Source organism: Cheilinus undulatus, linkage group 10 (genome assembly GCF_018320785.1).
Source record: "Cheilinus undulatus linkage group 10, ASM1832078v1, whole genome shotgun sequence".
Lineage (NCBI taxonomy): Eukaryota > Metazoa > Chordata > Actinopteri > Labriformes > Labridae > Cheilinus > Cheilinus undulatus.
This window is the reverse complement of record NC_054874.1, coordinates 8,694,713-8,759,859: the sequence shown is the minus strand read 5'-3', so window position 1 is coordinate 8,759,859 and position 65,147 is coordinate 8,694,713. Positions and strand designations below refer to the sequence as shown.

The window sequence follows — 65,147 nt, the reverse complement described above, 5'->3', positions numbered from 1 at the left end:
CTGCTGAAGAGCACCCCCACAGCATGATGCTGCCACCACTGTGCTTCACTGTTGGGATGGTGCCGGGCAGGTAATGAGCGAAACCTGGTTTCTTTCAAACATAATGTTAAGAATTGAGGCCAAACAGTTCAGTCTGGGTTTCATCAGACCAGAGAATCTTGTTTCTCACAGTGTTAGAGTCTTTCAGGTGCTTTTGCACACTTCAAGTTGGCTTACATGTGTTTGCACTGAGGGGAGCCTTCCGTCTAGCTCTCTGCCATAAGCCTAGATTGGTGGAGGGCTGCAGTGATAGGTTTCTTTCTGGAACTTTGTCCCATCTCCACACAGGATCTCAAGAGTGGCCACTGGGTTCTTGGTCACCTCTCTTACTAAGGCCCTTGTCCCCTGATTGCTCAGTTTGACTTGGCGACCTGCTCTTGGAAGAGTCCTGATTGTGTCAGACTTCTTCAATTTGAGAACTATGGAGGCCACTGTGCTCTTGGGAACCTTCTGTGCAGAAGAACTATTTTGAAGCTTTTCCCAGATCTGTGCCTGTCAACAATCCTGTCTCTGAGCTCTGCAGTTCCTTTGACCTCATGGCTTGGTTTTTGCCCTAATGTACATTGTCAACTGTGAGGCCTAGAGAGTTGTGTGCCCTTCCAAATCATGTCCATTCAGTTTAATTTACCACAGGTGGACTCAAATCAAGGTGCAGAAACATCTCAGCAAAGATCAAGGGAAATGGGAGACAGCTGAGCTAAACTTCAAGTGTGATATTTCAGTTTTTTATTTTTAATACATATGCAAGAATTTCTCAGACTCTATTTTCACTTAGTCATGATGGGTACTGAGTGCAGATTAATGCAAGAAAAAATGAATTTAAATGACTAAAGCATCAGGCTTCAACAAAACAGAATTGCAAAAAGTGAAGGGGGTCTGAATACCTTCTAAATGCACTGTATTGCATTGGATATATTTCACATCTGTCTGGCAAACCTCCCATTCAAAGTACTTGGGAAGGGCAAGACTTTTCAAACAATGCTTGGAGTCACCTTTTATGTAAGAGGCCCAAGTCAAACTCATACTGATGTTGTGTCAGAGACATACAAAGTAAATCTGTCAGTCAGTGCAACTGTGTCCTTGATAGGAAAATAGAGGCTTAGCACAGACATTTCTCCCAACAGCAAAAGAAAAAAAATTGCCCTGTAGAAACAAAGTGAGCGCACAAAAAAGGCCCAAATTCCATTACCGATTTCTGTGCTTTCATTTGCAGTGCCAGGATATCAAAATGAAGCCTGACTGTTGATGAAAAGCATTAGATGCTCATCCCTAGCTAGCAGTAAATAGCTCAGCAGGCAGGCATGGTGGAGCTTGTTGGTGGATCAAACTCATTCAGAAGCTGGTCCGCAGAAGAGCTGAAACATCTTCTCTGCTGAGGAAAGGCTGTCAGTGCGGCTCATTGATACACTTTCAGTAAACTAGATCATAAACTAAACTTGTGAAACTCGATGATGATGTAAGACAAATGACATGACATGCTACTTGTCGACTGGTGGTTGTGGGGCATTTGGGATGCGTCGTTAATTTTGCCATAGGACAAGACTGTTTGTCGTTTCCGATGCTCAAAATCAAGGGTTTGATGATGAGCTCTGATGTTTCTGTCAGGCCAAACTCTGGCTGAATTTGTGTAGTTTGAGCTGGCCTTAATGCTGGAGAGTGGGAAGGGTCAGCTGCCTGATATGGTGTTTTATGAGCACCTACTCATGGGCCTGGAAGGATCCCCATCAGGAGTCCAGAGCAATAGAGGACCAAGGTTGATGTGCAAAGTGCCAAACTGGCATATGCAGTATGCCATACCTGACCTGTATCAGAACAGGAAGTAAAATCATCTTAGTTCAAGACAGTAGAAAAATCCAAACTGACACAATTTTTTTTTAAATGAAAATAGTGGCATTTTAAAAATGCATGAAAATCTGAGCTTATGCCACCCTGTGGGCTCAATACCCTCAGGGATAGTCATGAGGGTCGGGCGTGATGGAAACCGTGCAGCAGGCAAGGGCAGAGGCTCAGGAGTACTGCCCCCCTGCAGCACAGGCTGGTTCTGGGAACGTTGAACGTCACCTCTTTTGGCGGGGAAGGAGCCAGAGCTAGTGTGGGAAGTGGAGATTAATTGCAATTAACCATAATAATATTGGAGATTAATTTAAACATTTCTAAACATTTGACAGCCGTATTTTGCATTTATACTATTTATTCATATTGCATGTAGCATCTTAAGAAGAATAAATATGATTTCAAAGATTAAACAGGAAACTCTTAAAAGATGGTAAAATCAAAAACAATGCAGTTTAAGACGTGTATAAAACAATAACGGCTCTAAAACTTACAAAAGAAGATGAAACAGATGACATCACAGAACTTTGAACACTCAAATTTGACGAAGCCAACATCAGATGCACCACATAGTGACCAAACTTTAATAAGCACAAAGAAAATCAAATAAAAACACAAGAAACCAAAGGATCACTTCTAACACCTCCTCTGAGTAACTATTTAGATTTTGGAGGTGTGTTTTGAGGTTGACATAGAGATACTTTTTCCTGTTTGCTCTGTGAGTACAGTACAGATAAGTTTCTAAACGAGTGGAGGGATTAGTGCTGCATTGGGTGGGAAGGCTCTCAGGTACTGCAGCTGTTTCCTCCAGGGTGAATTAATCACCCCCACACCCTGTTTAGGAGACACAAGGATGCCCGAAACACAACACTGGGACCCGCCTGAGGGCTAGCACACACGGTCAGACACACATCCACTGCATTAGATGTTTTTGATAGCTTCTGAGGCACGAGCGGCCCTGTGATGCTCTGACATATGGAGGCTTAAAGGCTTCTTAAATGTCCATATCAATCTGCACGCTTGTCAGCTTGACAATGACGGAAACAGAACACCATTAGCAACACCGGGCAGCGTTAGCCTCATCGCTGCAACATTAGAGAAATAATTGGCTTTGGGTTAGAGATTCCTCTGGATGTTTGCCAAAGCAATGCATGGAGAGAGAATTAAAGTTTGGCATTTACATGATCGACTGTGATGATCTGAATGTTTTGTTTGGCTTATATGCTTTGCAACTCAACCGCAGCATTATGCAGGGTTGGAGCCAGAAATATAATATCCTGTTTAAACATGTATCTGAATGCATTGATTTCATTGTCCTGCACCTTCTTGGTAATGCTTATATGCTTGTGACCGTGTGAGGTGATTGTCCTCTTCCTGCTGCACACAAACCATTGTACTCTACTCTCCCGGGATGGGAGATGCTTTTTGTTTTTGGAGCTCTTTCACACGAGCGCTCCCTCTTTTTCTCTTTCCTTTTTTTAAAATTTAACACAATAGCTTCTCTCTCCTCTCACCCAGTGTGGCAACCCTTTCAAAACAGGGAAGCTCCAGGTCAGTTTCCCTTGCCAAGTTTTGCAGGCTGCCATGTTGTCTATTCTGCTCAGCTATTTAAAAAATGTTGAATATCAACAATGGCTTTCACTGGTGCATTGTCAACTTTTGTATGAAGCAATCTTGGCTGAATGAGATGGGTCCCAGAGCAGGGAGAGCTCAGCTGCAGTGTGCACCGCCACACCACTGACTGCCCGGCTCTTTTGGCTCTTTTATATTTCTCTGCAGCACTGGGAGCTGCTGCTTCTTCTCCCTCGTCTGAATGGCCATATACAGGCCCAGGCTCCGGGCTCGTAGATGTCGCTGCTATCTCCACCGGTGCACCGTGCTGCTCTTGGGCCTGCTGACAGCCAGCTGTTGAAGGTGTGTCTCACAGAGGGGGATCTGGAAGCAGCAGCAGGACCAGTCAGATGGTGAGTGTCCTCAATTTTGTGGCCAGAGTGGGAGGAGGTTAGAAGGAAAGAGAGGAGAGGAGAAGGAGAGGGAGGGGTGTTCAGGGAGATGCTGCAGGGAGCTTTGTGCCCTGTTGGTAGTGTTTACCATCCCTATCCATGCATATATGAACTATTCTATTGACTTTTTATACCATGGGGGAGTCATTTATCACAAATAAATATCATGTCACCTGTTGGCCATGAACTCACTCAGATCAGACTCAGAAAAGTGAGGAAAATGTGCAGTCAGACTCTATCCTGCAATACTAAATGTCTGATATGCACGCTGGACCCATGAATGACTTCATGCGCAGCTTTACGTGTTTACAAAAGCACCTACATCTATGTTTGTGCAAGCACAGAGAAAGATGAGAGTGTGCTTCCAGATAATAGTGGCTTAGAGTCTTTGTCCGGCTGTCAGCCAGGAAAGGAGCGAGGCTGGAAAATCGCTCCAATGCAGCGGCAACATCTTGTATGTTTCATTGACATATCAGTCTGAGGGGCAATGAGCCGTCACCTCTGTGCTCCTTTGGGGCATTTGTGTGTGTGTGGCGGGGTGTGTGTTGGGGGGTGAATGGGGGGGGGGGTTACAAATAGGTGGCACACTTTAGTATAGTTCCTTATTAGCTGTGTAAATGGAAAGCAAAAACTGATTTTAGTGCAGACGGAGAATTAAAGTCTTATGCGCTATGCTGCACTGTCATTATTTTTGTGCACCTTTAAAAATTAGTTTCATGATGAATTCTATACTTGTTATTTAAAAAACATTAAGATAATTATATTTTAATTTTAACAACCTTTGGTGCATGGTAGATTTTAGGGATGCACGATATTGCATTTTGGCTGATTTCAGATATGCCGTTATTTCCACACTTAATTAGCCAATACTGATATGTATACAACTTTTTTATGTTAAAAAACACCAAGTCTTTCCTGTAATAGAGCTGACTTATTAAGAAAGTATTTCTCCTTATTAAATAGCAGGTTTGCATAGTGATTACCCCAGACATTCCTGACAAAATGCCTTTAAATAACAATGAAACACATTCTTTGAACTGCAAGAAATCAAACAAACTATATCAGACCGGCAGTCCTTAGAGTATACTTTAACATCTAAGGAATGTGGATAAAAAGAAGCTAACTAAAGCTGAGATAGTGATATGAGTTTTGCTTTAAACTACACAAGCTTACCAGTAAAATCTGCCAAAATGTTGGCTGCTATTATGAGCAGTGATTTTCATATCTGCCGATACACAGGGTATCCGTGAGGTCTTTAAATGTATTAAAATTTGATAAATAGATTTAGAAAAAATGAAGGCTTTAAAAGGATCAAAAAGTCTTAAATGCAAGACTGTAAGATCTTAGCTGTTCATTCTTTAAGTTTTATTGCAGTGCAAAACTTGTAAAAAGGTACTTGTAGAATGTGATTTGACTACTTTTTGGCCACTGAAATAAAAAAATCAGATCTTCCTTTGCCTGCTGCTTTATGGTAACCAACCCACGTCTTCTCTTGCGTAATCTCATCTCAAAATGCTCCAATAAAGCTTAATTCTTCTAAATATTAACGTCATTTACTTTATATAGTGTATGTTGCTAAATTTGATCTTACAATCAGCACATAATCATATGTGAATGTCTTGCTGATGTTATGGGTGAGAAATAAAATGTGATAGGCAATAAAAAGGATGAAGAGGGTCATGAAAAGGTGTAGAAAGTATTAAATTTCCTGTCCAAATTTCTGTTTAGATCCTGATACTGATAACTGAGTTTTTGAGCCAATATCTGCCCATACTGATAATACTGTGCATTCCTAATACATTTTCTTGTAAATTTAATCAGAAACTCTTTAACATCTGAAATATTACTTTTTCATATTTCACAGCCAAAAGAGAACATGGTTTGTATTTCAGTTCTTTTTATTAGATTTTTTAAATTTGAACATTCTCTATTAAAACAATAAATCTACATTTAATTCCCCAGCCCTTTTGCTCTGAAGTGTTAAATATTTATTTACATCAAATCCTAGGGCTGGGCGATATGGTTTAAAATTTGAATCTCAGATTTTTTCACACAAAAGTCGGTTTACAATTTTAATGGATTATTTATTTCAAATGAAAGACAACTACTCAAGCAGGTTTACTTTCATTTAATCAGTAGTATAGAGGAAATCTCAACTGGATTTTACTCTACAGGTGAAAAAGTGTACACTGAAACTTATTTACATTGACACTCAGGCTCTGAAAGTTTTATCTGCTTAGAAACAGACTGAAAGTAACACTGATGTCTCTCCATGATCTATGCAAGTAAACAAGACCGTTAGAAGAAAATTAATTATTTTTTTATTGATTGCTTGTCATCTGTGCCACAGATTCGGTGTCAGATGAATATTTTGTTATGCGGACCTAAACTACATTTAATTTTAATATGTATAAAAAGGATTCAGAGTGACAGATATGATTGATTATCTTGAGTTTGACAACACTAACTCAGGGTGTCTGCAGGGTCTTAAAAAGTATTTAAAGTTGATGAACTGATTTAACCAAAACTAAGGTTTAAAAAAAGGTGCTAAAAAGTCTTAAATGAAAGACTGTAAGGTCTTAAATTTAGTTTAGTTTTTTTTTTTACTTTTAGCATAATCTAAAAAGCTTGCCGGCTTTAAAATGCTTTAAAATCAGAATTGACAAGTATTAAGTTTCCTGAAATGATCAATTATACCTTGCATTTTTTGTTTAGCTTTAACTGCTGTGCAAAACTCGTAAATTGGCACTTCTAGATTGTGGTACTGGTACTTTTAGGTGGTTTAGATAAAAAAAAATAAGACCTTCCATTGTCAACTACCTTATGTATCAGGGTTTTTTCCTCATTGTCTGGTCTAAAAAAAACTTAACTTGCATACTAAAATAAGAACTACTACCAGAACTCTCCTTTCTTTGCTAACACATTTTTGCCTATCAGCACAGAACATGAAGATAACTGTTGTTAATGTAATGGGTTAGGAATTAACGATGCAGCAGAGGTTTTAAACGTTTAAATTTATTGTCAGATTTTTTTGTATATACCCTGTAATTACACATATGCAGCATGTAAGTGAAACGTGTAACATTTTGTTGACTGGATTGCCAGAACTAACCTAAAGCTAAAGTTTCTGACTTTAGCTTTTACTTTTGGTATTATTGCAGCTAAGTTCCAAATCTTGATTTTCCAAAAACCTGATTTATTGATTAAATCGATTTATTGCCCAGCCCTATTGGATCCCCATTAGTCTCACTGCAGTAACAGCCATTCTTTCTGGGGTCTATACAAAGAAGTAAGACAATACATCCAAAATTCATAAAATACACAAGGAGCTCAGTCGATTTAAGATTATTCCCATGTGATTTTAGCAGAAGTAGAAAATGAGTCACATTTTCTTTTGCACTGTACCACATATCATGACGTGTCAAATCCCTGAAATTCTGCAGTCAGGGTTCTGCAATTCTAATTTTGTTCTAAAAGCCTGGAAAAAAGACAAGATGTTTTATTAAACTAATCGGTTAATCCTGGCTCGTTTAAATTTTTGGTGCCATGTAAGCCGATGTGTGCTGGGCATATGAAAATAATAAAATAAAAACTTAAAATCACACAAACGGTAGCGAGAAATAAAATAGAAATACTGTCACAACAAACCAAGAGCTAAAATTTTTCTTAGAGTCTGCAACATTTGTTTACATATTAAGTATCACATCTTGATTTTCTACCACAGTCTATTAAATATTGATCACATTCATAAAGATTTTTTTTCTGCAGTATCTTTTTGTAAGTTAACCTATGAGTAATCTGAACTGGATGCAGTCTCAGTTTATTCCAGATAAATCTTGCTGTGCACATCGCATTCCTCTTTAAAGCATTAGATTAAGGCAGGCGTAATGTGAAGGAAGGCTCATCTTGTCTCATAACTATGTCTGTTATCATTGTAAGTAAGCTGGGAGTAAAGGCATAAAGGAGATATTGACTTGTGCCATTTAAGTAAATAATCCTAGAGTTAAATGGTCTTGCCAAACCATTTGAAATCCCTACCTGCACGCTCTATATTCCAGTCCCTGTAAACATAGCGGAGACCCGTGCTGTCCTCTGCCTCACCTCTTCGTGTTTGAACCAGGGCAAGGTGACCAACTCATCTCGGAGCAGCTCATCCATTATCTTGTCAACACAGTCAGCTCCCCACCTTAGTTTGCTCTTCTCCCACAAGACTTCCTCTAATGAAAAACGCCACAATCACCACACTCATCTCGTCATGCACGAGGTAATTAATATATTTAGAGGGCGATGGCTAACTCTTAATTAAATTAGGCCCTTTTTTTTAATGAGACCTTGACTGGGACTGAATTTATGACCACTATCTGCTTTATCGAGAGCCCTGCACGCAACAAAGATTAGTCATTTTCTCTCAAATCACTGCCAGATTACACTGTATGACACTCATGATTTATATGTCAATTTATGCTTGTTTGTTTCTTTATTTAAAGCTTAATAAATTACCTCTTTTAATTACCTCACCTACTTTTGGGTTCCTAAAAGCCCCAATTAATGCTCAGTGCTGTATCACAGTTACATTTTCATTTTGGTGCAGAATACAGATAACAAACTTGGAAGCATTAATCACATTACAAAATTGGGTGTATTTAATTAATTAAAGTTACACTGCAAAATTAATTGTGCATCCTCACAATATTATCTTAAGCTAATGAAGGCTCCACAAAGAGGCTGTTTCATTTTTTTAAAGGCGGCTAGATTAGTGGGATCTCAATTATGGCTAAAACAAAAGAGGGCTTCTTGCTCGGGCACAGCGCAGAGCAAAAAGTGACCATTCAGCACTTTCCTGCAAACAAAAAGCGCAGAAAGTTTCCTTTGTTTTTGCAAAAACTGAACATGGCAATGATTCAAAAGATACATGGGAAATAATGAGGGCTGTAATTAGCCAGCCAGGCAATAACACTATTTAAAATGATCATCGTATAGAGGTGCTTGATAATGCCATTCACAGGCAGCAGTTCCTATCATAAGTTGATGCAAAAAGAGCATAAATGTGTTTTCTTTTGTTGCATGTGTACAGCATTTTTGTGCATAACAACCCTTTGAAACCAGCAAATGAGATGTAACATGATTTCTTCCAGGAGGAGTGGAGATTGCACGGATTAGAGGCTCAAGAGTGAGGAAGTTTAGGCTGCAGATTTTGTCCCTGCACAAGTGATCGTGCTGCTTTTTTAATCCAGCCTCAAATATGCAGCAGCTCAGAAGCAAAGCCATATTTATCGAAATTTTCTGCCTAATTTCAGCTGAATTGGAATTAGCTTTCCCTGCATAGCAGTTCATAAATCACCATAATTTAGCATTTTATTTTTCATTTAACGCGCCATAGACCAAATGTTTTAATATGAACGATTTTCCTAATCTGCTAAGTAAACGTAAAGAGTCTTTGTCTCAGAAATGACCTGAAGGAGCTAATAATCATTGTGTATTCACTCCATAAATGCTCCCAGCGATGTCCTCTCCTGTGATAGAATTTAATTTGCTTTTTGCTTCATTAGCCAATAAGCAGTAAAAAAAAGCTTGTGTCAATTACAGGAACTCCAAGGGTCAGTGAGTATATGATTCTTTAACTGCTCTCTGCAGCACGTGATTACAAAAAGAGGTTGTAACAGTGATTAACCCCGAGCATCTGAACAATTTAGCATGCACTTGTGTGTTGAGCATACTTAATGAAATGTTGCATCCCTAAATGATTAACAGCTCCATCCCAAAGAGACCTGATAGAGTGAGAAAGTGCTCCCCTGGCTGAGTGAGATGGAGCAGAGTGTTGGGTGGTCACGCCTTGTCTGTTCATGACAGTGGAGGGTTAAAGAGATTACACCAGGGTCCGTGTCAGCAGCCTTGGCCTTCCTAACACAAGAAAATAATGAGGAAGGACATGCTCGGCCTGTCGAGGAGAAAAAAAAAAGAGGTTAAAGTCCAAAGCATAAGGAGGGTAAAACAGATTTAGAGCATGCTATTTTACAAGTTGGAAAAAAAAAGTTGCCTGAACGATACGGGAGACAAGAATGCAGCATCCTCCATTAGCCCTGAGTCGTCCCGTCAGACTCCAAACACTCCACTAAAGCTCTCCTGAAACCTTTCCTCTCTGACTGAGTGTGTTTCTGCTTCTTTTGAAGGCTTGAGTGACAGTCCCCCTCACCTAATGACTCAACTTGGATGCCTTATCTGCCTCAGAAGGAGCCACAGTAAGGCATGATCATCGAGGCTGCATGGTGAGTTTATTAATCTGTCTGCTGCGTCCTCTCCCAGTCTCTCTAATGACACCCTAAAAAGCTGGAAATACAACCACCCTGTGAGGGAATAATCCAAGAAAAAGGAGAGAAGCACTGAAGAGAATTACATTTATCTTCAATATCACTGCTTGGCGCCTTATTTTCTCCTCTTGATACATGCACAGTGCAAACTGTAGGACTCAAATCTCAGCAGAGCAGAGCACGTGGATATAGTGTGCAAAACAATCAGATTTCTGTCCACAATATTCCTTGATAAAATTTGCACAGATTTGAAACAAAAAAAGAAGCAATTGCAGGTTTTTCAAAACAAAAAGGACACTGTAATATATTTTTAAAAACCTCTTCTTGTTTGCACCCCAAAGATGACTAAAGATGACTCAAATCTCTTTGCAGCAACAGGAGGAAGACATATTTTCAATAAATGATTAATGCAATTAAAAAAGTCTTTATTTTTGCCTATTTTCAAACTGCTATATATAAAGCTGATTCTCATGGATCTGCAGGATAGACACCCTTAGGCGCCATCATTAAACAAGACCTGTTGCAATGCATCAAAATATCGTTTTGTGTCTTGCCAAGATGCATAAATCAAATGCAAAATGGCTCGTTCCCAACACTTCTGCAGGTCTATTTTAATAAACTCCCTAACAAAAATTAATGAATTTTTAATTATATTAAATATGCATGAAAGAAATGATATAAAGCATGCAATTATTTAAAGAAGAATGTCAAAAAATGTGACTGCATCCTCAGCCATGACTCTGCATTACGCACAGGCATTTACACATATCCAGCTATTTTTGTGAAGTATTTCTGACAACTCCTCTGGGTCAAATCAGCCCCATTACCATGAGGAATCCCCTCCTTTGCTTTGTGGAATAAAGAGGTGATAATAACAGCACTTTTCTTCCCCTAAATGACCCGTGAATATTATTTTACCTGTGTTGAACGGGGAGGACGCGACCATTCACGCCGGCACAAAGGGAACAGCAGACCGTGCGTAAATTGCATCTTCATTTGCATTCCTCTGTCCAAAAAAAATCATGCAAATCTTAATGAGACGCTCTCCATTGTGGCTGTAATTGAAAAGCCATTCTTTGTTAATTACTGTTTCTCAAAGGCCTTGTCCGCAGTCACTGAGCTGAAACAAAAAAAGTTATTGATTCTGGAGGTCGCGGGGTTTAGAAACGGACACGGAGGATAATGTTGTTTATTGTGGCGCTGAGATGCCACTTTCGATTGTTGGAAACATCGCGGTACTGTTTAGGAAGCGTAAAAAATAACTAATAAAAAACACTTGTCCGTGAAGGCTGTAACCATAAATGGGGCTATAAAAAAGGCAGTAAATAACAAGGTAGTATCAGTTTTTATTTGCAGCTGTATGCCTGGTCGTTGTGCGTATTAAAGGTGTGCGTCATGCGTCTAAAGCTTTGGACACATAGAGCTAAACTGAATAGAACGAGTGCTCTTCAAAACGACTCTTATTCCCATGCAGCTCAGTATAAATAAATCTTACTCTTCTGTTGTTTCAGTTAAGGCCCGGAGGCCTTTTATTTGATCCATAAATTTTGATTTCTCACTAATTACACCACCAAATATAGCTCTCTATCCACATAGAAAGTTGAATTAAAACGGAATCGAAATGCATTTATTTTCAGTTGCATGTTTTTGCAACGAAAGATGCCAAAATAATTGATTTTTCTTCTTAGAAATGTATGGTTTGAGGGAGGGATTGTGCGTCTGGCTTTTACGCACATGCGCAATCATCAGTTTTCAAATATTTTATCTACATCGAGCTGATTGCGCACAGGTTATATCCTCCCATCAGGACGTCCACATATTTCCCAACATCCATCAGTGTTATGCTGAGAGAGCCTCCTCTAAAGCCTGTGTGAGGCTTGTTGAATCCGAGCAGACTGTGCTGGTGGTCCTCCGCTCCTTAATTAGGAAATTAGCTGCACAGAGGCCCTCATTACCCAACTCCGGGTTACTCCTGGTGACGTGTTTTTTTTTTTTTCTGTCTCCCTCTCTCTCTGCTACCGGTCCATTTCCATAAGAAGATTACAAGCGGATCAGTATTGAGATGTGGCCAGATAAACAAATAACTGCTCCCTGAGAATGGATGGCTGCTAATTGGACGTTAGTTTTTTATTGCGCGCGCTCCGCGTGCAACGCCCCATTGATGGCGAAAATTAAATTCATGATGTGTTGTCTTTTTTCTTCGTGATTTACACGGCTTCAACAGTCCACTTCTTTACGATAACAATTCTAATTTAAAAGCGATAAATTTAAATCATTTTCGTCAGCTTTTCTGTCATTTAGTTTGACTTTTAGCTCCAAATAATGCCTAAAATGCACTTTATTTCCACGGTTACACTTTTAGTGTTTTATTTTGACATGTCAGACAAAAGCAGAAACTTTAATCTATGCAGTTTAATGAAGCTACTTACCGACAGAGTTCGATATTTTTATTTGTAAAAACTAAATGAAGCCCACTCAATCGTTACAACTTTTTTCCCATTCGATTTTTACATGCGAAGTTTCTTCTTCGTTGGTGTTTAAAACGCTAAATTACAAAACAAAGGCCCGCGCGCTCCTTAATATGTTTACGCTCTGCCTGCGGTAGCTGTACGTCACATTTCGACGCAGCGGGAGTTACGACGCTTTAAAATGCACATACGCAGCATGTAAATACTGAGGCGTTAACGGGGGCTTTCGATGGGTGGTCATTAGCAGGTGTGACTTTTTTTTTGGCCCCGTTGAGTCTCTGAGCGAGTTTCAGCTCGTTTGTAAAGCAGACACATGCAAATGTGAGGACGGAGCACTCCGCGGTGATCATTTTAATAACCATTAACACCAGAGGGAACACAAGTCCGCAAACAGGAGCAGGGAGGAATTTCTCTGACCCACGGTGAGCTCAGGCTCCTCCGGGATTAAAGACATGTTCCGGGCCCTCCACAAGAGGTCGTTGATGCATTAGAGTTCTGCTTTGAGGGAAGCTCAACTTCACCCAAAACCCCCAAAACTGCCTCCAACATCTCAAACTCACTATTAGCGTCTTATTTTGGTTTTAGGTTTAGATCATTTTATTATGAAGTGGGATGGTTGGTCTCATCTGACGCATCTTAATACCTGGATATAATATTTTTTATTCTAGTAAATCCACCAGGCTTCAGCGAGAGAACATGTCACGTGCACCCATGTAAATGATAGTGAACTCATTTTTATACCACTTCAATAAACACCTATTAGAAGAGCGTGACATCACAGCCAGGCGTGAGGTAAAAAAAAATCTATTTAGACTTCTTTTAATAATTTTAGTGATCTGTTTGTTTTAGAACGCCATTATAAAAGTGACAATTTCCTCATAATATAAAATGTGTTTTATAATCAAAGTTAAACCCCAGTCTGACAGCATGCATGCGTAAAAGGATCTCTCTCTCTGCCATTTTTTTCCTGATCCATTTTGGGCTTCTACCTGTGTGGACTCGCCTCTATCATTAATTTACTGACTCTGATCTTTTTGCCTTTGATTTCCCTGCAGCATTAACACTATCAATGCACAGCATGGTTTAGTGCAGACTTCACAACTTTGTTTTTGTTTGGTGCCACAAATGTAGAATCAGAAAAGTGGACAGAAATGTATAAAGCATTATATTTCAGTGGCAGTTTCTTCTAAAAATAGCTTCGCCTTCATCGTCACGCCGTAAACATGTAGTAAATCTCTAACATTTTGCGCCCAGGTTGCTGTTTTAAAAAACTTGAGCACTCCCTCCTCCTCTCACCAAAACAAGTTGGCTCCATGGCGAAGCTGCGCTCTGATTGGTCGTCGCCTCCTCATTGTCATGCTGTCAATCCACATCACATGGTCCGGCCACCAGGCCTATTAACAGATGAGCTGGAGAACAAGTTTAGACTTCTGTTTGGGAGCCGGGCGGGACAGAGCTGCGCCAACGCTGAGAGAAACCAGAAGCACCTGCACTCTCTGTTGCCTCTTTTGGCACTACTTTTTTTCCCCCATCTTCTTATGAGACTGGTCAGTATCTCTACCTCCTTGACTTCCGGCGCTGTTTTGTGAACTTTTTATTTTTTCATGTGCCTGTGAGTGAACACTTTGAAGAATGTATAACATGATGGAGACCGAGATCAAGACCCCGCTCCCGCAGTCCAACACGGGCTCGGCGCCGGGCGCAAAGAACAACAGTGCCAGCGACGCGGAGCGCGTGAAGCGGCCGATGAACGCCTTCATGGTGTGGTCCAGGGGGCAGCGGAGGAAGATGGCACAAGAGAACCCCAAAATGCACAACTCTGAGATCAGCAAGCGGCTCGGTGCGGACTGGAAACTTCTGACCGATGCGGAGAAGAGACCGTTCATCGACGAAGCCAAGCGTCTGCGCGCCATGCACATGAAGGAGCACCCGGATTATAAATACCGTCCCCGCAGGAAGACCAAGACCTTGCTCAAGAAAGACAAGTACTCTTTGCCAGGGGGTCTCCTGGCGCCTGGGGCCAACGCCGTCAACAACTCGGTGTCTGTGGGGCAGAGGATGGACGGTTACGCGCACATGAACGGCTGGACGAACAGCGCGTACTCCCTCATGCAGGACCAGTTGGCGTACCCGCAGCATCACAGCATGAACAGCCCGCAGATCCAGCAGATGCACCGGTACGAGATGGCGGGGCTTCAGTACCCCATGATGTCCACGGCGCAGACCTACATGAACGCGGCCTCCACGTACAGCATGTCTCCGGCGTACACGCAGCAGACCCCCAGCGCCATGGGACTCAGCTCCATGGCATCCGTGTGCAAGACCGAGCCCAGCTCCCCTCCTCCGGCTATCACGTCCCACTCTCAGCGGGCGTGTTTGGGGGACCTGAGGGATATGATAAGCATGTACCTGCCGCCCGGCGGGGACAGCGCGGAGCACTCCTCCCTGCAGAGCAGCCGGTTACACAGCGTCCATCCACACTACCAGAGCGCAGGGACGGGCGTCAACGGCACGCTACCTCTCACACACATCTGATCTGAGAGACTCCAAAAGACTTTGAAAAACTTCAAAAAAGTACTTCGGATACTTGAACTTTTTTTGGTTGCTGTAGAAACAACGTTCAACAGTTTTGTTTGATTGAAACAGTAAAATCCTGACTTGTCCATTTTGAGGAATGGACCAGAGAGTGAGCGTTGGGCCCGTCAGAGTAAAGAGGCTTTTATCACAAGTATAAAGCAATCAGACGTTATGTAGAAGAATTGGACTTCTATATTTTAATGAATGCCATATTTTCTCTGATGAAAAGGCATGTGGCCTCGTTCAGAGAGGCTGGTGTATTTCAGAAAAGCTGGATGGATAAAAAAGTTGCTTCATAAATGTTTACACTTAATTTGTAGAATGTCAGTTGTCTCGACTGTGTCCAAAATTTTTGTAGTCTTCTTGTTTTTTCTCCTCTTCCTCATGAAATTTAGGGTACAAAGAAATGTTAAGACTGTGCGGGTCGCAAACGCAAGTTTTATTTATAGTATGATTTTTTTTTTTTCATTTTAGCTTGTGAACCCGATGTTTTGTCACGTGAAAAAAACTGTTAAATAATTTTTGTTTTTTTTGTAAAAGTTATTTTCTGTGATGGTTCTGACAGTGTCATGTTTACTCATTCTCCTGAACGAAAAGGTTTATTTAAACTGACGTTTCTACATATTTTAAGACCATCCTCTATTCTTAAATGCTGAATAAATTTGTAAGAAACATAAGCTTTGACTCTGTGGTTTGTCCCTTGCAAAATTCATAGAGTTTGGTGGTTAAAAATCTCCAGAGTGAAGTTTAACTCCCAAGGGAGGGAAAAAGGGTGATTTACATGCAGCTATGTGGGGAAAAGTCTGTTTTATGAATGCAGATAATTTGATATTTACACATTTAAATGTTGGATAATTCACTGCAGGGAAGGGCAAGAAAAGTCTTTTAAATTCATCAAATTAAACAATTGTTATTTGCTGCACCTGCGACTTAAAAAGGCTGTGTGTACTTTTATATTTTAAAATAAGCGTAATAATTTTAAAAATATATACAACATTATTTTTTTGGCTCTTTAGAGGCTGAAAAAAGGAGGAGCTTAATCTTTTATTTTCTACTTGTTTTCTTTTACATTTGTCAGAGGAAGCAGTGTATACATGTGCATTTTTAATTTGTTAAACCATCCTTTCTTAAAAAAAAAGTCACATTTTCCTCTTAATTTCCCTCTTTACGAGCTGCAGACAGACCCAGCGCTCTTTAAATCCACAGGTTGTCTCTGTGTGCGATACAAGTTGGATCCTGAGTTAAGGGAGATATCTTTAATTTCATAATATAAAAACACAAATTCAAGAAAGAAAAATATCTAAAATAACAGCAGAGAAAATTGAAATGTTCTTTGTCCCACTATTTTACATTTTTAAACATATTTGAGCTCAAAATAATGTGACAAAAAAAAACAAAAACTTGTCTTTTAGCATTTTAGATGGGTGCAAGCATACAATAATTTGAGATATTATAGTTTGTAGCTGTATTTTTTCAGAAATATTGTATTAAACTTTGAGATTGAGTGAAAACCAGGCACTTCAAATGTGATCAAAAATGCAAAAAGAGGAAGGAAATGCTTAAAAAGCCTTTATTATAATGGCCAAATCATTTAAAAAAGCCAACATGTTTCAACCAAGTCAGTCTTCATCAGTGCCAACAGACAAAATCTGTGTTTTTCTTTTTATATCAGATATTATATCCCCCTATTCTCCAAAAGCACCCAACTTTGTTTTACAATTCTTACATGTAGCAGCACCCTTTTTTCTCTATTATATTAAACTTGTTGTAAAAAATCAAATTAAGTATTTCTTTATGAAGCAGGTTGAACCTTGAAAGGGATTTTCTCATAATTATTAGAATAGTGCGTAGAGAAAGGAAGGCGTTTTAGGCTAATACACTTTTCATCGCTTTGTAGCGTCTGTTTGATTGGCTGATAGCCACATTAACTACAACCAAAGTGGTGCCATCATTTTTTCAGCTAACGCTGAAATTGCATAACTTCTCCAAACTTCCCCATCACAGGCTGAGCTCTAACGCAGCTGAGGTGTGCATGAATGTGTAAAACGGAGCGGCGGTGCACCTCAGCATAAATAAGCCGCGGCCACCAAGAGGGGCCGAGGCAGTGGAGGTCCCGCTGGCCTTCCCACACTCCCTGCAGGACCTGATCCACGGCTCAGCACAGCGGCCTGGATTAGCCCCACGCACCTTTGTGGAGGGGAAAGATTATCCAGACCTCCCTGCATTCACTGACAGGGTCTTAAGTCATTCTAGCGTGCCAGCAGCCACCCGTCACCTAATCACACTTTCCAACTCATTTTTTTGTAATTAAGCAGCTTTGCTTCTTCCTGCTCCTCTGTGTGTCAGAGGTGTTTGCTGCTGGAGCTTCTCAGTCATTTGTCCAACTCTGAAAATGATGTAACCTCCCTGGCACAAGGACACCCACCTGCAGGTTAACTCCACATTGATCAATCAGTGGAAACTATTTTTTAAGTAGCCTACTGGGGAAAATGTTATTTTAAGCAGGTTCTTCATGAAAGTCTCAACCATAGCCACCTTCAGACCAAAGAAAAAGGAGATGCATGGGCTTAAATGTGTAACAGTGCTGTTGAGGTGTAGTTGTAAATGAACTGAAGGAACAGCCTCGATAAGAGGATAAATAAGGCCAACTTTGACCACTTTGAATAACAAAGTTTACTAAAAAGTAATGCAAAAGTTCAGTAAAGTGTCTAAAAGTTGCTTGAAAGTTGACTAAATAATGTTAGAGAAAGTTAAAAGTGTGAAATGTGTCTCTTCTCTTTCTAATTTCTCAGATCTGGCACAGAAACGTCGGCCCTCGTTTGTGGAAAGGTGTGTATCTGAGCCGTGTACGGCCATTGATTGTGTTTGAATGTTCTGGCAGTGAGGCCATCTGACCCCCGCCCCCCACCTCCTCTTCTCCCAGCTCTCCCCCCGCTGAGCACCCCGAGGGCCTCTCTCTCCCTCCCCTGCTCTCGCTCTCTCTCCCTCTCTCTCTCGCTCTCTCTCTGCTGTCATGTGCAGCTCTGTGCCCACTCAGCAAGTGCAGGCATATCCCACTTCCATCTGCCTATGACCTCACAGCCCCTGTTTGTTTAACCCCCTCTCCAAAAACTAACCTAATTATAGCCCTGTAGAACATGGATTCAGCGGATTCTCACTAGAATCTGCCACCGTTTGCACACCTATACATGCAAATGCACGGCGCTGCGTTTCAGGCCGGCCTGTTTTTTTCACATGTCAATCTCCTGCATTATGTCACAACATGTTCTACCAGTAGCATATCATGTTGAGGCACACAAATAGAGAAAAAAACACATAGGAGTGTTCCACTTTTTTGGAGTGTCTCCGTTTTTACGTCAGGGTGATGAGTGGAAAACTCATTACACAAATGTGACGTTGTTAAAACTCGCCTGCTCGACTGGCTAGGTGGCTTCCCTGCGGGAGGACACACCTGATTTTACTCTCAGCGTAATCTCACGCTCAAATCTGTAGCTTCCTGTGATGTGAAGATCAGACTTCAGCCAGTAGAGTCAGTGTTGTTGCAAAACTCAAGAGCACATTTTAAAGTTTTAGGAGCATGACTCTTTTTGATACTGGGCTCTGATTTTTCTTCCATTAAAACCTGCATACGATTTAAATCTGCCTCCCTATCCTTTGATTTCTCTGCTTGTGCTCAAAATGTCAGCTTGCTTAGTTGCTTAGTTGTTTTGTCAAATTTCGTACGCACCCACAGAGAAAATCAGAGAGTGGTAGTTTCAAGCCAGCAGAAGCCACCTGAATGAGAGGAGAATGGTTCTAACTAGGGCAAAAATCCTCACCATGATTATTCTGACTGATATCTAGATCCTGCTTATCAAACACAGTTACGCAGTGATTTTACTAAATCTTTATCACATGCATTTATTAAGCATGACAAAACCTTTGGACAAAACAAGCATACCACAGCGTGTGGCACAGCCATTGTTTAGTCACGATTTTCTTGTTTCTTGATAGTAGGAAGCCAAAATTGCGGTTAAAATTAAAACTTGATAAACTGGCCAGTAGTAGTTTGAACACAAGCTCAGGAAATTTAAGCAAGCAATTGAAGAATTGTATGGAATCCCACTCCCACCACTTAAATAGAAAAAATATAGAATAATTATAGAAAATAATAGAAATTATAGAAAATAAATAGATTAAATCTAGAAAAGAAATAGTCAAAGTGAAAATTATGAGCTAAAAAGTCAAACGTATTAGCTAAAAAGTCAACACTATGAGAAACCAATTCATACATGTGAGATAAAGGGAAAAAATGATAGATAAAAGTAAAAACAATTAATTAAAAAGGAAATATAAAAAGTCAAAATTGAGTTAAAAAGTCATAATTATTTGATAAATGGACAGAATTATGAGGTAAAATTTAAAATTGAGTTAAAAAGTTGAAATTTTTAGATACAAATTCAGAGTACTGACATAAGAAGTTGAAATTATGAGATATAGAAAGCCATAATTTTGAGTCAAAAAGTCAAAATTATGAGGAAAAAAGTCAATTTATAAGATTGTAACTCAAAATTCTGACATGCGGTTGAAATTATGAAATTAAGCTGAAATTTTGACTTTTTAAAAAGTCAAAATTCTGAATTAATAAGTCAAAATTCTGAGAAAGAAAGTCAACTAAAATGAAGTGACTAAAGTATTCAAACAAATGTCAGTTATTCATTCAAAAGTCAAAAATATAAGTTAAAAATTGTAATTATTAGATAAATGGTCAAAACTATGAGGGAGAAGTCAATGTTATGGCAAATTAGATCAAGATTCTGAGATAAAAGTCAAAATAATGAGTTAATAAGTTAGTTATCAGATTAAATGTTCAGATATTGACATATAAAAAGTCCAAATTATGAGTTAGCCATGATTTTGAGAGAAAAAGTCAAATGTATTCATTAAAACGCCAAATTTTTAAGATTGCTAGTCATAATTCAGACAGAAAAAAGTCAAATTTATGAGAGAAAAAGTAAAATTATGTGATATTATAAGATAGTAAGTCATAATTTCAACATTAAAAGCTAAAATTATTAATAAAAAGTCAAAACAATGAATTAAAAAGTCAAAGTTATGTGATCAAAATCAAAATAATGAATGAAAATGTGGAAATTATGGGATAAAAGTCTGAGTTCTTACATAAAAAGTCAAAATTTGAATATAGAACATTGAAATTATGAGATAAAATATCATGATATAAAAGTCGCAATAATAAGATAAAAATTCTGACATTAAAAGCCGAAATTATGCATAAAAAGTTTGGCTTTTGAGTTAAATTAAAATGTATGAGTTAAGTTAAAATAAGTTAAAAAGCTGAAATAATGTTAAAGTCAATATTAGGAGGATAAAGTGAACATTATGAATTAAAACGTGGAAATTATTGACTGAAAAATTAAAGTTCTTACATAAGAAGTCTAAATTTGAGCATAAAACATTGAAATTATGGGATATAAAACAAAATCATGGTTTAAAAGTTGAAATTATTAGATAAAAGTTAAAATTCTATAGAAGAAAGTCCAAAATATAAGCAGGACATAATTTTGAAATAAAAAGTCATTGATATGAGATAAAAGGCCCAAATTACAAGATGACAGAGTTGGTCAGAATTATAAGATAACAAGCCCCAAGTATTACTAAGTCATAATTTTGAGATAAAAAGTCATAGGTATGACTTAAAATGTCCAAATGATGAGAAAGTTATTCATAATCATGGATTAAAAGGCCAAAATAATGCAAGAGTAAGTCAAAATTATGACATCAAGGTTGAAATTATCAGATAAAAATGTATAATTACTTTCTCTCCATGCTAACTTTTTATTCTCTTATAATCTAGCTTTATTTCCAAACAACGACATACTATTTCATTATTTCGACTTTTGCATTTCATGAACATGACTCACTTCCTCATTAGTTTGACTTGTCTTTTTTTTTAATTGGCGTATTTGGGCTTCCATACATTTGAGGGCAAGCTAACATTTTGAGCACAGAGAATGTCGAAGCACAGGGAAGCAGTTTTTAGCTCAAGTGTGCATTTAAATGAAAACTTTGGAGAAAACTCTGAGCCCAGAACCAGCCCAGTCATGCTCTCTAAACATGAAAATGTGCTGTCGTGTTTTGCAGCAATAATGACTCCATACGCCAGCAGCATAGCTGGAGTGTAAGCAGCTGAATGAGTGCGTGTTTAAAGGGACTACACCTATGACAGAGGCAGACTGTATTGATCTGCTGTGGCTGGGATCTCCAGGAGGCCCAGCCTGAGGGGGTGTGGAGCGGCCTGTCCGGCTTGGTCAGGCCCTGTCCAGAGAGTGGAAGGACTCGTGAGGTAGTGAGATTGACAGCAGAGCGGTGTGCATGTGTGTCTATGTAGAGGTGCGGGGGTTGGGGGTGGGGGTTAATCTCCCTGAACTGGGGCAGATGTTGTTAACGAGCTCCTCTCAGGTCGACTCCCTGCGTGGGAAAATGGCATCAAATCCTCCTGGGGTCAGGGCTTCTGGGCTGACCCACTGAGAGCCATCCCTCTCCACTGCACCGTCCTCTCAATCCCCTTCTCCACTCACCCACCCACTCACAGGAGACACTAGAAAATCACATTTGACCATTTTTTTTCTTCTAGGTACATCCCCGATTTCCCTCTCCTCTCCTGAGCATTTGCAAGTGCTGGCAGACTTGTTGCGTGATGCAAATGTCTCATTAATGATAGCTGTGGTTGGATTTTCATGCCTTACACAACCACAAAGAATGCTGAATGGGAAATGCTTCAAAGAAAAGCACGCCGCCACTCAACTAACTGCATCCACCCAGTAGCAAGTAACGTGCTCATGTAGGTGGAAGGTGAATTAGTTAAATTAAGGCCTTATAGACTTTCAGGCACCTAAGCTGCTGTAGGGTAAACGAGGGGGCAGAAGTACCCGTGAAGTAAAAAATAGGCATAGGTGGCAAATGTACAAATGTTCTTTAAGCTGCTAGATACTAGTGTGGAAAAGTACTCAGGTAAAAGTAGAAGCTCTAATACAACCTTTAAGCTAAGTGAGAGGGAGTATTACAGGCTCTTGAACCGAAAAAAAAAAACTAGGATAACAGCAGAAGTATTAATTTGACTTCTTTGCAGAAGTAAGTGGGAATATTATAGACTTCTGAACACAGTATAAGACTAGAAGAATCCCTTTTAAGGTCTTATATGCCATCTGTTTCCATGGAAAGCTGTCTGAACCTTTGGCCGTTAAGGAAAAAGATCAATTCTAAGCTTATTCAGAAGGAATGATCAAAAGAGATTTGCTACTTAAGTAAGGTACAGATAACTAGAAAATAGGGGTGGGAATTGCACCATAAATCCTAATATAATAAGGGATGCAGGTATTAGCTTAAATAGTGTATTATCTGTATCAACAGATATGTATTTAAATACTTTGCTGATTGATGTTTGTGATGACAGGATGCAAGACATTAGATATCAGATATGCCAATATTTCTAAATTATTTTTAACCAATGTCGATAGCAATATTTGAAGGTAGTTCAGATCTAAAACTTCAGTCCTTAAAACACAAATTTTAAAGTTGAGGATGAACAAATTAACAATTTCCAGTCCTTAAAATACACTTTTAAGTGTATGGGATGAGGAACAAAGGAAAAGAGCTCCACTGCTGAACGATTGATTTAGTTGACTTTGATTCAGTAATGACATTTATCACCAAGAAAAGATAATAAAAAACCCAAGCGGCAACCTCCGGTCCTGAAAAATTAAGCCAATGCCGTGTCCACTTGAGGCTGGCTGAAGGTGCACTGGAAGTCCCCTCTGAACACCTGTTAAAAAGCCAGTTTTTACCCTAGAAATAAACTGGTTTACAACCTGGTTCAAAGACCAAATGTGTCTCATTAGCTAATGTCTTCATGTCCACTCACTGTACAGGGGGTGAATTTTTTTGTACCACAATGGTTTAGATCAGTGGTTTTCAATCTTTTTTTGCCCAAGTCACACCTAATATCAAGCCAAAATTTCAAGGCACATCAAATCCATATTTAAAACATGCTACAGTTTATCGAGCATATAGCACTGGGTCAGGCAGGCCATGGAGTCAGGCACTGCTTTTAATTGAGATCAGCTGATCTCAGGCAAGCCCTCATCAGCTGATGGCCAGCTGATTTGCTTATAAGCATGCTATTGGCTAATCGTACTCATGCTGCCATATTTAAACTGGTCTAACCTGGCTATGCTTTCCTTCTCCCTCCGCAAGCCACTTTTTCCTACCCTCCTCCACCCCAGCTTCTCCTTCCCAGAACAGCCACATATAAATAACAGCAATAGGTGCAGATTTACAACTGCTAAAAAAGTATTTATGCATATCCTGTGTGTTTCTTGACAAAGTGTTTCTGACTTAACTTAAGTTGTTGTATAGTTGCAGTTATGTGCGGTGGTGCAAATTGCTACGGCACACCAAGACTTGGCTCAAGGCACACCAGTGTGCCTTGCAACACCATTTGAGAAGCACTGGTTTAGATTATATTTAGGAAAAACCTCACTGCGGACTGATTGGCGCGTCTCATTTGATTGACAGGTAGCTCGACAGGCAGAAGCTACATTTCTGTCAACCAGAATGTTAGCTAGCTAGCTGACAGGAAGTTGAGCTTAGTGGGTGGGCCATTAGGTTGATTCAGATTTCGGTTCAGACCGTGATTTCAATATGGAAGCCGCCGCAGATTGGCTTCAAGAGCTGTTTGAGTCCGCCTATTGTAATGCGCTACTCAGTTTGGATTGTTACACATCCACAACAACCCTCCTTGTGCAGATCAGCTGTTGCAGCGTAACCACTGAATGTTGAGGGAAACATTTCAAATGATTAATTGTGTTATGCATGAAATGTACATCCTATAAAACTGACACAAGATTAGGCACTTGTAAAGAGGAAGAGCAGAAAAGCTGTGCATATGAAGAGAGCAGCGCACATTTGGACACTAGAGTTTAAATAAAGGTAACTAAAATAAATACATTTTACACATATGCTGAAATAAACTGAAAGTGAAGCACTATTTATAAGTTATATTTGTCAAAACTTAGTTAACAATGTCCTGCGAATCCTCTATTATTATTTTTCAATCAGGAAAAGGAGCAGAAAAGTCACATGGGCCCTAAAAAACATGATTACCACCCTAAATAACAGGTGTCTGTTTGTATGGGATAAGAATTACCCGTGGGCCTCTCTGTGTGCTGAAATATTGTTTGTAATTTGTCCTAGAATTTTAACACCACAAATTACAGACATGGTCAATTCACACGGGATTAAAAACACAGACGTCCTGTGAGATTATTTCCAATTGCCAGAGGTCCCAAGTTAAAACTAGTCCCATGCCAATAGGGCATAAAATATGATCAGGCGATGAAAAACTAAACAAAGGACTCTGTAGGTTTTCATGATCAGTTATTAATCCGTACATATTTGACGTGTAGTCACCACCTAACATGGTCACTGGTTAAACTGTAACACCAGTCTTGGATGTGAAGCAGATGATGGATCCAGTTGTTTTTGTTGTCTGTGCCGGTCAGTAGTTAGTGGCTGATCTTCACTCTGGGTGAACATCTGTGTATAATGTAGATTCAGGCATATGAACCATTCCTGAAGTTGGCTACCTTACTTTAGTTTAGCACAGTAAGCAGATACGTCGGGTCAGCCTTCCTCTTACCTGGGCTTGCTCAATCAACTGTGAGTCTTGAAACTTTTCTTTTGAGAAACAGGGCAGGCTGAGTAACTCAGGGCTCCATAGACAGTGCAGGCCATGTGTCAGACACATAACTGTAAACATTTCCAACACTGAGAGCTAGTGCTGCTAATGCTAACAATGCTGCTAATGCTAACAGCTGCTGAAGCTAATGCGCAGTACACCTTTTACAGCATCTGTGTCTGAGAATGCACACTGAAGAAAGTACTTGTTCTTGAAATTTTGAATCAACTCAGAACCGTAGAAATAAATATGCATCTCTGACATGAATCGATTTTTTTTCTGGCACCTCTAGTATATACTAAACAGATAAACAATGTTTTGTTCTCTATTCATTAATTTCCCATAGGGAAGAAAAATTACTCTTAAAAGTGCACTTCCGCATTCATGTTGGAAGCGGTCCCACAATACAGAGGTGCTTCAGGATGCCAGGATGTGCTTTCATTCTGGTGTCACTTCCAGCGCAAACATCTACCCTGTAGCAGTCAGGCTGATGAACAACAGCAGTTATATTATTTTATTATTCTATTCTATTTTTATTCTCTTCTATTTTTTGAATTGGGACCTTAGTACCTAATTTTATTCTCCTCATGTGCCACATACTGCAGAGTGACAATAAAGCTTCTTGAATCCTTTAATCCTTGAAGCTTGAAAGAGTAAATGCACTTTTAAGTGCATTCCTCCTTCTTTATGAGAACTTCATGAATGAAAACAAAATGTTTTTTGCTTTATGAGGTGCCATTTTATTGAACAGTCTTCAGTTCAAAACAAGAAGTTTTATTGAGAAAGAGACTGACGAGGTGGACGCTGCTAAGCAGAGCTTGTTTTAACTCCTGCAAATGCAGGGTTTTGGGGGGTTTCAACATTATAGGGGTAAGTTTGGCTGATTTAATTCACAGCCAATGGCAGCCACCATGGTAAGCCACACCACCTTACAATTATAACAATTAAGAATTTCTTTGTCTTTAAAGACTTTTGGAAATATTTCAGATACTGTGCAACCTCAAAAAACCACAAAACAGGAATGGTCACTTTTTAAATTAATTGTAGACATTTAAGTGCAAAAATTCTACATACAGTATTTTAACTTTAGGATCCAACATGTTCATCCTGAAATAAAATACGATATGAGTTGCAGCTGATGTGATATGGAGCAGATTTGGTACAATACAGTTACGAATCACTGCTTATCCAATGCAATAATCGGACGTTATGGAGATATAAGATGCAGTCATATTGTGGTCCTATGGGATGCAGATAAGATAAATTTATACAGCGACTCTAAGATAGCTGTTAGGTTGAAAGATAATCACATAAGGTTTATCATGACATCAGATTAGTTAAAGAATAAGAAAAATCACTAATTAGGTCAAATATAGCATTAAGTGGTACCAATGAAAAACAGCTGAAGTAGCTTTTTGCAACTAATTGGCAACAGGTCAGTAGCATGACTGGATATAACAGGAGCAATTTAGAGAGGCAGAGTCCCTATAAAAGTAGTAAAGAAGGGCAGAGGTTCACTAATCTGTGAAAAATAAAGTCTAAAAATAGTGGAACAAGTTCAGGGAAGTGTTCCTCAGTGTAAAATTGTAAAGACTTTTGAATATCCCACCATCTATAAAGCATAATATCCTCAAAAGATTCAGAGAATCTGGAGAAATCTTTGAGCAAGGGACCAAAGGTCAGTATTGGAGGCTTATGGCATTTCAGGCAGCACTGCATTAAAAACAGGCTTGATTCTCTACTGGCAATCACTGCATGGGCTCAGGGACACTTCCAGAAATCACTGTCATCACAGTGTGCTGTGCCATCCACAAATGCAAGTTAAAGCTGTAGCTCAGCACAAAACATGAAAGCCCACTTAAAGTTTGCATTAAACTCCATGTAAAAGCCAAGTGGGCTTGCATGTGCTTTGCACTGAGTAGAGGCTTCCGTCTAGCCAGTCTGCCATAAAGCCCAGATCAGTGGAGGGCTGCAGTGATGGCTGTCCTTCTGGAGCTGCTCCCATCTCCCATCTCCACACAGGATCTCTGGGGCTCAGTCAGAGTGGCCATTGGGTTCTTGGTCACCTCTCTTACAAAGGACACATCACAGACTCTCTATCTTTCTCTAGATTATGCTCTATCCAGGCTGTCTTATACTGGTATGTCATTGTGCGTGGGTCTAAATGTGTTTCCTGGTTCTTTTTTAAAGACGGTTTGCTCTCAGCTCTGATGATAATTTATTTTTGCACAACAGCTGATGAGAAACAATATTTTTTTTCTGTCTGTGATTCATTGTGACGCACCATTTAAATTCAGTGATTAATTATAATTAGCGCTGAGTTAATTGTTTAATTGCAATAATCGGGATTATTTAAAATCAATAATTAGTGCTCTAGATTTTTTTAATTGCTGTTGATCTCGTGCTTTTTTGTCCCTTTCAGCACACTCTGGTTAAACTGCTACAGTGTTTCCCTGCAGCCACAGTGATGTAAAATAAGTCCACCACTGCTCCTCAATGTCACATTTAACTTTAAAAACTCAGACAGCTCAGTGGACAAGTCAGAAGTCACCCAAACCTTGTTTTATCCACCATTTACAGTTATACTGCCACTCCATTTCCATTTCAATCCACAACAAGTTCCTTTTTCTGTGATTAAGTTCATGTTTAATCAGACCTGTCCACAGAAATGGCTGAGCCCCTGACAAACCCAGAAAATGGACCCTTCCCAGCTTTGATTCATTGATATCAATGCATGTGTGCTGGATGAGTAGCATTGGTGCTAGCATCCTGGCTAACAGTTCCCTCATTCTGGAGCTGAAAAGTAAAGCTATTTTAAGTTTATGATGTTGAAATTATTTACTTGTGCTTCTTTTTAACCCATGTCAGCACTTTTTCCACCCATTTTGCACTTCTTGATGCCACTTTTTACAAACTGTTGCTGCTTTTCCCTTTATCCACCTTTTTGCCACTTTTTTTGCTACATATTTGCTGCTCGTTGCTGATTTTTACCACTTTAGCCAAATTTTTCCCTTTTTCACCCTTTTTAACACCTCTTTTTGCCACTTTTGCCCATTTTTGCCACTTTTTTTACCAACTTTTTGCTTATTATTACCACGTTTTGCTCCTTATTGTACATTTTTACCACTATTAACTAATTTGTGCCACTTTTTGCCCTATTTTGCCACTTTTAATCCATTTTAGCCCCACTTTTCTTCTATTTTTTTGCCACTTTAAACCCATTTTGCCCATTTTGCCACTTTTAACCAAAATGTTGCCCATTATTGCCACTTTTTGCCACTACATGTTCATTTTGCCACTTCTTTTTGCTAGTGGTAACTGATTTTTGTTGGTTTTTGCCATGTTTTGAAGCTTTTGACCCATTTTTGCCCTACTTTTTCTCACTTTTTTCCCCATTTTCCCCATTTCTTTTAACCACTTTAAATCCATTTCTGCCATGTCTTTTTGCAAACCTATATCTACTTTTGCTCCAACTTTTTTCTCTTTTTTGACCCTTTACAATGATTTTTTTGCGCATTATTGCCCCTTTTTCCTACTTACTGTCCATTTTTGAATTTTTTTCTACTGTCAGTGGATTTTTGCCCTGTTTTGTCGCTTTTGCCCCCCTTTTCCCCCACTTTTTGCCACCTTTCTCCCACTCTTGCCACTTCTTTTTGCCACTTTAAGCCAATTTCAATTCTCTTTTCACAGTCATTCATTTTTTCCATTAAGGTTGTTTTGTTTCTTCTTGTTTCTTCTGCTTTATTTTCCATCTTCCTGAGGTTTGTGCACTTCACGGCTTAGCTCTAAAATCTAACATGACTATCCTTATCGTTATGAACGCAAAACAGTAGGTTTTTTAATACGTAATGAAATAGATGCATTTAATCGTGACTAACTATAGACATTCAGGGATTGATTGTGACTAAGTTTTGACTGCCCTTTTACAATTTTAGAAACTAATTGTATGACATTTCCAGAAATGATTAAATCAAGAGCGGACACATGGCTAAGGACTGAGTCTATGCTGTTGGGCGACCTCTGTACAGACTGTATACTCTGCACACAACAACAAGCTGTGATGTGGTGACTCCTCATCACTAATATCCGGAATGGGCACGTCTCTTTCACATTTCATGTCAACATGCCAGCTTTAGGCTTTCCCCTTACTTTAGGGTTGTAATGCGAGGTCATCCATTAAGGTGTCTGCCTCTATGCTGTGTTTACTCTGCGCCAGCAGGTGTGTGTGAATATGAGACGTGTCAAATATGAGACGGGATTACTGCTTCTTTTGTCCCAAACAAAACAAATACAAATCACACGAAGAGCTGAAACGAGAGGATTCTGTTCTGGGTTTGTTTGTTTAGAGAGTTTTACTAATGGAGGATCCTTTGGGTGTTTTTTGTTCGACTAAGCGCTACTGAGGTTTACTTGAACTTGTTTTTGCTTGTAGTTGTGGTTGGAGGAATATGAGTAAAACCCCAGCATGCACACGCACGAGCACACAGTCAAGAATGAAACTGGATTAAGAGGCCTCTTCCTGAATAACCTGTAAGGGCAATTACATACAAACGGTTGCTCCTAATGTGTGTTTAGGAAAGCTCTGCGACACTCTGCGGTGTGTAAAAGTGTGTGTGCTGCAGATGGCCCCTTTCTTCTCTGCTCATCACTTTGTCTGAAAACACTGGAGCATGTAGCGTTGCTTCTAATTTTGACAAACTCCAGTTCTGACCCCACTTCTTGACCTGTCTTGGAAGCCTTATAAAAATGGGGGCAAGTGTGTAAGCCGGATGTATATACTTCGCCTTGGGACGGTACAGTGAGTAAATGGGAGTGCTGCGAGACAATGCAGAGTTAGGGGAGGGGGGAGGGAGGACTTAAGGAGGGAGATTAGGCTTCTCATGTAGGGCACAGATATTGATTAGTGTTTGTCGAGGACAGTGAGAAGGAGCACAGATTGACAGACTAACAAAAGTGGAAACCCTCTGATCATCTAACTATTGTGAGGAGCTGTGTCCACTAGGGCTGAACGATTAGGGAACATCATCTAACTGTGATTTTCCACAAACCCACAAAAGTAAGAATTCACTCTGTATTATATACAACCCAATATTGGACAGATTAAACATGAACCGTTCTTCCCTGTAGGCCAGTCGGATATGTCAGGATGAAATTAGGGTAAGCATGAATCAATAGGAATTGCATAGTTTTATATATGAATTAATAGGTGGAAATATATGACAAATAAATCTTACAGACCTCTAATCAGTAACATCTTACATACCGACGAAAAGAAAAAATAAAGCAGAACAATAATCTGCCAAACCTGACATACCAGATAGACTGTTTCATATTTCTGTTGCATGGGATATATTTCACATTCATCCAGGAAACCTCCCATAGAAAGCATTTGGGATGGGCAGGACTTCTCAATTACATTACGGGCCAGTAAGAGTGACTAGACAAGATGAGGCAGTAGGCATGCACAGCTGTAGTAAGTGATGTGAGCTCAGCAGGCAAGACCTATCATACTTTACGAATGGTGGAGCTTGTTGGTGGATCAAACTCATGCAGGGGCTGGTGGGTAGAAAAAATTAACATCTTCTCCAGGAAGGATCTCATTGTGGTTCCTTGATCCTCTTTCAATAACAGATCTGATAAACACTGTCTCTAAAGCTACATCCAAGCTAATCACTCCCAACTCGCAATAGAGCTAAACCCCACCCGTAACTATTGTAAACTTATACCAAAGCTGGTAAGGAGAAACGTGGGGGGAAAAAAGCTTTCAGTGCGGTTATTAGCTCAATTTTCATTGACAAATGTGACCCAGTTCTGATAAAAAGGAGGTAGGTAGCTAAAGTAGCTATGTACCTAATGTGGCTAAAGCTAAGCTTACAAAGCAGCAATATAAGCTACATTGCTATGTTATCTGCATAGCTACAGCAGTTTTAGCCATGTTTATTAAAGCCCTCATTACTCAAGCTAACTAAGCTACATTGGCTCATGTAATAAAGTTAATTACTTAGCTAGCATAGCTATGTTAGCTTTACCAAAAGCTAATGATGCTCAAGTGAGTCACTGTGTAACTACTTCTAAAACAGGTCTATACATAATTTTATCCCTGATTAGACCTTTGACCTTTTTCCAGTTTCATTTATGAAATGATGCTTGTTCTGTAATGTTTCCATGTTGTTTCATTTCTGGCTGCAGACCACACATCTCTGATGACCCTCTCTGGCAGATCGTTCATTTGAGACACCATGTCTGTCAGACATTAAATACACACTAAATCTTTCAAAATAAAATCAAGTTAAACCTATATTTATGGTTGTGGTTTTGGTTAAGGTAAGGAGTAGGATGTCAGTAGTTAAAAGTCAAAACCTGACCTAAAAAACTTGACTACAAAACGTTCGATAGTTGATAGTTTGATAAATAGTCTGCTAAGAGGATAAAAGCTCATCCTTCATGAAAACACTCTAACGCAGAACCATTAACTGTGTAAGCTATTTTAGCTATGTACATAATGTAGCTACATAGCTAAGTAGCTATGAAGCTAACATGGCTAAAGCTAAGCTTACAAAACAGCAATATGAGCTACATTTCTATGTTACCTGCATAGCTACATAGTTTTAGCTATGTTTATTAAAGCTCACATTACTTAAGCTAACTTAGCTACATTGGCTTATGTAATAAAGTGAATTACTTAGCTAGCATAGCTTTACCAAAAGCTAATGAAGCTGAAGCGAGTCACTGTTTGCATCAAGGAAAAAAGCTCATCCTTCATGAAAACACTCTAACGCAGAACCATTAGATGTGTAAGCTATGTAGATAATGTAGCTACATAGCTAAAGTAGCTATGAAGCTAACATGGCTAAAGCTAAGCTAACAAAGCAGCAATATTAAATAAATTAATTAAATTTACTAAGTTAATTTCTTAGCACAACTTTGTTAGCTTTAGCTAAAGCTAACAGAGCTAAAGCTAGTCACTATTTTTGTAACTACTTTTAAAACAGGTCTTTACGTAATTTTATCCCTGATTAGACCTCTGACCTTTTCCCAGTTTCATTTATGAAATGATGCTTGTTCTGTAATGTTTCCATGTTATTTAATGAATGTAACTCCAAGACCTTATGAATAAAATATAAGAAAGTTGTAAACTTCACACATGTTATGAGCAAAGATTTATTTTACTTTGGGGACTGGTCATTTTAGGTGCACTTTAAATTTTAGTGTAGTCCCCTCTGTGTGTGGTTTACGGGAGTATAACCCTGGGAACGTGGGGGGAGGTTGGACACCCTCAGCTCCGGGTCAGTCCTGACTGACTCTGTCACTTATTGATTAGTTGCCATGGAGAGTTAGTCAGGCCATCTCTCTTGGAGGTGTGTCCCCGAGGGCCCGCAGCTCTGCCCAGATGAGCCTGTGGAGGCTTTGTCTGCGGGGGGTTCGAGTGTGTGTGAGAGGGATTGCGTGTGACCTCGCTAACTCTCACTCGCTCTTCCCTTTCTCCATGACCCCCTGTGGTACTTTTTCATGCACTTTCATAGCGCCTCCATCACCAACTCTGAGCTAATCTACAATATCTAAACTGCGTCTATGTTTATGCATACATCTCCTCCCAAGGGGCCTGTAATAATGGGGATTGTAAACAAATTGTCCAAAGTTATTGAGCTGTGAAATCCTCTTTATAGTCCCCCCGGATTTGCCTCTTAATATGATCCTCTCTCTCTCCTCTCTGCTCTTGTTTCGTCATTGTTCCCATCAAATTTGAATGTAGGAGTGGGTGCAGGATGGGAGGTGGATGGTTCGGACTCTTTGGTGTCAGAGGTTCACCTGTAGGAGCTGACGACCCAACTGACAGCCCAGCAGGAGGATCTGGAGCCGTGATGGTCTTCACACCTTGGTGGAATAATTACAAGGATGGGAGATCAGGTAGAGTGGAGCAGAATACAGACACATGCTCTCAGAGACAGGGTGGAGACTGAAACCAAAACATAGTCTGGCCAAAGCTGGAAAGTTCACCTTTCTCTGTGTTTAGCTTTTGCTATTTTTTCTGAAAGTAAATATAAATACTTTGTCGTCTTTATATTATGATGTGGTACGTATAATCCTGTCCACACAAGCGCAAAACTCCTGAAAATTTCACAAGTAAAAAGATTTTCTAACTTGACTTTATCCTGATTTTTACTTGGCAGTCATCTTGTGAAATTTCCAAAAGTTGGGATGAGCTGATGTATAAAAGCAGCGGCTAAAATTCAGGAAAACTCACCATTTATATCCTGTGAATGCCACACAACCGGGTTGATCTTTGTGCTTGAAATGAAACAGTTTTATGCTCTTTTTCTGCCTGCCAGTGTGTTTTTTAATGGAAATTTGAATGAATCCAATTACAAAAAGTAGTTTTTTTCACATGATGTCTTGACTCCTAAACAGGCCTGTCTAAAGATTCGGCTGTGCCCGGATAAACCCAGACAATGGGCCCTCTCCAGTATCATTATAAGTCTGTCGGATCAGAAGTATTGGTGCTAGTGTCCTAGCTTACAGTTAATTTATTTTTTTTTACTGAAAAGTGTGTAAAATATTAAAATTTAACCCCTTTTAAACTCATTTCTCCACCCATTTTTGCCACTACTATTTGCCAATTTTCATAAATTTTGCTAAATTTTTGCCAGTTTAAACCAATGTTTGTAACATTTGAACCACTTTTCCTCACCTTTTTCCCCACCCATTTATTACTAAAAACATTTTTGCCACTTTTATCCCATAGCTACTTAAAAAAAATCCACTTTCACCACCTTTTCCACCCGTTTGTCTCTTTTAACCCATTTTGCCACCTCCTGCCTGTTGTTGCCTCTGTTGACCAATTTTGCCACTATTTTTGCTGCTTTTTACAACTTTTTAAGCCCATTTTTGCTCATTTTAATCAAATTTCACTATTTGTTATACCCGTTTTGCCATTTTCCACCTACTTTTGCCTCTTGTAAACACTTTTCACCATTAATTATGCTGGTTTTTGCCACTTTTAACCAATTTTTGCCACCAAAAACACATTTTTGCGATTTTAACCCCTTTTAATTACATTTTTAAGAAGGCTTTATACTATGGCAGCAATACATACAGAATGTATTTGTTGCTTTGAGAGCAGGGGTGCACCGATCGATTGGCCAAAATTGGAATCGGCGCCGATTTCCTTAATTTTGGGGGATCGGTGATCAGCCGATAATTAGATAAGATCGGTATATAAGATCGGTTTCATATGTACCTCTACCTACTAAAACGTGAAAAATGAAAGACTAAAGGAACTGATATAATTTAGTAATTTGGACAGCAATGCTCTAAACTTTTCATTTATATTTGAGAGAACTACCTCATGTGCAGTTAAAACTACAAGTTTGTATTCTTTCACGGGTATTGTTCAATTTTTTCAATAAAATAAGATTGGAACATTGAAGGTGTATGTTGTCAGTTATAAAAAAAAAAATCAGTATCGGCCAAAATTGGAATTGGCAGGTCAGGCTTTTTTTTTTTTTTTAAGATTTATTTTTGGCCTTTATTAGATAGGACAGTGGATAGAGTTGGAAACAGGGAAGAGAGCGGGGAGAGACATGCAGGAAATAGTGCCACGGGCCGGATTTGAACCCGGGTCGCCTGCGCACATGGCGCGCGCCTTAGCCACTCGACTACCGGCGTGCCAGGTCAGGCTTTTTAAAGATCAGTGGTCAGTGATCGGCCAGAAAATTGCAATCGGTGCACCCCTATTTGAGAGCAGTAATTTTTCAGGTTAAAAAAAAGGTGAAATATGGTTGTCACAGCTTTACTTTACACTGAACCATGATTTTGCTGACCACAATTAGCCCCCCATTTGGGTGGGCCCCAGACAGCTGTCCTCTTTATCCCTTCTTATGAGCGGCCCTGCTCCAGAGTCCTCCCTTTCCAAAAATGAACCAAAAACGTATTCAATTACATAAACAAATATTGGCAAATAAAACGCCTACATGATTAAAGAATCAGAAATATTAATATTGACATAGACTGTTTATAAAAGTTTGAATTTGTTTCTTTATTTGCTGTTTATTAATTTTTACAATAATATTGTGTCAAAGAAGGAAACATAGCACAACCCTATACTTAATTGAACATAAACATTTTTTATTGCCTTTCTCCTTCGATATACTCCCCTACTGCATCAACGTCAATGGACAGTTGTCCCAGAACCTCTGTTCTTTTCTTAACTTCTGTGGCACAGATTTGATCTTAAGAAAATGTAAAAAGTCACAAAGTGTTGGATCAGGTGAAAAGGGAGGCTGATCAAGCACTGGGCCAGAAACAGTTTTACCAAGAGTTAAGTGTGAACTGGAGCATTGTCTTGATGAAGAATGCAACCATTTTTCCACAATCATGGTCTCTTTCTTCAGACTTTTTCTTGCACTTTTTCTAGAACCTGTTTGTCCCGCTCCTCCAAATTGATCCCCTTAATGTCAAAGAAAGCAATCAACATGGCCTTGAGTTTGGACTTTGTTATGCTTTCTTCATCCTTGGTGACAACTGTGTTTTCCCATGCATGTATTCACTTCTTCTAAAAAATGGGTTTCCTTCAATTTGTTCCAAAATATCTCCACAAATTTGTTTGTGGTTGTCCTGTTGATCAGGAGTCAGAAGTTTTGGGACAACTTTGGCACACACTTTTGTCATGTTCAAATTTTCATGCAGAAGTTGCTGAACTGTCTCTTTATCAATGGAGACCATTTCTGCTATCATTCTTATCCTGAGTCATTGAACATTTTATTTAATTTGTTCAGTTTGGTAAATATTTTGAAAAGTTTTTGATTTGCATGAGCGCCGAGAACGATCATTGTCTTGGACATCCTGTCTGCCTTCACAAAATCTTTTGTGCCATTTAAACATTTGTGCATGTGACATGCAGTTTTCCCTGTACACCTCAGTTAATGCAGCAGAAGATTAAGCTGCTGTTTTGTTCAATGTCACGAAAAGTTATTGCTTGAATTTTAAGCTAATAATTTTTGCCTTTGCAAAAACATGTGCACTTCAGTCAGTAGCTAGCAGTGAAGCAAAGACACCACTGATTGCAAACTTGCAGCAGTTGTGTGTGAATACCAATACGTGGTTTTATCCTGATAAGCACAGGCTCATAATTTAATAGCAATGCTTTTTGAAGAGTGCCACATCTGAAGAAAGCCACAAAAGTGTGTGGCTAGAATGTGGTTGTTGCATTGTTTGATTTTTTATTGCACTCTGACTTGCCATGCTGCCTTTTGCATGCCAGATTTTTGTGCAGTGACGGCTTGTGTTTTCACTTTTCTTTCCCACTCTGAACATAACTTATTCACATGTAGCTATAGTGAATGCTTGTTTACAACCTGTCTGAATGCCTAAAGCTCTTGCTATATTTTCCTATCGATGGTATATGCTGAAAAATTTAACCCAAACCTGTTAGAGTACACTGAAATTGAAACTGGATTCACCAAGTAATGCTCCTCATGTTGAACATTTTCTGTTTCTGGAGTTACCAGCATAAGAAAAAGTCACATGCAAGTTTTTTCCCCCAATAATGCAAACTTCTCCTTTAAGAATATGCGCACAAACTTCTTAACCCAAAACTCTCCAACGGGCCCCCACTCTCCCTCCCTAATATCACACCTTGGATGCATAAACATGCCTGTGCTCCTCACATCACCCCACCCCGGGGGGGCTGCATGGCTTTAGTGCCGCGCTGTGACACCAATCAGGGGAGATGGCGGGCTCCTTTGTCATGCAAACACCAATCGCTTCTTGTCTTATTCAAATGTCTGCCCTCTCTCTTTCTCCTCTCTCTCACTCTCTCTCAACCCCTGCACCCCATTTTCCCCCTCCACCCCCGACTTCAGCCCTCTCTCTCTCTGCTTCTCCCTACTTCTCAAGTCCAAGTAAATCCTCTGAGAAGAAGAAGGAGAAGAAGAGGGAGCCCCGGGGCCCTGGGGGCCGCTGAAGCAGGCCTCTCTCCTGGGGGTCAGCCTGTGTCTCAGCGCATGGGGCTGTTTCCAGGCCCGACCAAGTCCATTTCATATTCAAATGTTACAATCAGGCCTCTGACCCACAGGGGGCTCTTTATGGCTGCGGCCCCAGGTCGCAGGGTCAAGATGGTGATTTAATAGCTCCGGCAGAGGAAAGGAGCGGGGGAGCCAAGTGATTTAGGGGATGAATGAGTAATAAAAAAGCATTTTTCCTAAGTTGTCATGTAAATTTCAATCCGTATTCAATACGAGGCTCCCTCCACGCTAGAGGCCTTCGTCAATGGCTTTCTAGTGGACTTCAGTCACTCAGAATTAAGAGAAGACCCGCTTCTGCTTTTGCTCTTGACTTGTGCATGGTGTAAACAGCAACTGACAGAGAAGAGACCGAGGATTAGGGATGGAGATAAGGACACGTTAGAGACATCATGCTTGTGTGGTGCCACTGTGTCTCAGATGGCCTTATGCGCTGGAGTGGCCTGTTATTCCTGTCCCCGAGGGTGTGTTCCCAGCACGCCAGCTCCTGTAACATAAGCAGGTTTGTGTGTTAATACATGTGCATGTGAGACAGAGAAGGCTGGAGTATTATGCTAACATTGTATGTAAAGAGGGTAATGCGTATATTTTTTTCAGTCTACAGGTGGAAAGATGGAGGCACACATGCAACAGTTGGACCAAGCACATTAGGCCTGAGATAACTTCAGTTGCCAGGTATTTTAACACAAACTGACAAACTGTGACTCACATGGTGTGTCCTGCTCAGACCTCCCTTAGTCTGAGTCATTAAAACCACAATGAACCCTTCTATCTAATGGCCTTGTTTTCCCCCTTTAGTTTACGTTATCCCCCTCCTTGTCTGCACATTTTCAGCTCAACAAGTATTAAAGAACAGGAATAGAAGCTAATGTTAAATTTTGTCACATATATGCATATATTAAGGCTAAGGAACATATCGTGATGTTTGCTAAGTGACAGCAGTAATTATAGATAGAACAAACAGTTGGTGCCTGAATGAATGACGTTTGTTTTTGTGTCTCGTCAGAACGATGACAGTCCAAGAGGACTCAGATAACCTCTAAATAAGAGGTATGAGAGATTAACTATAAGTACATACATGGATGGATGTAATGACCTTAGAATGTACAGTATGTCACCTGAATGTGCTGATTAAGGATTTATAATGTTGCCATAAGCAACAAAAGAGAACATGTCAGAGGGTTAGAATAAGGCCTTCACAATAGATAAAGGCTTTAAAAGATGTAAGACATAATATTCCCTGTGTCCCCTTTCCAAAATGTATTCTCTTTTCATAAGCTGATTAGTTCAGACAACTTCCCCTAGAAGGCCTCAACAATGGGGTGGACAGTTGAATTTTATGATTAAAAACCAAAGTTTGACTTAGGGGGTTAGATTTAAATTAAACACACCACACAGAGAAACTCCAAAAGGGGTTAGGGCTAGGCCCCCAAACCCTAAAGCACAGTTGTTAAACTCAAGGCCCGGGGGCCAAATACGTCCTGTGGAACAGTTAAATCCAGCCCACAAGATTATCTCATGTGTCTGTTATAACTGGCCCATCACCCTTGATGATTTAAGATATTCTTGTTAGGTCATAAAATCTGAAAAAGTAAGGAGTAAAAATGTTTAGATAAGAAATGTGGGAGAAATAATTATTTGTGTTTTAATCTCACATTTTCAATTTTGCATCTCACAATTAGGACTCATCTTAGGATTTTGACTTTCTATTTTGTACTTTGAGCATTTCCTCTTGTAATTTTGACTTCTCATACAATATTTTGAGCTTTAAGATTGATAATTCCACATTTTTAATTCATATTTTGACCTTTTTAACCAACTATTTTGTATTTTATCTCATATTTTCAACTTCAGACTTTGACTTCATAGTCCCATGGTTTGAGCTTTTAGACTCAGTTTAAAATTTGAATCATATTTTGACTTTTCATTTCATGAATATAAATTTTATTTCATATTTCGACCTTTTTAAACTCGTGATTTTGACTTTCTTTCTAATATATTTGCCTTTAAAAAACATAATTTTTCAATTTCAATTTCATGTTTTGACCATTTAGAACTAATAAATGTGCTTTTCTTGTATTTTGAGCCTTTAAAATGATCTTTTTAACTTTTTAAATGTCAAAATCATTTATCATCAGTGCTAAGTTTTTTCATATTTTGTTACTGGTGAACTGAGGTTGACAGTTTATGGTTAAAAAGGTGACTCTGTTTGGCCCTCAGGTTAGTCTTGAATCCAGAATCCGGCCCCTGCTGTGATTGAGTTTGACACCCCTGCCCGAAAGGATAGGTTTAGGAAAATGGGTATAGGGATAGGGGGATAGAATCAAAAGATGTCACACAAAAAACTACAGAAAAAACAAAGAGTATGAGGGTTAGGAATCCAAACCCTTAGTGTTAGGGTAATGGGGAGGGGGATAGAATAAATAAAAACAACAAATTACAGAAAAAGCCAAAGAGGGCTAGGCACTTGAACTCTAAAGGTTAGGGTTACAGTAAGGGGGAGGGGGATGATATTTTAAAAGCCCAACATACTACAAAAAGCCCATAGAGGGTTAGGGTTAGGCATCCAAACCCTAAAGGTTAGAGTTAGAGCGTGGGGATTAAATTAAAAATAACAAACCACAAAATAAGAAAAACCCAAGAGGGTTAGTACATCGCTTTCTGCCCCAAGATTGCCCCATTGTAGAGGTCTGCAACAGATGAGCCCAAAACACCCCACCATACAAGGGCCTCTAACCATTTCACTTATCTCCATCACATCGCCAAATAAAATATCAACTTGTTCCATTTCCCACACGAGCTGTGAGAAATGGATCATTCTACTCGTAAAATACTGTCGCTCTTTTTTTCCACATTCACATTTCCATGTTACACAATTTTTTTTTTGTTTAAAAAGGAAAAAAATATTAATGAGTAATGTTTTATTAAAGAAAAAATAATTGTAGTAATAGTAAGACGTCTCCTTTAAGAGGGTTAAAAAAAGCTGTCAATCAATAAAAATCTGTTTCTGGGGGGGCTGTTGGATAGGACAGCTAAAGTCAGACAGGAAAAATGGGGGGAGAGTGGGGCAAGGCATGCACCAAACATGCATGCCACAAATCATTCCCACAACCAGTGCATTGAAGATTATAGCCTCAGTATGCGGGTGCCCGCTCTACCACCTGAGCTAAACTGATGCCAACAAATCTTGAATCGCAAATAATCTCGGCATTTCTGTAGCTGATAGTGATGAATCTCCTCTTTTTGTCACATTTTGAAATTCCACTATTTTGCATTCAGAACTGTTTTTTTCATCTGGATTATCTTAATCTAAGGCTAATTGACTTCCTGTTTGGTTACAAACCTGCTTTTATTTTGAAAGGAAACTTCTGTTAGAGGTCCAGTGAACTTAAACATGGAAAAATGAATTTTTTATGGATTGAAAAGGGCATAAGTAGTAAAAGGTGGATGTTTGATAACACAAGGTGCAGAGGACTTTTGTCTTGTATACTGAGCTGTCTGTTGCTGTTTATCAAAGTACAGAATCGTCCCTCTGTAGGAGGATCCTTCCAAGTCGTATCCGTAGTTGATGTAGTTGAGGCAAGAGCCCTCCCTGGCAACTTTTAAGCACACATTTAGACCAGGCTAGTGAGTGTGCATGATGATATCATTGGGATGGTTGTGCCCTTATAGCTGGTGGCATCATAAGTGAAAACAGAGATGATACTGACAACAGAGCTGCACAACTTTTACTAAGTGCTGTCTACTATGCTAACACATTATCATATAATCATATAATATACAATATATAATAATATGATCATGTTTATTCTGTAATATAAATCATATTTTATGGTGCTGGTTTCACCCACCCAGCTTTACTCTGATGCCACAAAACTAAGAAAAAAACCCATTGTATTGAGTAGTTGAGGACCAAGCTTCCAACTCATATTCTTTTTTTTCTTTTTTTTAATAGAAGTAAAACTGTCTTCAGTTCCTTCTGAAGTCCTGGAAGTCCTTTAAAAATTTTGAGGATCCTCCACATCGGTGCAGTCCTCCAACAACAGTCAAAGCTGCAGCATCCATTCAAGGATCCTTCCTTGGTTTTGGGAAGCAGCTTGTGAGTTTTTTACATCACTGTGGATTCAGAGAAAGTTGCAGTGGCTTAACTAAAGTGTGCTGAAAGGGACAATAAAGCATGTAATTAATTTTTAAGAAGAAGATGAATGCACTAATTACCCACTTAAATTAACTGCAAGTAAAGCATTAATACTGACAGCGCTAGTTATGTTCTTTATTTTCTAAATTTCAGGCAGCTTCAGCTGCATTGCAAATACTAAATTTAGGGGATACCTTAAATGCTTTAAATAGGCAAAGAAAGTGCTAGACTTTTCATTCATTTACATAGGCTGTGTCCTTAACTCATCAGCTGCAGGTTTGACACCCTTTATGACCTTTTCGTGCATGTACCCTGCTCTCTCCCTCCCATAGTTCCTGTATTTTTTTTTTCTGTCTTACCAATGAAGGCAAAAGGCCCCAAAAATAAAAATAAAAAACACACAACAAAACAGGCCAGAACTACTTTCAAAAAGACAAACATATACAATTATTGTACTTGATAAAAAGGTACAGTAAAGATTAAGGTGCAGTTATACGATTTTAGCGTCCCCAAGCCTCACAAATAAAGGAAGGGAAAATGTATTTTAGAGAAAACAATTGTTCAAAATCACACAATTTAGTGTAAAACGCTCAAACACTTTTTCCAAAACAATCAGTTTTATTTGTCTCATTAGTAAAAGTTTGTGGGGGTTGGGCTACACTGACGGCAGCAGGGTTGGGAATCAGAGCGCAGTGTGGAGCGATGAAGTTGAGGGGCCACTGCAGAGCAAGGTAAGGCAAGCCTGAGTGGGCACAGCTGTAGCTCAGAGTCATTACTGCTCCTCTACTGGCTCAGAAGAAAAGGGCCGCTCCCGCCACATGGCCGCTCTGCCACGCCTGCCCCCTGTCCCCCTGCCACACACACAGGACGGCCCTGGTAGCGCCAGGCGGCACCACTCGGAGTTTGCACTCCCGTCACGTGTGGCAGGGGCAGCCGAGCAAAACGGAGAGGTGTAGTGGGGTATGGGGACATGGCCGGGATGGATGCATGGCAGGGGTGAGGGGTGGGACGGCTGGGTGTAGAGGTTAAAGGGGGGGGGGCTCCTTTCCTTCCTCTTATCTCCTGACTGACCATTCTCTCTCCCATCCCCTCCTCCCACCCACCCACCCGCTCCCTTTTGTGGCCTGTGCACCTGCAACCCTTGAGTCTGGGCAATAAAGCTGAAGGATTTGTCTACTGGAGGTTGGAGGCAAAGTGGGGGAGTCATTAAGCACGGGCAACACAAAAGCAACAGGTTCAAACTGTGACTGTTTGATATAGTGCTATGCCATACTGCAGAGTGATGGCCTCGATGTAATGCAGTTTGACACAGAAGGAGTGAGTTTAAGCAGATTTGCTTCCAGCATTACACCCTGCATGGGTTAGTGTCATTATGAATCAGTTTGATCTGACACATGATCAGCTTTTACCTTTGGCATGCTTCCCTTCCACATGGGGATTACATGTATGTAACATGATCAGACATCCTAAGAAAACCTGCTGCTAGAGGAGGTCAAGTTTTTGCTAGGTGGGACAAAAATGAGTGTTTAAATAATCGAGTGAGTTATTAGGCCTGAGAGGCAGAAAGTGGGATTGGAATGAGTAAAAAAAGGGAAGAATTTGAAATGAACCACAGCCACGAGACTATAAAAAAAGAATTATCCCAGTTCATTCAGTTTAAAAGCCCCACAAAACAGAATTTTTCCACCATGCAGTCATGCAATGGACAAGGAAAAGGTGCAAAGATATAAATAAGATAATATGACAAATAGCAACCTGATCACTGGCCGTAATTATCACGGGACTCTCCACTGAGTGATTGGCTCCTTTCTGCAAGGGTCTTCATGTTTTATATATAAATCTTTTTACTAGAGTTGTCAAAACTGTCAGTTAATTTGGATTAGAAGAAGAAAAGGAACTTAAAAATACATGCTGATTAATAGCATTAATTTTATCTTACTACTGTCCATAGAGCAGTGATCATCAGGCCCCCAGAACATTCTTAAATTCAGAAATATGCAGAGGAAAAATAGGTTGATGTATATAAGGTATATCTTTAAAATTCTCTACAACTATTAAAAAACCCCAAACAATTGAGATTGATAAAAAATTGTCTGGATTTGTTAAATTTTATATTCATTTTACAGAAATCCACCTCATCACCCATTTTCAGCAAATATGAAGCATGATAAACACATATTTTGAGTTTATTCTTGATTAAAACTATGGTTTTCTTTCGACCTCAAGCATTTCTTGCCTCAGAATCAACACTAAATATATTTTTTCTTGCACAGGTTTTCTCTTGTCACACCATATTAACTTTGAACTCAATGATGGAGAACACAACAGCCCTGGAGCTCTCTGGCTTAAATATCTCAATCGCCCCCTTGTGGTTGGCTATGGTATAGGGACTAATCTTACTTTTAGAGGCTAAATATGGCATACATTTTAAATAAAATAAAATGTGTTTTTAAAGTATGTTAATTAGACTAAAATGTCTCTTAATTTAAGTGTATTTGAAAGTCCGGCCTCCATAGCATTCATCAAGGAAAAACCTGTCCCTTGTACAAATGTAGTTGATGACCCCTGCCATAGAGGCTTTACAATTTTCATGAGAACAGAGGGAAAAAAAATTCCCCTTTCCCCTAATTTTTATGACTTTATTAGTCTTAAAGGTCAACACAGTCGGAGACTGATTTATAAGTGGGCAATCTGACCCCATTTTCTCCTCCCCCTGTGCCTGTCTGCATCTACCAGGAAACATACAGTACATGTGCAGTCTTTTCAGGCTTGTAAAAAGCTCAAACGGCGTTCAGAAACACAATATTTTAGATTTTACCATCAAGATTACTGTTTAATCTTCTTGCAACCTGTTCCTTCTCACATTATCAGTATGAATGGGCCTAATAATGATGTATTTATTATAGAGCTGTAGTATCTGGCTTTTATTACCTCCGCCAAGGAGGTTATGTGATCAGCAGGGTCTGTTTGTTTGTTTGTTTGTTAGTTTGTTAGCAACATAGCTGAAAAAGTTATGGACGGATTTTGATGACATTTACAGGAAATGTCAGAAATGGCATAAGGAAGAACTGATTAGATTTTGGAAGTGATCCAGATCACCGTCTGGATCCATGAATTTTTTAAAGGATTCGTTACTATTGGGAGATAGGGCTAATGGCGGAGGTCTGCGCTCTCCGAGTGCTTTTCTAGTTCCCCTTGTTTTTTTTGTTTTTTTTAATTTCATGAGCTTGATGACCGCTCTATCATGTTTTGTCCTGTGCTTTTGATTGATTGTGAAAGGAGGCTGACTCACTCCCTGAAAACCAGAGGTGCAAAATAACTAATGACACTTAAATTACCGTAATTGAGGTTGTTTTTTCGGGGGGGTACTTTTTTTTTTTTAGTACATTTGAAATCAGTAATTTTACTTCTACTTAAGTCAGTTTTAACCAGAGTAACTTTACTTTTACTTGAGTACGATACTCATGACTTTTTCCACCTCTGCTGACTACACAGTAGTCAAGCGAATGATTCCACATCACATCCCACAGCAGCGGTGTTATTTTACGTTGTTATAGAGGTGTGACATTACCTGAAAAACCTAGTTGGAGATCTGCTCTGACGTTGTTATGCCAATCAAGAGTTCCTATGTTACTGTTTAGCTCCTGAGTTGCTACTAAAGCTGGGCACTCGAGGATTAGATTAAGTCTTGATATGTCCTGCTGCAATTTTAAAACCCAAAATTTGCAATATATATTTGACCTGTAACATGTGTCAAAAAACCAGTTACGTGCAATTTTTTTTGCAACAGAAATTAATGTTGCAGTACTCGAGAACGATGGATGTCTTGGTCTTGTCTTGGACTCGACAGCATTTTTACTCAGTCTTGTCTCGGTCTTGAACTAGCCGGACTCAGGATTTTCCATCAAATTTCCACATTAATGTGATAATCAGGGGCTAAAACAATAAATAGCTACACCTGCAAAAACTTGTACATCAGTCCATCTTATTTCTAGTCAGAACACTTACTTTAGGCCTCATTCACCTGACAAATCTAGATAAACAACAAATTTTTCTAATATTTAAAATAATTCTGGACTGGTCAGTTGCTTTTAAATACATACAAGGATTTCTTTTTACAAGAACTTAGTTGGACAAATTTGTTAAGATTTGAGATTTTTGCATGTTGTGCTTTTAATGACACACCTTGTTTTTATCAGTCAAATCTATTTAAAAGAAAACTAAAATTAAAGAGAGAATGCTCCCCAACTGTTCAGCTTTGTGATGTTCTTTTAAAATGTATTTTCATGGTCTTGGTCTTGTCTTGGTCTCAGCTTGTCTCTGTCTTGGTCTTGACATGGTCTCGACCCCCAAAAGTCTTGGTCTTGCCTTGGTCTCGGCTCACTCTGGTCTTGGGCAAGCCTTGGTCTTGGATAGTGTGGTCTTAAGTACAATACTAGTAGATTTTCTGCCCTATAAATCATGCAAACATTGAAGCATCCATTTTTTTTCTAGAAAAGTTTGCAAATATTATTTTATAACAGTTACCCAGAGTTGGATGAAAACATGCAACTTGCAACTCCAACATCAATTTTTTATGTTTCACTTCCTAATTAGGTGTCCAGATGAAACACAAAAGAGGAGAGGTTAAGAAACAGATTCCCTGGAAAGCTAGCTGTATGCTCCTGAATCCAAACTAAGGTAAGTGAGCCACAAAATTAAAGCTTTCCTTCTGACCTAAAATAGTGGTTCAATGTTCTTGGATGTATAGGTGATGTAAATAGTTCCCCTCAGTGTTCTGCAGACTCCCAGCTCAATTCCCCACCTGTTGTAATGTTATGTTCAGTCATGTAGAACTTTTCTCTCACCCGCCGCATGCCAGACCCCCCACATTGTAAATCGGCGCAAAGGGAAAAAAGATTCAGCTCTTTTCAGAGTGCGAGCATGAAGGCAGAGGAAATCACTCTAAACGGTCTTAATTCTGCCATTAGATGAGAAGCAGCGCTGAGGGGATTGGCTGGCCCTGTGCTCCATATTCACAGAAGCAGGATGGGGCTGGGAGGCCTGCTGAGAAAATGGTGTCGTAATCAGGAGCCGGCAGTTCTGCCTGATCAGGTACACTAGCCCCTCTCCTCCTCTCTCTCAGACCCCTCCTCCTCCTCTCCCTCCTCCCCCACCTCATTTATCTTCCCTTCCCCTTACTTCGTAAGGAGATCCTAATAAGAGTTTGGACGTACTGAGCTCTTCTTATGTGCAGAGCTGGCAGGAGGGTGCAGAGATGAGGCCTTGAGTTGGGGGGTGGGGGGGTGAAGCTGGAGGTACCGTAGTTGTAGTGGGGGGGCTCGTTTTTTTTGTTCCCACATTTGATTATTCAGGTTGGCTGAACTAAATTCTAAACCCATAAAATTCGTATCCCCTCTGGGGGACCATTTGCATATATTTCAGTGCCCCCTCCCTCACATCCCAATTCCCCTTTTTTTTTTCTCAGAAAGTGAAAGAGAGGGCGAAGCAACCAGGCCTGTCTAGGCTTTAAGATGTCACCGTGGTGTGAAATATGGGCGAACAAGCAGGGTCTTTGAAACTCAAACGAACCCCCCACCAGCCTCTGAGCTGCTGCCACACATGCATACACACACACGATTGTCCCGGTACCCTCCACTGGTTGCTATCTTTAATAGGAATTACATTTCAAGCTGTAGTTACATGTTCTGCAACTTTTTGCACCTGTGACACCTTGACACCTGAATATTTGATTAGCGTCCCATTTAGAGTCATGTACTATACCAGCGTTTCTCAGCCTTTTTTTCTGCTAAGATACACTTTCAATTTTGAAAAATCTGGAGTCACACCAGTCAAAATGTACTGACAAAAACAAACATTTTATATCCACATAACAAGATAAAAAAACTGAGGCTAAAGTAAGGCGTGTAATGGTAAATAAAGTTGCCTGAGGGCATCATCAGGTGGGAGGGAGGATTGACACAACCCAGGTAGTGCTCTGGATGTCTTTGCATATTAGCAGGAGCATTGGAAAATAATCTGTTGAAAAAATAAAGTCTCCAACTTAAGTACAGATGTGGCTAGTAAGGATGAACGAGGATGCCGTTACCACAGGTTTGCCATGAGCACCTGGCTGTGCTTTGGATATGCCAGGGGCCTAAAAACTGCTGGCAGGCTTCTGAGCACATTACTAGGGGCGAGAAGGCCCAGACAATAGAGATGACTTCCACCTTGACCATGGCTGCTTGATGCCACACATATGTGTGCACATGGGCCCAGCTTGACTCTGGCCACGCCCTCCTCTCTCTCTACCCCCCTGTTGTGGCAAATCAGACCCATGAGGAATCCTTGGTGCCCTACAAGCCTAAACTTATGCACATGGCCATATAGAACTTACTGTATGCAAGGATAAGAATGGCAGATATGATACCAAACAGTAAAGCAATGGTTTTCAAAGTGTGAGGCGGGCCTCCCCTTGGGTCACGGAGCCATTAACCACTAAAAAGTTTATTTGCTTTGCTAACTTCTGCTGTGCATGGGGCAGAATAGACAAATATATACTATAGAGTTCACAATTAAAGTTAGACTGGCTGTGAGGTCGATTTCTCAGCTTTCAGAAACTGTTTGAATTTTTCCAATAACACAAACAGTTGTGTAATTATGTTAACGCAAAGTGTGCTTCAACAGTGCATTGTTGGCGATACGTTCAGTTTAAAGGGGTAAAGCATGGAGCATAATGATCAAGTAGTATTGGCAATAAGTTCATTACTAAAAATAAATGAGTAGATAGATGTTTAAAGTAATATTCATGCCAAAATATAAAAAATATACAAATGTTTCAAATAGAAATGTTTAAAGATGAGACATAAATGTTTGAAAATATAGTTTTAAAAATGTTTAAATCCTATTTTTTTTATGGGGGTGGGGTTCCATGGGATGAATTATTTTCTTCTAGGGGGGGCTCACTCTCCCACACCTTGAACACCCCTACAATATAGGATACAATACAGTATGACAATATATAATATATGCAATAAATAAAACAAATGCAAATATTCTGTGTAATATCATATATAGATGGGATACGATAGAATTTGTGATGAACCAATTCAACTTTCTGACCTCTGATACTGATCCAGATCTTTGGTTCTGGGTATCTGCTGATACTGACTTAAACAGACAGCGGTGAAAATTTGACAGTTCAACTGGTGGTCGTTTATGTGTAAGATAGCATCACATTTTCCTAACTTGGTATACAACTTAAAATGCATACATAAAACCTGAATTTGATATCACAATCCACCCCGAAATCTGTACCACTCTAACATCATCACTCACCCTCTGCTGTCACACTGAACCCTCGTTAAGCTGCACCGTACAGATCAGCCATCACTGTGCACTCCTTTGTTGTCCATGGCTTCTTCATGTTGCTAACAGTGTCTCTTTAATTGCCATGCATTTAAGTAAACAGATGAAACATTTCCCTGTTGGGAGGTAAAAAAAAAAGGTTGCTGGTGTGTGATCTGTGGAAGTTTCCAGCCTGCGGCAAACATTCTTGTAGAGGAGAGGCAGATTGCCTGTAGGAAGCATTCATGTGATGACAAACTGTGCTGTGATTCCACGTGATTTGTCCATTTGAAGCATCACTGGGAAATTTGTTGTGTATTTGTAGAGCAGCAGAGAAAGTTAGCTGCTTCATTTCACATTGTTCTGTTTTGTTTTGTCTACTTTCAGAATTAAAACATCATCCTCCAACTCATGAGCTTCACATATCGTTAGCCTCATAGCATAATCGGCTAAGTCATATTTTAAGTTTTTCAGAAAAATAAAGCACAGTGAATCAGTAGTGTTAGGAGAGTCGAGTTAGGCAGATGTCACCATTTGGCCAAAAAATGACTTAGGCAATCATAATACTATGAGGCTAACGATATATGTGAGGAAGGTTATGATAGTTTTTGTCTTTTTAAAATTTTGTTTTCATTAAAAAATGTAGTTCCTTTTTAGTTTAGTTTTTATTTTGCCAAAATATTTTCTTTAGATTAGCTTTTCTTAGTATGAGACACTTGTTGGGCACAAGTGCCCAAAACGCCATTACAGTTTGAATCAATTCAAATAGGCTACTATTCACTGCTCATTTTATAAATACAAATTTTTGAAAACAACTCAAGACCTATAACTACCGTAGTGTGAGGTCTTCACCAATCAAATCAGACTATTTGGTTGGCAGAGGAAAGGCTTAGGTGGCCCAACATATTTATTTTAATGCTAAAGCTTTACATGGATGTGATTACTGGATATGTGTTGTAGAAATTGTGAATACTGATATTCACTCATGTTTGCATACAGACTTTCTGCCACGCGTGCACAAGTCTGTAAGTCAGTATCCTAGTGTCACTTTGAAACGTGTCCCAGTGTCCCTTTTTTTAAAAGTTGAAGAACTTAATTCAAGTAAGGAACCTATATCTAAATTCTACAATGAAAATACATATTAAAAATATAAATCACCATGCCTGAGATAAATCATAAATGATGCGTATTGTGTCTGTGTTAAAGCAAGCTTTGTAAGAACACAGTACAGTTTTTATTTTTAATCTTAATGTAAATGATTTTAACATTTTGGTTTCAGTTATTTAGTTACCTAGAATCGCCTTGATTGCAAGTATTCACAGAAGTTTTTTGCATAACAACCGTGAAATACTTCCAAACTGCTTAGCCTTTGCTGCTAGCTTCCTATATGCTATGCTCAGGCCTCCTGGCCCACTGACAACAATGATGTAACACATGCATGTCCCTGCTGTCAACAAAGGATTGCATAGAACTGAGCTGAACAGGATCAGCCCATAGATACCTGATCTAGCTTTGTGAGTCAGGAATGGACCATGCAGCCCTGGACACTATACAGTATAACATACAATATACAATATACTTATTAGTACAGTACGCTGCATTATATATGATCTAAGATGGAATGTGATATGAAATATGATAAATAATATAAAATGTTATGTGCTCAAAGATTCATTACTATATGATAAATGATACACTTTACAGTACAAAAACATTTGTTCAACATCTGGTACGTCTGCAGTAAACCTCTGTCTATATTGACTGCAAATATTGAATGCATGTACCAATGCATGTGGAATTTTAGGCTAGACTAATAGACCTGTGTCAGCTGAAGTCTTTCTTTGTTCATCCTCATTCCTTAAAGTCTAAAGAGTGTTTTAAGGACTGAAAATTGTCTCTTCGTTCATCATCAACTTTTTTAAGTGTGTTTTACAGTTTGAAGTTTTAGGATTAAACTACATTTATATAGCACTGCACAGTAAATCTCATCACAATCAAATCCCCATTGTCAGGCTGTGGAATTATAAAATCATAAATGGCTGCAGGTATTTTTTTCTTAAGTCCGTGAAAGGTTTGAAAATGCCTGCTGGAGGCCTGTAAGGTTACAACAGTAACACTATTGCACTTTATAGAAGAACCTTTATTTTCGAAAAAGAAAAAAAACATGTTACAATATTAAGCTATTTTGAAAGCAGCACTGTGAAAACCTCACAGAAAGTCTGGCTGTACAGCTTGCATCTCTGACGACCACCCTTAAAGGCCGTTCATCTGAGACACCGTCTCTTTCAGAGTGGAAGTTCTGTAATTTGCTGGTACAATGTATTTCCAATTCTAGATCTTTTTTAATTCAACTTTCAGCTGGATAGTGAAGTTTATTTCAAACATGCAACAGCAAAAAGAACAAAAATCTGTCATATACCTTCAAAAGACACATACAGAATAAATAAAGGGTTCAAGGGAGAGAAAAGAAACAAAACAAGAACACTTAATCAACCATATTACACATTTGAAAGGGAAGGGGAAGAAGTCCAAATTTATTTGATCCCACCTCTTCTTCATAAATAACAACTCACTATTATGCGTCCACATTAATATCATTCCATATAATAACTTTTAACATTATTCAACAAAAATAGGTAAGTGACTTATAGCAACAACCTATTAGTTTTACCAAAAATCTTTCCAATTCAAGATATACCTTTTCCTATTAACACCTCAGTACAAAAACTAGAACTGTATATTATTCTGTATTAAAGATAATCACTGACAGGTTTATCTGTATGAAATATTTTTCCCTTTATTCATAAAGTTGTTCATGAAATAACCATGAAAAGATTAGAGACTAAGAAACATTTCATTCATAAAAGGGAAAAACAGTCAGAGGACTAGCCCTAGATTACATTAGACCTGTTTTAGAAGTAGTTACACAAAGGGTGTCTCACTTTAGCTATCTTAGCTTTATCTAGGTTAACATAGCTATGCTAGCTACACAATTAATGTTACCACTAAGGCTGATGTAGCTAAGTTAGCTTTAGCAATGTGAGCTGTAGCAAACATATCTAAAGCTTACATAGCTATGCAGAGAATACAGCTACATAGCTTACTTGGTGTATGTATCTTACGTAGCTTATGTGTCTTACGTAGCTTATGTAGTTTAAGTAGCTTATGCCGGTTACAAAGCTTATGTAGCTTACATAGCTTATGTGGTTTACATAGCTTATGTAGTTCACTTATCTTATGTAGTTTACGTAGTTGATGTGGATTACGTAGCCTCTGTAGTTTACGTAGTTATGTAGCTTATGTAGTTTATGTAGCTTAGGTAGCTTATGTAACTTTTGGTTGCCTAATACTAATACCATAACCCCAAACGGAAGTTTAATCTGATTTTATTGAGAAAGGTCAAGCATGTATTTCAGTTCAGAAATAGACAGCGTCTCACATGGATGGTCAGATGTACGGTCTGCAGCCAGATCCCAAAACTTCAGGTTTTGTATGTTTTTTATGCTACTTATTATTTAAATGTTTTGAGTTGAGAAATACACTCTTCAAAATGATCATTATTCCCTGCTTTTTCCTGAATAACCAAGCAAGCAGAAACATCATACCATTTATGTATTGTATCGTAATTGCTATTGCAAATCTCAGTATCGTCCAGGACAATAGCATTTTATTACCAAACCGTGCTGCACTACATTTGTATATTGGTATCAATATCAGTTTTAACTAGAATGAATTGTAAATATTTGAAATTTGATACAGCAAAAATCTAATGTCATGCATCCCCACATATTTGAAAGTATAAATTTGGAATCAAAACCATCCCAGCTCTTCTTTTTGACACCACAGTACTTTCACTGTCTGGCATCTCTATAATTAGTGAAGGCATATAGCTACCAGGCATTAGTTCTGGTAATCTTTATTTTAATGGGAGTTCATTTCTTGATGTCTTGCTTTCTGATTTCTGGAATCATTTGTTTATTAATTGAACATGTGTTAATATCTACAGAATAAAAGAAGCTGTGACACATCAAACTTTACCCATTATATCAGCAGGAGCAAACTGCTGGAGGCCAGGAAGAGTTCCAAATATTTGATAAACATGTCAAAGCAGTAAAGCCCGGACTTTTAATCATGCCAATTTCTCTCTTAGCGTTGTCGTTGTAGGGGATTAATTTTCAGACAAAAATGTACTGTGGCCAGGTCTTAAAATTCCGTGTAGGATGTGTGCCCAGCAGAAAAGAGAGATGAAGGGAACACACATGTAGCTGGGCACACAGACTGTGAGAGGGAGGCAGGGCTCCACATCAGCAGTCAGCCATGAGAGACACCTGTTCGTTTGTTTGGCGAGCAAACTCAACGTTTTTGTTTTGCGCCGTGCCAAGCCGGCCCGCTGGCACTCGTTTTACTGCCCATCTGTATGGACGGGAGAAGTTAGAGGATAGTCTTTGAAAAAAAGGGGAGGGGGGGGCGATACTTGATGGCATTTTGGTCACATGGGGTGAGTTGCTGTCATCCTTTAACCCTCCCCCCTGGACCCCATTTCCCTCCCCCCTCCCTGTGCCCACTCCCTGGTGCACAGGCAGAATGCAGTGTCAGGAGGGTGAGCACTGAGCGCCCATTGTGTGTGCTAACCAAAGCGGAATGCCCGGGTGACAAAAGGGGGAGGAGTGGGCTCAGGGGCACACAAAGCCAGGGGGAGGAGAGGGTTGGAGGAGGATGAGGAGGAGGAGGGAAGGAGAGGTGGAGGAAGGGGGGTGGCAATCTGCTGGGGGCTAAATACATCAAATCAGCCCCAAAAAATACAGACACCCTAAAAATCTCCTCTTACCGTGTCATTAGCCTTCTCACCCTCCTCCAGTGTACAGTGCATTTAAAACCCCACAGTAAGAAAGATGCAGCGCTTTATCGACTTAACCCAAACTTTCCTGTTGGTTTTGGTGTGATGACTAATAGCCCTGAGGTCTGAAACTGGAAGTGTTTGCCAGCAGTCACCATGGTTTCCAATCTCAGTCATCAGTCAGGGATGTCCAATAATCCCCATCCATCACTGTCAGGGGTTTACAAAACATACTGGATTTTGTTTTTACTACACTTTAAACTTTGATTTTCAGGATTTCTGTGATGTAAAATATCAAATCCAGAAACATGTCCCTGCTTATATGCTTCCTCCTGTTAAACAAACTTGTACCACTAAACCACCTGTGACTTTGAAACCCGGTTGTGTGCATTAGGGGCCACATGTGCATGTACTCACCTGCCTATTCTAGAAGCGGAGAGCAGTCTCGCCTGTGTAGCGTTGCACGCACAAAACCAGCCTCCAAACTCCCACATAGGACCTGGGGCAACAGTGCGGCCACTTTGAAACGCAGGAGACAAACCCTGAATTAACTCAGGCTTAATATGGATATAACTCCAGTAAGATGCAAGTACAAGCAGATCTATTTCAGATCCAGGTTCAGTGTACTTTTATTGGCAATCAAAACAGCTGATTTGGCTTAAAATGTACTTTTTACCTGAATAGACATGGATTTTCTTAATTATATGTGAATTCTCTTCAAGGAGGATTCGACCTTGAATCTGGACCAGAAATATTTACCATCTTTAAGTCTCAAATGAACTTTTATTGTTTTATTTCTTCATTTATTTCCTCATTTTTCTTACTTAATGTGTTTAAACAGGCTTAATTATTGTGTTTCTACATTGTTAATAAGTAATAAAAGAAAATGGCTCATTGTTCAGCCTAAAGCCCCTGTGAGGAGTTTAAGTCTGGCTATGACAGACTCTATTGATAACTCCTCATGAACTACAAAAGCAGACAGCATGGTTAATCTTTAGTCTGGACATGGAGGGGTGAGCATCTCCTGCTCTGACCACAGCTGAGAGGGACTGCTGCGTGAGGAGTGGGCTGCCTGTCAGTGCTTTGGGACGGGGAGGGGCCCACGGCAGCACCCGCTGCTCAAGAGACACTACAACCGTACAAGCTTTAATGTCAGAGTCTTCAAAAGTCGCCAGTAACACCAGAAAAAGTTGCTAGATTTGTCGCTAGTCGCTTTTTTTGAAACAGAGTCGCTAGAGGGCTGAAAACTCACGCAGTACTCATCAATTTCCCTTCTCCCTCACTTGCCAGTCAAAATCAGTAAGGGGTGGGACTTCTTACCCTGGTGTAAGAGAAACTGATCCCACTCTGCTAAAAGGGTAAAGCTTTCTGGTCTGTAGCTGGGCCTGTGTCAGGACAGGATTCCTTTACATTGTCTTCATTTTTTCTGTGATATTTCCTTAAAATATGGAAACGCTATCCATACGCTATCTTTAAACAACGTTAGGAGTTCTTCTGAGTAAAGCAGGATTCATTCTTTGTCGTGTACTGGCAATGAAAACTAATGAGAGGCACTCTGAAGTACTCTGAGGTTAAACGTTGGGTAAACTGAGAATGAGATTCATTTTCTGTTTTACTGTCCAATTTACAATGATTTAAGGAAGTAACTTTTTAGGAAAATGTTTTTGATCAATGCTGACTTGTTTTTGGTTGAATGATTATGAAAAAATTAAGTTCTGTTTTAGAAAAGGAACCTATGCTATAGCAAAGCCTGGGAGAAAAGGCAGAGTGTATTGTTTACTTCTGAGCTGGGAAAAGATCACACAACTTTGTAATTTTAATGAATTTATGTTTTTGTAAAACACTGCAATTGTATTTCTGGTGTCTTGTAAACCCATGAGGGTTTGGCACATAAAATACAATTAATCAATCAACGGGCTTGGGAGATATGTACAGTTGATTGTCATCAGCATAAAAGTGGTATGACACTTTTGAATTTGCTGATGACACTGCTTATGGAAAACATTTTAAGAGCAAAGAACTGAACTGAAAACTTTTTTTGATGGAAAACATGTTTTTGCTCTTCTTTGGTGGGCCTCAGCATGAGTTTCAACAGTTATGGGTGTGGTTTAGTTGTACAGTAAGTCTGTAAACAACAGCTGCTGGTGGAGCTTGGATGTAGCTATAGCGGCAGTTATCCCAGAACCAGACATCGAAAAGCAAAGAACTGTACTTAAAACTTTTCTTGGTAGAAAAGAGTTTTTTTTCTCTTCTCCTGACAGGCTAGATAACGATAATAGATAAAAAGAAAAAAATGGCTCGAGCTTAGGTTATGTAGTTTACTCATTACGGCTGCACATGCCCACTACAGCCTATGTTTTGTCACTCTGATTGGTCTGTAATATAGGTGACTGACAGAAGATAGATTTTCTTTAAAGGTTCTGCCCTTCCCAAACACCAATTGCTGATGGTTTCCAAGATAAATGCGACATATTTCCTATGAAATGTGTGTCAGACAGTCTACCTGGCATGTCAGGTTACCAGAGAGCAGAAGTTTAACTGCAATTTTTGAAAGACTCATTTCTTTTTTACCCTTCCTTCTTATGATACAGGAAAGAAATTGGACCTGAGAAACTGAAGTGTTTTCTGCCCTGTGAATTGGAGTGATTCCTCTCTGCTCTCTTGCTTTGGGTTAAAAATATGACTTAGCATTTATAGTTTAAAGCTTAAAAAATTCACTACTTTTCCATACCATCATTCATTAAAATAACAGGGATTGTGTCATTTTAAAACACATACAGCAGTAGAAGTCTGAACATCTCTGTAGGTGACATAACAAATTCCCTCAATGACAGGATTTAATTGATTAGTTGTGGCCATAGCTGACCTGACGTACCACCCAGGTGCAGATGCTGCCCATGAGGCCACAGGGTCACTTTAAGGAGACCCTTTCGTCCCTCTTCTTCTCCTTCCTCTTTCCCAAAATGATGACCGGTCAGATCAAAGGAGATGCTCTAAAGAAACTCTTAATGCTGACCCCCCACCTCTCCCTCCTCCTCTCTTCTCCTCCTCCCTGCTCCCCTCATAAGCACACTTAACATCTGAACTCCCTCCTTCTTTCATTCATGCAAACCTCAGCTTTTCCCGTCGTATTTACATATGCCGCTGCAGGGCGAAGCTGGTTTCCCGTTTTATCTGTGCTGACTTCATAGGAAGTAGCTTGCTGAGTTGTTTTGGTTTGTGTGTTGTTAGTGAAACAGGAAGGGTCAAATGCAAGCCTGGGGGGCGAGTTCAGGTCCCAGAGTTAACCCAGGAAGGTCGATCTCTCTAACTCTGAGGCTAACACACGAGCTCATGCATGTATGCACATCAGTGTATAAATGTCAGGTGAGCTGTGCCGGTGCAGTCTGAGCCTCTCCATCAGTGCTGACCCTGGCAGCCATCATTGTTCTCAGGCTGTAAATCACCCTGCTGCAATCAGGGCCTGATCTGGACTTCTCTACTCCAGATGATTCCCCTCCTGATTGGCCTAACTGGACTCCTGTCTGTGGAGGCAGATTAGCATGGATTGTTTTTCTCGGTGGCATACAGATTGGACCGTTTTAGCATTCACAGCTCCACACAGCTCCACACAGTTTCACACAGCTCCGTACTGACTTCAGGGAGAACTTCACTCTCAGATTAGAAAACTTTTGGAAGAACAAAAGACAATTTATAGATAAAACAGGGAGAGTTACAAAAAGATCTGAACTTTCCTATGAAGATTTTACCCTTAATGTTATTTTTTAAGCTCATCTATTGGTGCTTTTCCACCATGTGGCACCAGCTCAACTAATCTCAACTCATCTTGTTTTTTGGGTGTTGGGTTTTTCTTGGTTCTTTTGTTATTAGCTTTTCCATTCAGGATCGTGCCTGGTAACCTGACTTGCAAGTTAGACTGTTTCATTCATCCATTGCACAGATATATTTCACATTCAACTGGCAAACCTCCCTTAGAAAGCGTCTGGGAAGGGCAGGACTTAAAAAAAAATGTTTGGAATGTAATTGGATGAATGTCAATCAGAGATACAAGACATAATGAGGTAGTAGACCTGTGCAGCTCCAGTACTAACCTGAGCTACACAGGCTGCCACTGCCATAGTTTATGAACGACTGAGCTGGTCAGTGGATTAAATTCATGCTGAAACCATTCAGGAGAAGTGTTGGGCCAGCTCTGATTTAACTACTCCTTTTTATAGCTACATACAAGCTAATCGCTCCACCAGCAGCAGCCGCTGCATATACTGACTCATGATGCTAGACCTTGCAAAAACATCGTACTTTGCAGCTTCGCAAGATGGATTTGCCTGATGACAGAAAGGTAGTCTGGCCAGTCGATCTTTTTTGCAAGGTTACATATCTGGTGCCTGGCTCTTTTTTTTTTGTATTACCCCTAGTGAGGTTCCAAACTAGATAAGTCAACACTAAAATGTGGTGCCTAGACTCTGCTGACCATTGAGTGGTCAGGGTATTGTCTTTATGAACATCACATTTGGAATCTCTGGAACAAGAATCAAACCACAAAACCACTGTTGTCTCCAGCTTTGTCTCCAGCTTTGTACTGCTGTGTAACTTCTTAAACACTCCTGTACCTTTTAGTAGTATTTTTAAAGAACTAGCTAGAATCTACCAAAAAACAAAGCAAGCTGGAATGCTATGCAGTTACAGATTACTGAAGCACTGTGACTGATCCATGGCTGGTGAATTGTTTGGCTATGTATGGACTCATTAAGAAAACAAAAACAAACAAAAAAAAACTTATAGATTAATTTAGTAATGGGTTACAGAAATGCTGCAGTAGTAACAGTAGTTGGCAAAAAAAAAAAAACACAAGTCTGCTAAAAAAAAGTGTTTAAGGACAGGATTTAATAGCAGGTACAGTTTCTACAGATTAAATACAGATAAGAAGAACATTCAAAAGTTTTCCAGACAGTCCAGCAAATTCCTCGTTACCTTTGTTTTAACTTGGACTCTGAAAAAGCCAGCACACCTCATTCTCCAGATCTAAGTTTTGAATATTGAGGAGTTGAAATGTACTCAAGTGTCTGGCAAAGTAGTTCTTTGGAAGACTTAAATAAGATTTTACAATTTCTCCCAAAGTAACTATTGACAGGTGCAGGAAAGCTAAAACTAGTGACAAGACAAAATAAAAGCATGGTATTTAATTTTAGCCACCAGGGGGCTCTCAGTCAAAACAACAACAAAAGATGAGGAGTAGAAACGTGCTGCTCAGCTCTGCCCATTTCTGTTGCTTACTTCTCATTTTCAACTGAGGCCTCTGTTCAACAAAAAGAGCAGTTCATAATGTGTATTTACTGGACATTGAAGCGCTGTTTTCTCTTCATGAATGAATTTCACTGATCTCACAATCTTACTAATGAGGGAGAAAAGCTGTTAAAAGTGGCTTTTCTTGGCTAACTCTGTGACTACTTGCAAAGGATCATGTGCAGTGATCACCAGGAAAATCCAGCTTTTCTCTAACCTTGCAAAGCTCCCGTCTGAACCATTTGGGCCCGGTTAGAAAGTGACAGGACCAATCAGCGACGAGGGGCAGTACTGCCCTTTCCCAAACGCTGTCTATGAGTAGTTTACCAGATGGATATGTGAAACAAATCTATCCGGCATGCCAGGTTAGCTTTTCTCCCTTATTATGTGAACATCATCAATGAAATAAAAAAAAAGGGGGTTTCTTTTGTTTTGTAAATACACTTTATGGAGTGCAGTTTTCATTCAACAGTCTTCAATTTAAAACAAGATGTCAACAATGGAGCTGGTTGGGGCTGAGCAGCACATCTGGTCTCTACTGGGCCTGGAAATGTCTAGTGGGACCACATTGTTACAGGGTTGGGGGATGGAGATCTGCATTTGGCTCGGGGGATAGATCACACAGCTGATAATAAAGAGATAGAGCAACAGAACAGCAGCTTTCAGTGGCAGTTCATGCTTCCTTATGTTGCAGTTCTTAGCGTAACATCCAGCATTTCCACGACAATGATAAGCCTGACTAGTCTGCCACAGCAGCTCTGTTTCTGGCTTTGACAACTCTTTGCATAATTTTTGAGCTATTGCAGATACCCATCTAACAAACATACAGTATTTAACATAGGAGTACTCAATTTAATGAAAGTGGATATTTTACTGTGAAATTGCTGCCCATCCTCTCAAAAAAACAATCTATTTTCTTTATGACTGTTCCTTTTTTAGATACTATGATACCAGCAATTTGATCCTGACCTGATCAGATGAGACTCAAGGTACCTGCAGGGGTTCCCACCTACAGGAGCTTATGCACTTCTAACTCCCGGGGTCATTTGTTCTCCCAGTGGGGGTGAATGTTCTGAGCACCTTGTGGACAGTAATCAAGGAGTGACCAATGGCTGCAGAGGCAAGGCCCATCACCTCCCACAGAGAGAGAGAGGCCGTCTTATCTATCACTATCTATGCAGTCATTATGGGAATGACGGCAATCTGTGATACCAGGAGCAACGTGGAAGTCAGAGGTGTAGGTTGTGATGATGATAAAGGTCTCACAGTTAAGTTTAGATAGGAACTCTCTGCTGCTGTGTGATTTTATGTCTTCCTCAAACACAGATTCAAACTGGGAGGGGCTGCCAATTCGAGAAGCATTCTTCCATTCCTGTATTTTTATCACTTGTTACAAGATTTACGGTGCCTTCAGAAAGTATTCAGACCCCCTTCATTTTACAACAGTTTTTTAAATTAATTTTTATTCTCATGAATCTACACTCAGTAACTCATATTAGAAAAAGTAAAAACAGAATTTTAGTTTGTTTTTGTGCAAATTTATTTAAAGTAATCAACATAAATATCACACTGATATAAGTATTCAGACCCTTTACTTGAAATTTATCTCAGGTTACACCCATTTCCCTGGATCTTTGCTAAGATGTTTCTACATCTTGATTAAAGTTATACTATAAATTGATCGGGCATGATTTCAAAACCTCTCTATAGAAGGCCTCACAACTGACAATGCATATCAGAGCAAACCCCAAACCATGAGGTCAAAGGAACTGCCTGCAGAGCTTAGAGATGAGATTGTAGCAAGGCACAGATTTAGGGAAGGTCTTCCACTCTAGATGTGCATTGGGTCTAACTGAGTTTCTTTCACCCCTTTAGTTTTCAGTATCAGTGAAATTGTCAGAATTTAGCTAACATGTTTTGTACTTTTACACATTGTTCCAGTCTTAAACTGGTCTTTTATTATCAAAAAATATTAGAAATTTTGTGATGTTGGTTTTGAATAAGACCAGGGGTTCCCAAACTTTGGATCTCTAGTTAAAAAAGTAGGTTACCACTTGTGTTATATCATCAGTGGAAAAAATGAATGAGATATCTACCTCCAGAACCAGTTGGTTTACGCTGTCATGGCGGCAGGCGTTGTGTGGGCCTCATGGAATCCCAGTGACATCACAGGTATTCCACGCTGTGTGTAGAGTGATCATGGGGATCACAGGCCTCAGGCAGAGCATGAGAAACCAGCAACTACAGAGGGACAAAAACTAAAATGTTATCAATTAGAGTCAGGGAGGTATGTCTGGCATGAGCGTTTACGTATTTGCATAAGCAGCCTTAAAGTTGGAAATGTCAGCAACAGCTTTACTGTCAGACTGAAATGTTTTAACAGGTGAGTGTCCATATTATTACAGACACCCACCATATTATTACAGACACTTACTTAGGACAAAGGAGAAATTGGGATGTTGTACTATAGCATGAGGGTTTGAAAAAATCAGTTTAAACATTTAATCAAATTTGAAAGACAAACTCAGAAATACCTTATTCTTCCAGTCCTACCATTATGAGCCCCACATTTTTGTGCCTTTACTAGAGAGACTGTGGAAGCACAGGCATGCAAGTATTTGCCAATTAGCTCTTAACATTATTATATTAAGCTAACTTTGATTTCTGGTAACAAAGCATTACACATACTGAAAGTCATGCACTGTTTGGACAAGAGAGGCCAGAATGCCAGAACAGGACACAAGTTATGACTGTTTCCGCCTCCAGCATGAAGAAGAAGCATCTCCTGTTAGAGAGTTTACTTAACTGAGCTGAGATGTATGCATTTTGCTCAACCCTCAAATTCCACATACTCCGTCTACGAAGTGATCTGAACGTGAATTGCACGAGAGGCAAACTGCTTCCTCCAAGTCAATCTTTGCAGTTCCAAAAGCCCACTCTGCACTGCTCTGCTCAGGATCTGTGCCTGGTCTATTTTTCAGCTGAGGCTGCTGTCAAAACACATCAATCCATGAAGTGCAGATCAGTTCAGACAGGAAGAACATGCAAAGCTTCTGGTCGACTTCAAAACTCCCCTCTGTGTAAATGCCACATCAACATTATGTCCTATCCTTTGGCACAAGCCAAGGCAGTTCAGAAGCCAAATCAAACTGTATTTTACTTTAAATAAGTTTAATTATTTTATTTAAAACTAAGGAGGGGGGTGCAGATGGCCGAGCAGTTAGGTACCACCTCATGTACACAGGCAGCACTGTTGATTTCGTTGTCTTTAAACTGTGACTAAAAATGTCAGTTGACACATCTTAGACAAGTCTATGATTAGCTAAAAATAAATCTTTGGTGACAAAACTCTGACAAAAGCTAAGTTTAGTTTAATCAAAACTTAAACGAGTATAAAAAGTTTAGTACTGGACTGTTAACCATTCAAAATCCATGATTTTCATCAGTATATTTTTAATCAATTTAAGTATTTAAAGTGTATAAATATGAGTGTTGTTTGACAATTTGGCTGATTGAATTAGTTTACAGAAAATACATACTGTGACTAAAACTAAAGCCTAAAATGTAAGGTCTTTTTTTTTTTTTTTTTTTTTTTACTAAAACTGGACTAAAATCATTTTTGAGTTTTCATCCATTAAAAACTAGAATAAAACTACAAAAGGTATAAAACGACTAAAATAGACTAAAACTAATGCTGAATTCAAAGTAGCTGCAAAAATTCAAGCTTATAGTTTTAGTTCTGGTGGGCCATGGATTCAAGTGCTGCCGTATAAGGGAGATCAGCTGATCTCACAAAAGCCCTCATCAGCTACCAGCTAGCTGATTCGCTTTAAGCACACTATTGGCCAATAGCTCTCATGCTGCCATATGTCAACTGATCAAGCCTGACTACATTGTGCTGCTCCCTCTACAAGCCATTTTTTTTTTTTAAAGATTTATTTTTGTGCCTTTATTAGATAGAGGAGGACAGTGGATAAAGTTGGAAACAGGGTCAAGAGTGGGGGAGAGACATGTGGTAAAGGGCCTAAAGCCAGATTCGAACCCGGGCCGCCCGCGTACATGGGGAGCGCCTCCAACCACTAGGCCACCTGCTCCCCTCTACAAGCCATTTTTGCAATCCTCCTCAACCCCAGCTCCTCTTTTATTCTGATTCTGGCTTAATCAGTGTCATTCTGTTTCCTGCTCTGCTCTCTTTCTTTTAAGATTTATTTCTGGGCCTTCTCACACCTTTATTAGATAGAGAAAGGACAGTGGATAGACTCAAAAAACAGGGAAGAGAGTGGGAGGAGACATGCGGTAGAGGGCCACAGGCCAGATTCAAACATAGGCTGCCCACGTACACTGGTAGCGCCCTAAACCACTCAACCATCTGCACTCCCCTGCTCTACTCCATGCCTCAGGCTTTTCTCGTAGGCGGAGGAAAGGCAAGAGCGTTCCTGGTTGATGCTTTCCACATAGGCTTGTGGAAGAGTAGGGGATCCCAGAACAGCCACACTGCCAAATATAAATGACAGCAATAAGAGCAAATGGATTACTTCTAATAGAGAGAAAAATTTATAACTGCAAATCATATGTGTTTCTTGACAAAGTGGTCCTGACTGAATTACTACTGTTGGGCAGCCCAGGTGTAAGTCTGGCCTGCAGCTCCTGTCCTGCATGTCATTCCCCACTCTCTCATGCCTGTTTCAGACTCTTTCCTCAGCCATCCTCTACCAACTAAGGCCTACAAGCATTTGACTTAGAGTATTTAATCTCATGTATGTATCTCTCTGACTGAAAGGTGTCCAAATGAAAGATTTCAAATAGGTATAAGCTATGTCACGTATAAAATGTGATATTGCCATTGTCTTCACATTCTTAGCATGACTTTGGACAGGAATTCCTTTTTGCCAGCTTGGTCCAACCTGATTAATAACAGAAGATGGCTTAACCCTTACTGATATATGAATCAGACAAGGGAGAGAGACTAAGAGGAAGAAATAGCCTCTGGTGTACAAATCCTCTCATCTGATGATCCCGCCCTAAGTCTCTACCTTGACTTGGGCGTCATGCTAATTACGGTGATTTATGACTCGTTCTTCCAGTTGCTAACATTAAATAACATGTACTGTTTGTTTTTTAGGGGAAGCTTCTGAGTGACTCTTTAAAACTCTCTAATATGTGATGCCTCACTCTGATTTTCCCTTACAGTGTTGGTGCATTTAGTTGTGTATCTCTTGCTTGTGCGTGCTTGCACCATATAGGCAGGTTTCTCAGGCTGCATTGAGTACTCCAGTGTTTACCGACTGCTCACATGTGTTGACATATTATGCTTGTGTTTGCTTATTGTGCGAGTGTGTTTACCTATGCAGGGTGGGGCGAGGGGGGGTCCGGCGGTGGCACTTGGACCTCATCTCCCAGGAAGCTCCAGAAACATGAGCTTGAGCCTGTTAAGACAATGAGGGGGAACACGTGAGACTCTGGCACATGGTGGCTAGGGTTACCTTCTCGCTCTGCCTCCTTGTTGTGAACTTTTGGCCTGTGGAGCAAAGCCTCCCCACCCTTATGACTCCTCCACCGCTCCACCTGCCTCCCTACTCTCCGTCCAGCCCTCAGTCGGTGCCTCCCTTTTTCTAGTCCGACTTTCTTGATCTGTTTGCGTCTGACTGGTTTGCGCCTTACCTGCCACAGCCACTAATTTCAGTTCTGCCCTCTGCTCCTGTTTCTCACAATGCTACAGGTCATTATGACTGATGATCTTCTGAGTGAAGCGCTCATCGTCTAAATTCTTCCATTTTTTGTCTCTGTTTGTGTGTTTGCTGTCTGTCTCTCCAGACAAAAGGCCGGCTGGGTCTCCTCCGCCATCAGATCTCCATCCATCCACAGTCCACAGGTGAGCTCCTTCTCCCAGCAGCCAGGCAAACCTGACTTTCAAGTCTCCCACCCACATCTATTGGACTGCTGTCCTCTCACCTGTGCAAATATGAAATAGAGAGATGGAGAAAAAGAGAGAGAGAGAGTGAGAGAGAGAGGGAGGGAGGGAGGGTGGAAAAAAAGAGTGAAATGGAAAGATATCCCAGCCTTTGGTTACAGGGTGGGGCGCAGAAAGAATACCGCACAGCTGAGCAAACCTTCACAGCCATAGGACTTCACCTGTACACTCTTCTCCTCCTCCTCTCTGTTTTCTCTCTTAATCCATTCTCTCTTTCTGTAAGCGGCCCCACAGCGATAGCAGGCTCAGGCTTTCTTTCATGGCCCCTGAATAGAGATTTCCTTTGAGGTTATGGAGTTGATACACTCTCCCAACGTCACTTTTGTTGCAGTGGTCACAATGTGGAGTGATTTAGTGCCTCAGGGAACACATACGCTCTTTAGAAGTGTTTCTGTGTAGGTGTGGGTATTATCTGGATATTATTCAGGAAATCCTTTTATCTTACAATATCCGCAGCAGAGGTTCGACTTAATTTGGAAATGTAACATATAATCTTGATCAAACTATGCTAAACCGACATGGTGAGTGAGGAGCCCAGCTGCTGAACGCTACATATCTGATATGCTGGCACAAATCATTTCCACACTGTAAAATCTCAAAAGTAAGCC

General features: G+C 39.8%; 1 protein-coding gene and 1 long non-coding RNA gene across 2 annotated transcripts; both read left to right on the top strand.

Annotated features, from left to right (window-relative positions):
- Positions 1 to 14,102: 14,102 nt before the first annotated feature.
- sox3 (SRY-box transcription factor 3) lies at positions 14,103 to 15,857 on the top strand. The gene has a single exon (XM_041797549.1). The coding sequence runs from the start codon at positions 14,284 to 14,286 to the stop codon at positions 15,184 to 15,186; it is 903 nt and encodes a 300-aa protein (XP_041653483.1). The 5' UTR covers positions 14,103 to 14,283; the 3' UTR covers positions 15,187 to 15,857.
- A 21,606-nt stretch (positions 15,858 to 37,463) lies between these two features.
- Positions 37,464 to 45,769, top strand: LOC121515951. The gene is made up of 3 exons (XR_005992431.1): positions 37,464 to 37,486; positions 37,582 to 37,659; positions 45,719 to 45,769. It is a non-coding gene; the product is annotated as an uncharacterized LOC121515951 (long non-coding RNA).
- Positions 45,770 to 65,147: the final 19,378 nt, after the last annotated feature.

Excerpts from the sequence above, each read along its gene's own strand:
- sox3 (XM_041797549.1), top strand. The coding sequence starts at position 14,284 with ATGTATAACATGATGGAGACCGAGATCAAGACCCCGCTCCCGCAGTCC.